The sequence below is a fragment of the Labeo rohita genome, chromosome 4 (assembly GCF_022985175.1).
Source record: "Labeo rohita strain BAU-BD-2019 chromosome 4, IGBB_LRoh.1.0, whole genome shotgun sequence".
Taxonomy (NCBI): Eukaryota; Metazoa; Chordata; class Actinopteri; order Cypriniformes; family Cyprinidae; genus Labeo; species Labeo rohita.
Genome location: NC_066872.1, coordinates 21,440,937 through 21,513,025, shown reverse-complemented (window position 1 = coordinate 21,513,025; position 72,089 = coordinate 21,440,937). Strand labels below are relative to the sequence as shown.

General features: G+C 39.2%; 2 protein-coding genes and 1 pseudogene across 10 annotated transcripts in view; all 3 read right to left on the bottom strand.

The window, feature by feature from the left end:
* The window catches only part of LOC127163826 (myelin regulatory factor-like protein), a 24,226-nt gene extending 15,467 nt beyond the window's left edge, over nt 1-8,759 (bottom strand). For 2 of the 3 annotated variants that reach the window (XM_051107284.1, XM_051107285.1), the window contains exons 1-6: nt 8,572-8,759; nt 7,923-8,057; nt 6,576-6,663; nt 6,388-6,449; nt 5,906-6,305; nt 5,714-5,817 (exon numbers count right to left, since the gene is read on the bottom strand). In XM_051107284.1, the coding sequence (XP_050963241.1) occupies nt 5,714-5,817; nt 5,906-6,305; nt 6,388-6,449; nt 6,576-6,663; nt 7,923-7,968 (700 nt within the window). In that variant the 5' untranslated portion in view covers nt 7,969-8,057; nt 8,572-8,759. The remainder of the gene's footprint in view (nt 1-5,713; nt 5,818-5,905; nt 6,306-6,387; nt 6,450-6,575; nt 6,664-7,922; nt 8,058-8,571) is intronic. The other variant, XM_051107286.1, reaches the window with a different exon arrangement.
* A 3,973-nt stretch (nt 8,760-12,732) lies between these two features.
* On the bottom strand, nt 12,733-62,622 carry rab3ip (RAB3A interacting protein (rabin3)). Of its 7 annotated transcripts, none has more exons than XM_051107289.1 (13): nt 62,387-62,622; nt 53,121-53,225; nt 44,245-44,515; nt 41,952-42,129; nt 35,780-35,875; nt 25,936-26,013; nt 24,226-24,429; nt 20,122-20,250; nt 17,143-17,255; nt 16,441-16,458; nt 16,081-16,180; nt 15,927-15,996; nt 12,733-13,251 (listed from the first exon to the last, which is right to left on the bottom strand). In XM_051107289.1, exons 3-13 carry the CDS (start codon nt 44,505-44,507, stop codon nt 13,169-13,171), a joined length of 1,332 nt encoding a protein of 443 aa, XP_050963246.1. In that variant the 5' UTR covers nt 44,508-44,515; nt 53,121-53,225; nt 62,387-62,622; the 3' UTR covers nt 12,733-13,168. The 7 variants fall into 7 exon arrangements, with proteins under 7 accessions (XP_050963246.1, XP_050963249.1, XP_050963251.1 ...); XM_051107292.1 differs by having other exon boundaries at nt 12,733-13,248; XM_051107294.1 differs by having other exon boundaries at nt 24,244-24,429.
* Nucleotides 62,623-64,717: 2,095 nt separating this feature from the next.
* LOC127163828 (tripartite motif-containing protein 16-like protein) lies at nt 64,718-68,891 on the bottom strand (annotated as a pseudogene).
* Between the last annotated feature and the right edge of the window lie 3,198 nt (nt 68,892-72,089).

The window sequence follows — 72,089 nt, the reverse complement described above, 5'->3', positions numbered from 1 at the left end:
GCCCGCCTATGGCTACTGGACGGAAACCCCTCCGCCAGCCAGGTCGTGGAGCGCGTCGTCATGGATCGTCTGGTGAGAGCTCTTCCCCGAACACACCGCCAAACCGTGAGTATGAGGAATCCCGCCACACTCTGGGACGTTGTGGAGGCGATTGAGCTGGCGGAGGCGGCCCACCACCGAGAGCCCAGAGAGCGTGTGCCACCGTACACCCGGAGGGTGGTCCAGGAGCAGCGGGCGCCAGAGGGCACCCCGCGACACCAGAGCAGACCGGTGGCTCCTTACCCAGCGGATGAACCCATGCCATCGGAACCGAATTCACCCCGGAAAAAGAAGTGGCTGGCGGGCTGTAGTATGCACAACCACCTGCCAGAAGGCGCTCCAGGAGCGGCGGTGAGGATACACGGGCAGGTGTACAAAGCTCTGCTGGACTCAGGAAGCGCGGTCAGCCTGGTGAGAAGTGATATCCTACCTCCCCGGCCTGATGCACATGCGGTGCTACCCATCACATGCGTTCATGGAGTTACAAGACAAGTGAAAGCTCGACAGATCCAACTCAGTGCTGCTGGAGGGACCTGGCCGCTTGAGGTAGGATTAATTAAAAAATTGCCTGTCCCTGTGTTACTCGGTAGGAATTTTCCTGGATTTGAGCGCCTCCTCACCGCTGCCGCCCAACGGCCTGTCAGCCCGGGAAGGAGCCGCCCCTCCAGGACACCGAGGAGAAGAACCACCCACAAGCCTGCGCTCTTAACAACTGACAGCGGGAGAGATGGTGAGTCCGCCCCCCCCTCCCCTAACCTTTTTTATGATGTCTTCCAGCAGGTAACACGAGGGGGGTCCTTCAGCCGCGAGCAACATGAGGATGACCGGCTGAAACATTGTTGGACTCAAGTGCGGGTGGCTGAGGGGCAGGAGCTCCAGCCAGGACCCCATCCTCTCCCGCATTTTGTCATCAAAGATGGTCTGCTCTATTGTGTCGCTGAGCAAAGGGGGGAGGTAAAACATCTATTAGTGGTCCCCAAGTCAAAGACGGAGACGGTCCTGGAGTTGGCACATGCGCACCCAATGGCTGGACACCTCGGAGCAACTAACACGGCTCAACGGATCCGTGACCGTTTCCACTGGCCTGGTCTCGAGGGAGAGGTCAAGGCTTTCTGTCGTGCGTGCCCGACGTGCCAAGTGACATCGCCCCAGACCCCTCCCCCCAGTCCGCTCATTCCGCTGCCCGTAATTGAGGTGCCCTTTGAGCGTATTGGAATGGACCTGGTGGGGCCGCTGCCGAAGTCTGCTCGGGGTCACGAACACATTCTGGTTATCGTGGATTACGCCACCCGGTACCCGGAAGCTGTTCCTCTCCGCAAGGCCACGGCGAGAAACATCGCGCAGGAGCTCTTTCTACTATTCAGCCGGGTGGGTATCCCCAACCAGATTCTGACTGACCAGGGAACACCGTTCATGTCCCGGGTCATGGCTGACCTCTGCCGGCTGCTGAAGATACAACAACTCCGGACGTCCGTCTACCATCCACAGACTGACGGCTTGGTCGAACGTTTTAACCAAACACTCAAACGGATGTTGAAGAGAGTGGCCGCTGACGATCGCAAAGACTGGGACCAGATGTTGCCCTATGTGCTTTTCGGCGTCCGAGAGGTACCCCAGGCGTCAACGTGCTTCACCCCGTTCGAATTGCTTTTTGGCCGTCAGCCCCCCGTCCAGTAGCCCGCGACGCCTGGGAGCAGCAGCCGGTAGCGCTCCGCTCTGTGGTCGAGCACGTGACCCAGATGCGCGAGAAGATCGAGCGCGTTATGCCAATGGTCCGGGAACACCTCGTCAAAGCGCAGCAGGCCCAACAACGGCACTACAACCGTGCAGCCCACCCCCGGGAGTTCCAGCCGGGGGAGCGAGTGATGGTATTGGTCCCCACCTCCGCCTGCAAGTTCCTGGCTAAGTGGCAAGGGCCGTACACCATCCTGGAAAAAATAGGCACGGTGAACTACAAAGTAAGACAGCCTGGTAGACGACAGCCCGAACAAATCTATCATGTTAACCTCTTGAAGAAGTGGGTGGGGACCAGAGACCAGCTTGCCGCACTCACCTCCCTTTCCCCGGTGGTCGTCGACGTCAACTCCGATCTCTCGGCTGCACAGAAGAGGGACCTGCAGCACCTGGTCAGTCAGTTCGACGATGTGTTCTCTCTTCTCCCTGGGCAGACCAACGTGGTGCAACACTCTATCAAGACGCAACCCGGAGTCATTGTCCGGCAGCGGCCCTATAGAGTACCAGAAGCCCGTCAGTGTGCCATAGAGGAGGAGATTCAGCACATGCTGAAGTTGGGGGTCATCGAGCCATCCCGGAGCCCGTGGTCCAGCCCCATTGTAATGGTCCCAAAACCGGACGGCACCCTCCGCTTCTGCAATGACTTCCGGCGCCTAAACGAAGTCTCAGAGTTCGACGGCTACCCCATGCCCCGAGTGGATGAGCTCCTGGACCGTTTGGGGAGAGCCCGCTACATTTCTGGACCTGACCAAAGGTTACTGGCAGGTCCTACTCTCCCCTGAAGACAAGGCGAAGACGGCCTTCTCAACACCTACTGGTCACTGGCAGTACTGCCGTCTTCCCTTCGGCCTCCATGGGGCTCCCGCGACGCTCCAACGGATGATGGACATATTGCTCCGCCCCCACCAGGCTTACGCCCCCGCCTACCTGGATGACGTCGTGATCCATTCGGAGGCATGGGAGGAACATCTTGACCGTCTGCGGAGGGTGCTCACGGAGCTCCGGCGAGCAGGTCTGACCGCCAACCCCCGAAAATGTCATCTGGCTCAGTTCGACGCCCAGTACCTGGGGTTCAAAGTGGGCCGGGGGATGATCCGCCCTCAGGATCGGAAGGTAGCGGCCATCCAAGAGGCCCCTCGACCCAGCACCAAGACCCAGGTACGAGCCTTTTTGGGGTTGGCGGGATATTATCGTTGTTTCATCCCCAACTTCTCCTCCTTAGCCGCCCCCCTGACAGACCTCACCAGGAAGGGGCAGCCGGAAAAGGTGGCCTGGAGTCCGGAGCTGGAGGAGACCTTTCGCAGCATCAAGGCGGCCCTCACCACCGAGCCAGTCTTGCGAGCACCGGACTTTAGCTGCCCCTTCCTGCTCCAAACCGACACTTCAGACACAGGATTGGGAGCCGTCCTGTCTCAAGTTCAGGAAGGTGAGGAACATCCTGTGCTCTTTATCAGCAGGAAGCTGAGCCCAGCCGAGACGAGGTACGCGGCGGTCGAGAAGGAAGCCCTGGCTGTCAAGTGGGCAGTCCTGGAGCTGAAGTACTACCTCCTGGGCCGGCGGTTCACCCTCCTGACTGATCACGCGCCATTGCAGTGGATGGCGAGAGCAAAAGAGACCAACGCTCGGGTGACCCGCTGGTTCCTTGCGCTCCAGGACTTCCACTTTGAAGTCCGCCACCGAGCCGGGGTGGCCAACGCCAACGCCGACGGACTGTCTTGGATCTGGGCTGGATATTCAGGTCTGTCGGGGGTCACTCCCCACCCTCCCCTAATTCCCCCTCATCCAAAATTTGTATGTTTTAGGACGGGCCAGGACATCGCTTGGGGGGGGGGGAGTGTGACGGGTGTCCGTTCCATTCACCGCTGCCCTGGCCGGAATCACGCACACCTGGCGCACCTCATCAGCGCCCAACTCGGCTCAGCTGCTGCCAATCGCCGGAGCCACATAAGAGAGAGAAGAGAGGACGCCTCAGACGAGCTTCAACTCCCAACGCAGCAAGACGCCTAATCTCTCTTTCTCTCTCTCACCGCAGATAGCAGCTGAACCCTGGACACGCCGTTCCAGACCGTTTCGCACCTTATTTCTGCACCTGAGGAGAGCACTTACGGGGACGAGCACCCGGAAACCACCACCACTGGTCACCCTTCACCGCCACTTCATTTCTTGTTTTTCCATTTAAACAACATTAAATCCACCCTCCGGGGGTCTTTCATGTCAAAACCTTGTTGTGTGATTCTTCACCTCGTTACTATATATATATATATATATATATAATTATTATTATTATTATTATTATGCAAAACATGCCAGTCATATCACTTTACAGAAGCGAATAATGTTTTTTTTTTTCTATGGACAAAACCTATTTAAAATATAGTAGAAGACACAAACTGAGATGCTGCAGGAAAATCAAGTTATCCAAAACATGAGAATGCTTTATATTATGCGCTTCAAAAAAAAACTTGTAACCATATTGTTTTACGTGCCTGCCAGATGTTCTGCCAGATGTATGCACTGTTCAATAAATTTGGAGACATATGTTTTGCTCAGTGCGTAACTTTTACAGTTTACTTACATTTTGTTTGTTTGTGTCACTTATATCACTAATTACAACATGGATCGATACAAAGAAAAATATTAGGTATACATTATTATATTTAATAATTGCTTCCAAATCTCCACTTAATGATTATAAGAAATTATATATTAAAGTATAAGTTCACTTTCAGAACAATAATTTACAGATAGTGTACTCACCCCCTTGTTCACTTTCTTTCTTCAGTTGTAAAGAAATTATGTTTTTTGAGGAAAACATTTCAGGATTTCTCTCCATATAGTGGACTTCCGTGAGTTTGAACTTCCAAAATGCAGTTTAAATGCAGCTTCAAAGGGCTCTAAATGATCCCAGCCAAGGAAGCTAGCGAAACGATCAGTTATTTTCTAAAAAATTGACAATTTATATACTTTTTAACCTCAGATGCTAGTCTTGTCTAGCTCTGTGTGAACTCTGTGTATTCCAGTTCAAGACAGTTAGGGTAGGTCTTATTTTCTCTTTCAACTTCAAAATCATTCTACATCACTGCAGAAGTACCAACCCAGTGTTTACAAAGTGAATGTGCAAAGAAGATCAAATGTCCTTTACAAAAAAATAAATAAATAAAACAGCGATGTAGGAGGATTTTGAAGTTGGAGAAGAAAATGAGATGGGAGTGTTTCAACCTACCCTAACTTGTCTTGAACCAGAATACACAGAGTTTACGCAGAGCTAGACAAGATGAGCCAATTTGTCAATTTGTTTTGAAAATGACCAGTCGTTTTGCTAGATAGGACCCTTCCTCCTCGGCTGGGATCATTTAGAGCCCTTTGAAGTTGCATTTAAACCGCATTTTGGAAGTTCAAACTCGCAGGCACCATAGAAGTCCACTATATGGAGAAAAATCCTGAAATGTTTTCCTTAGAAAAAAATGTTTCTTTAAGACTGAAGAAAGAAAGACATGAACATCTCAGATGACAAGGGGGTGAGTAAATTATCTGAAAATTTTTACTCTGGAAGTGAACTTTTCCTTTAATAATAATTTTTTTATTGAGAAGGTCTGGTAATGGTTCTTGAGAATGCACACAAACTAAATTATACTTCATCAATAGCGATCCAATTCCATGATTTAGTATGATCATGTTCATATCAGCAGCAAACCAGGAATGCTTTTTTAGATTAGATTTGGGTATGGTCTGTGGAGTTAAAAAAAAACTGTGGCGAACTCAGTTGTGTACCAAACGGACTATGTGAAAGAACCCTCAGGTGAATTTTAGAGCATTTTACAATGGATCTGACCAAGATATTCCAAGATATTATGCCACATATCAACATTTATAGATGGGCAAATAGAACACTGTCACCTCTGATAGGACAAAAACATTCTGCACATGATATAATACTTACAGAATGATGTTTTGGTCCAAACTGGGTTGGCACACCTGTGCTGCTCTGTGTGCTCCTCAAAAGAGTTTGACCTTCTTCTTTTCTTATTTTCGTGTAAGATATTTCTGTTAAAGCAAGCATTATAGACTGTAAATATATTTTGAAATGAACTGCATACAGAAGCAGAACAGCACATGCAGCACACATCCTTACCCTACATGTTGGTCATGCTTTGGGGGCATATTAGGGTACATTGTCATTGGGCACATAGCATGGGACAGACATGAGGAGGCCACAGCAGCATTAGCTGGCATATGTCCCACTGGAAGACCCATCGGCGGGCACTGAGTATACTGCGAGACACCATGGATGGGTGCATTATGGGACGTGGTTGCCTGCATATAACTCTCAGCTGTGTTGAGACTGCACTGAGGAAGCGAAGCAGTTGAAATGGCTTTGATGTGGTTCCCAAGGGGTCTGCCAACATCATGCATAAGTCCTGTACCACCACAGTGCTCTTGTTTCCTGTCTTTGATGGGACAAGATAGAGGGAAGGAGTTTTCTGATAGGCTATGCATGCCCTGGCTGCTTTGTTCATGAGACCATCTTGAATCTGGTGAAAAGAAGGATTGTTTAATGACTACAACCAATATAAGAACCTTGGGTTTGGGATTTTGGATCGGAGAAGACGTCACCTGGTATTTGTGGTGGAGAACTACGCTCTGATCCTGAATCTGGTGGTGACTCAGGTAACATGCTAAGAAATGAAAAAAACATTCTAAAAGGAGCAAATAACCATTTTCCTGTCTCAACTTGTCATTTAGAAGAGGTTAAGTAGACTTTACATGTAATTATTTTATTTGGAATATTTAAAAGAACTCACAAAGTGGGATCTGTCTCATTGCTCAAATACTGCTCCAGAATACTGGTGTCTACCACAGCACTCTCTAACACACCACTCACATCCTGTCCTGATGGAATAAAAAATATGTTAAAATACTTTTTTCCTGTTTAAATTTTTCCTAAAGTTATGAATTTTGTGATGGAGGTTGGATGAAATTAGTCTTTTAGTTAGTCATTTTATTTTTCTCATTAGTTCTCTTGCTTAAAACAAGTAGTTTGAGATTCATTTTTTTAAATATTTGATGTTACCAAATTTGCAGCCTCACGCAGTCACATTTACTGTGCTCAGCGAAATTTTACAGGTGTGTATATTGTTTATAATGTGTATTTTGTGTAAATATATATATAATTTATGTACACTGTTAATTGTACATACATTGTGTTGTTTATACTGCCATGTTACAGAGACCTGCACCTAAGAATTTCATCGACAGTATACTAGATATAGACAGTTTGTGACAATGACTGAACCTTAACAGACTGTTTTTGCACATCTGAAATGAAACATGCATGCATCTACTCCTCTAGACACAATACCAAAGTCCTACTGTCTTAGACACTTCTGAGAAATTTCAAACTATCGACAAACTTGCATGTCTCACCAATCATCAGATATGTGGACACAACAATAATGCCAAGAAAGGAAAGGGACATCAAGAATATCTCATAATATACAGAGGATCTGGTCCAGAAACCAGTTTAAATAAATCAAGTATCCACTGACACTCCAAACAAATGGCCCAGGTGATGGATCTCGAAACAAATCTCAAACAAAAGCCACTATAATAAACTTGAGGTGGCTTGGCAAGACCAAACAGGTTGAACAATATCAAGAAATGGCATTTCTACAATTTAGAATTTTAGAAATGCTATACTGTACAGAAAGAAAAAAACAAGGAGGCAGTGACTATATGTATGAATGTATGGCCTTGATCTGTTTGCTCTTCTGACTGGTTTTATAGATCTGTGGCCTTGAACTACTGATGGTAAACTGTACCTTCATACAGTATAGATTACAGCCACCTACATTAGATATGCTTTGAAGACTATGTGAAACATAACCTTCATACAATCTTAACATTTACAATTCTTAATCTATGGTGTTTGCACAGCATAATAAATTAATAATAACAAATTCCTGGTTTGTTACCCAGATTTCAATGTTGTGTAATTTTAACAGAAATAATGGCTGATAGTAACATACATGAAACATTAAAAGAAGTTTAAAAATACATCCCATGGCGGCAATACTCCTGACCAGCAAAGCCAGTTGTTTAACAAAGAACACTGTAAGGTAATCCAAGTGAATGTTATTTAGGTATCTTACCATTAAAAAACTGTTGCAGTGCCTCATTTTCTCCAAGAACATCCATTGGATCAGCTCCAGATTTTCCAGATTAGTGCCAGTTATGTCAAACCCTCTACCGTAAAGGACTGTGTGAACGACTTGGACAGGTTGTATCTTTGACATGGAAAGATAGCATGAATTGACCCAAATACTAATCACTTTGGCTTTCCCCACCTCCGAAAAAATTAGAAAGATTGACCATTTGTTTGTGTCAAGTACACAACTGCATTCCTTTGTCTGCTTCTATTGTAATGTGACATACACAATTTTATGATCTCACACAAAGTATATTCAGTTTATACCGATGCTCTCCTAACACAAGCTCAAACTGATCATGCCCTGGAATGGCGGCAGCCATTTTAGCTGATCTGACTGTCCGCAAACATCACATACACATCAGAGGAACAGAAATGACCACTTGAAAAAATATTTTACTTACATTTATATTATCATCTTAACGTAATCTAAAGGCATCACTACAAACTGCTAATATAATTAACATGATGACGATAAAAATTGTACAATGCAAATATAGTTAAACTGCCCATCCCCTTAAATTGATTACAATAGCATTTTTTGGATTTTGTTTATACAAAAAAAAAGAAAGAAAAGAAAAAAAAGATTCTACCTTTCCCCCAAACTTCGGTTCTGTTGGTTTCGACCCATTAAAGTAAACAGCTCAAGTGTAATCCATCAGTAACTTCAGATACACCGTAGAAAGATGTATTCTTACATTCAAATAATTAATAATGTATATAAAAACAAAAAGAGGTTCTTATTCTATGAAAATGGCAGCCGTCGTGCAGTCACGGATGTACTTTGTTCACTGACCCTAGAGGCAAAATCCACCCACTGCCGAGTAAACACCTGTAGGAGGCCATAAAGGAAGCTTTGCTTTATGAGGTAATCTCACACAGACATCTTACATTAGCTGAAGAGATTGATGGGTGTGTTTCTGTGCAAATAGATCATCGATGTGCATTTGACCGCAACAAATAACGGAGCAAAAATTCAAATGATAAAAATGATAAAAGAGTAGTAGGATTCGCTTGTCCATAAAAAGAAAGAAAGAAAGAACGAAAGAGGAAGGAAAATGAAAAGAAACATCCCATGATTACTTAATTTAATTTGATAATTAAATCATTAATCAGTTAATTAATTAATTTATTTTTTATTTTAAATGTTGTTTAGAAGTATTTTTGACTGTTACAGACATTTTGGGGCTGTACTTGCATGTAATAGCCACTTATGGACATTAGAAGGCTGCTGAGTGAACTAAATTTGGATTTTTTTTTAATATGTATTTAAAACTGTGAAGTGATGTTTAATTAAATAATTAAGCAATACCACAAAAAGGCTTAGAGTTAGTCACACAAGAGCAATCATTAGTCATCTTCTTTTAAGCCTATGGCAGGTTAACTGTACAGGAGATATGAAAAATGGCCATATTTGCTTAGAACTTTTTAATGGTTTCACCAAAAATTATAAGATTTAGTACAGCATACCATATTGAATGATACCCAGTTGTCCCATGTCAGCCATTTGGAATTTTGGCCTAAAATGCTAATGCACACATTGTGTATTGTTATGAAACTTAAAATCTGTCAATGCCACCATGCTCTAAAGCAGGGGTCCCAGACTCGGTCCTGGATAGCCAGTGTTCTGCAGAGTTTAACTCCAATTTAGCCTCAACACACCTGCCGGGAAGTTTCTAGTATGCCTAGTAAGAGCTTGATTAGCTGGTTCAGGTGTGTCTAATTGAGGTTGGAGCTAAACTCTGCAGGACACCGGCCATCCAGGGCTGAGTTTGGGCACCCCTGCTCTAAAGGTAGGGTACAACAGGGCTAAAGGTGCTCCAAGGTAAAAGGCACCTTTGATATTATTTGTATATTGGTGTAGCACTTTCTAAAACATTCGCTTTTCAAGATGCACGTGCAAATTTGGCTGATTCTTAATGTGATAATTGTGCAGCAGTGCAAAGTTGATTCTGTGCTTACTTGATCTAATATTTGATTCTTGTTGGCGCACTGTCCACAAGTAGCAAATGAGATTTGCTAAAATGGATGCATTTATTTTGAGACAAATGTCTCCTTAATGACATGGTTACATTCTGATGGTAAATATCATATATTATGTTTTTTTGTTGTTATTGTTGTTTTGTAACTATGGTGACCCTCGAAATTGATGCTCTGCATTTAAAGGAACACTTCACTTTTTTTGAAAATAGGGTAATTTTCCAACTCCCCTAGAGTTAAACAGTTGAGTTCTACCATTTTCGAATCCATTCAGCCGATCTCCAGGTCTGGGAGTAGCACTTTTAGCATAGCTTAGCTTAGATCATTGAATCCGATTAGACCATTAGCATCTCACTCAAAAATGACCAAAGAGTTTCGATATTTTTCAATATCTATTTAAAACTTGACTCTTCTGTAGTTACATTGTGTACAAAGACAGACAAAAAATGAAAAGTTGCGATTTTCTAGGTCAATATGGCTAGGAACTATACTTTCATTTCGTAATAATCAAAGAACTTTGCTGCCGTACCAAGGGTGCAGCAACTCTGCACCCAGCCAACTGTTGGCGGCTTGCCGGCTACAACTCTGCATCTACACAAACTTAGTGCTGGTCACTTTCAGGTGCTGCGTAATATCATTGCACCTGGTCATTTTTGAGCGAGATGCTATCGGTCTAATTGGATTCAATGATCCATGCTAAGCTATGCTAAAAGTGCTACCGCCAGACCCGGAGATTGGCTGAATGGGTTAGAAAACGGGAAACTCAACTGTTTAACTCCAGGGGAGTTGGAAAATGAGCCTATTGTCAAAAAAAGTAGAGTGTTCCTTTAACCCATCACACGTGCACACACACAGCAGTGAGAAGTAAACACACACACACACACACACTGAGAACGCACACCTGGAGCAGTGGGCAGCCATTGCTCCAGCGCCCGGGGAGCAACTGGGGTTCTGTGCCTTGCTCAAGGGCACCTCAGTCATGGTACTGAAGGTGGAAAAAGCGCTGTTCATTCACAATCCCCACCTTCAATTCTGAGTGTCCAAATTAGAGATAATCAATATGTTTAGAATAAAAACATGATATGAAATAATAAAATATAATTTGCTGTTACTACTGTACCTCAATATTAAATTATTATGGGATCTCCTTCAGTGCTTTCAGAATCTTTACTTTTTAAAATGATTTTGTTTATTTTAAAAAGTTTTTATTTATATTAACATATTTTAATGGCAATATATTTACTGAACAAAATATATATATATATATATATTTTTTTTTTTTCAGTACAAACCTTGCTAAAGTAATTGTTTTGAACAAACTTAGACATAAAAAAAACATTATTTTAGCTGAAGTATTTATATCAATATGGTGTGCCTTTTGCCCCATGCCTTTTGCCCCCTTTGCCACCTCATACATTTATATAAGATATTAAATAAAAATAAATTACTTGTATGATTTATTGTCACACAAAATCTGTTGCACCATAAATGTTTAATACAAACATACATATTTTTTCTGCAATTATACATTTCAGGTGCAATGAACGGCACAGTGCCTAAGGTGTGCCTAGCCCCGTTGTACCCTACTCAAAAAGTCTTGGGACATCTCCATCTTGTGGCCAAAAATTACAATTTAAAAAATGCCAATATATAGCTTTTGATTAATACTGCCTATTGTCAAGAGACAGTTCTTGACAGATTCTTTGCATCATACATAGAACATTAATAATAATTATGCCACAATCAGCCAAACTTCCTGCCTGCCATTTTCATTGTGTTTTAAAACTTACCTTTTCAAACTAAGATTGACTAAAAGTTTTGCATATAAAATTAAAAAGTAAAAACTTTTACTACATTTTTTTAACATTACAGTGAGAAGCGCTGAATATAGCGTTATATTTTGATCTACTCCCATTGCATAAAAAGTTGCAGTGCTGATCACTGCAGCCAATCACAGTAAAGTATAGTATATACATCCAGCGTTATTTGCTCGCTTTATGTATAACCACATCAAAAAAGGATAAAAAAAAGTTCATCAAAGTCGTCCTAAGACAAGAACGGGTATTGTTTTGGTTTCAGGACAACTTTGATGAAAGGTTTTGAAATGTTGACTACTGTATAAAGATAACTATATTAGTATGCACACCAACAAGCAGTCACGTTCTTTTTATTATAAGCATGTTCTGTCATCTGTCTTTTAGCATTTATCAGCTGGGTTTTCTTTTACGCAAAAATGAGAGATTCCTGTCTTCCCAAACTCCAAATAACCAAAACTTAAAAGATATAAAAAGGTTATCTAAGCATCGTAATGCATGCACAAGCTTCTGTTTACTAAATCTATGTATGTGTGTCAATCATTTTTTACATGAAAAAATAAAAAATGGATTAAACTGCCAGATTCATATGGATCTGTTTTACAAACCTTTATATCCTACCTGGGCTTTTAAAGGAGGAATAATAACCTCTCAGGTTTCATTAAAAATATCTTCATTTGTGTTTCAAAAATTAACCAAAATCATACTGGTTTGAAACGACATGAGGGTGAGAAATTCTTACTTTTCATTATTGGGTGAACTATGCCTTTAAAACACTCCCTTTTTTCCAGCTCATGAACAATAAAAACACTAACAGGCAATCAGAATTGAATGATTATTACATTTTTATAGTTACAGTTATCATTATACTTATCGTCCTTTGTGTGCACGGCCCTTTACAGTAGAGAAAGTCTTTATGTATCTTCACATGCTGCGGCTCTGAGAAGACAAACACCAGCATTTATTCTCCTCTGGAGGTGCACAACTTTATTCAGGCTTCCAGAAAGGCACTAAAATCAAAATGAGGGAGGCTAGATGAGACTCATGAGGAAATACACAAAGTGGTCCATGAGGATACACACAAAACATTCCAGATATAGAAACACAACAGCACAACAGCACACAGCTAGCTACAGCACTGAACATATCAATCTAAGAGATGTTGAGACGCGTTTATTTGAGTGTTTCATCCTTCATTGTACAGATTCTTCAGAGAGAACGCAACCTCCAGCTACAGTTCATGCTTTAGTGTCTTCTTCTCCTTTGTTTTTAATAAATATAATGAGGTGTGGTGGTCCCTGGGAAGCCACTCTGACAGGACCGGTAAACATCATCACGTCAAGGAGCGGCCGGGTTAAGACGATGGCGTTCCCAGTGACTGACTGGATGGCTCTGTTCACAGTTCATCTTTGTAGTACCCAAGCTTGGCGTTGGACATCTCCTTTCGTAGCTGCATGACCTCCCAGAACATCTGCTCTGCTTGGTAAAACACAGCACCATGTACGTTAGAAGTAAACTTTCAGAAAAACAAACTTCCACATTTTTACATTTACCACTGTTGTCATATTAACAAATCCTGTTTTATGAAGTGGCGAACAGTCAGTAAGTATTTTTACTTTGTTAATTTAGGTCATTTTGAGTATTAAATGACCTAGGTTAATTTTGAGTCTCTTTCATTTTGGAGAACTTTTACTTTCGTTTATTTGTAACTGTTTAAATTGACTATATTTCACAACATGTTGCTCTTTGTTATGTCAAACTGAAGAAATCAACACTATTCAGGGTGACAGCAATATCCAATTCATGAATGAGCTGATTACTTTCAATGAACCTATTGAATCAGTTTACAAATTGCAAAGAATGATCATTTTGCTAACTGCACTGATCCTCCAACTGTTCTTCAGTTCTTCAGAATGAGTCTCTCCTATAGCGGTTTCAAGTTATATATAACTATAACTGTTTGTATTTTTGTTACTGTTTTCATATTGTCACCACACATTTACACAGATCTTTTTACTCAAGTACTTGATTTTATGTTCCTTTTTGGTTCTAATTTAAAAAGTGTTGCATGTTAAGAAACAAACTTTTTGTGAAGAGTCACCTGAATGGTGTACACTTACAAGATGAAAACTGGTTAAAAGTAGTCTTCTATTTTTCTAGTATTTTAATAGTACAGGGAGCAAGTTATGCCTCTTAATGTATTCAGCCAGGCTGAAATTCTGTTACTTGCACATTTCACCAAATGTCGAAGAGCCTTTGTAGATACCAGCTGTAAATACGCTAGCAGCACAGTGTAGTTCGGTGACACAGAGAGTGACAAAGGAACATATATTTGCCGAAGGAACATAATCTTGCTGAATAAGCAAAAAAAGTTTTTTTTTAACAGAAGCAGAAAATATTTAATTAGGTAATTGAATTTTGAATAAAGCATCTATAGAAACACTTTGTTATACATATTCGGTTCAATACACAGTGGTTTGATACTGTAACACCATAAATCTTTTTTTTTTTTAAATTAAAACTAAAACTGAAACTTATATGAACCATATTAAACCCATGTGGAGAACATTATTAAAGGGGTCCTATTATGCTTTTTCATTTTTTGAATTTTAGTCAGTGTGTGGTATGTATGTTTGGGCATAAAAAAAGATCTACAAAGTTACAAATCTCAAAGTCCATTCCAAAGGGAGATATTCCGTTTTTTAAAAATCCCTTTTTAAAGGGGTCATCGGATGCTAAGTTCACTTTTACATGTTGTTTGAACATTAATGTGTGTTGGCAGTGTATGTACAAATCTACCCTATAATAATAAAAATCCATGCAGTGGTTTTAATCTGTAAAAATTATATTCCCTTTTTCAAACCAAGCCATTCTCAGATGCCTGTCGTTGCTGCATCACACCGACAGAGGCCGCTCCCACAATAATTGATTGACATGAGCGTTTTACCTCAGATCAGCTGTAACAGTCCACCCTCTTTGTTTCGATGCCGGAGCAGGGATGTAAGTTAGACAAGAATATCTCCGATTGAGCGATTGAGGTGTTGTGTTGCTGGATGTAATAATGAAGGTAGTGGTTGTCATTTACTCCCGACATCTGAGCCGCTAAAGGGGTTTGTGAAGGGAATGCACCTCCTGATCTACATATATCCTATGTTCGCACAAATCATTCATGATCCAGCTTCACTTACAGCAGATGTGAGTATAAGGGGTTTTTTTATGAATCTTTGTGATCGCCTTTCCTAACAATGTGCTAGTTAGCAAGTTTAGCGGCTAAACATGGCTAAATGCAGCTAAAGTAAACAGACTCGTTTCTACAGAGAAAAGAGAGGGGCGGGGCGAGCAGAGCTCATTTGCATTTAAAGCAGCCTTGACCAAAATGATGCACCATTAACACCCCAAAAAAGCATGTTTTAAACTATTTTGTGCTTGAAATGGCTGCAATTATTGTTGCTAGAAGGAGGCACCGCAGAGAACATAGAGCTTGTGGTAGGAGGAATTTTTTTGGAATGCCAGAAGAACACATTATCCGAACATTTCGTTTGCCAATCGATGTTATTTTTCATTTGCTTCAGGGAGTAAAAGACGACTTGGAACCCTCGTATACAAGGTCACGCAATACCAGGTCTATCAAAACTTCTAGCAAACCTTCATTTTTTGGCCTCTGGTTCTTTTCAACATATACATATACTGGGTTGGTCGATATGTAAATGAGATGTTGCGTCTGTGTTCTTTAATTTGCGCATTGTTAGTAAATCACCCACAGAAATTTCTCCTTCGGTGCTGTGTTTTGGAATTGTGCTCTTGCGCTAATTTGCCCTGTTTATGGCCCAAAATTTATGGGAGGAAAGTATTAAAATGAATCATGCAACGTGGTTTACTAAAGTTTGTGCTCGTCAAATAACTGGTATTTGCGGCATTATTTCACCCAAAAAGCATGTCCTAAAGCAGGCGGTAATTTGCGCAGCTCTTGGTAGATTGCGCTGGTCATTATGGAAACGATCTGGCTGCATCTATGTTCTTTAATGTGCGCATTGTAAGTAAATCACACACAGAATTTTTCGCTCCCATCGGTGCTTTTATGGAATTGCGTTCTAACACTAATTTGCCCTATTTAGTAAATCTGATTTTAAAAGAGAGATGAATTATTAGCTTACCATCTTGTTGTTTGACAAGTCCTTGGAGGATGTAGCGAATGTAGGTAAAGAAGTTGCAGACAGATGTGATCTGAGGTAGGTAGAGAATAAAAGTGACATTTATACAAACTTCACTACTACAAATATATATTTATAAAAATAATGCAACACTCACCCGATAACGGCAAAACGGGGATACGTAATAATAGTTGCTGGAGTCGCCAAACTTGATTCTGTGCTTGCAAGTTTTGGTTTGACCACACAGGGCACATTTCCTGTACAGCGGGAAAGAAATCAAAAGTTTTTAGAAATACATTTTAATACAAACCTGATGGACATCTGAGAAGCGATTTAGGACTGTAAACTATTGCAAACACTTTGGTGAATAATGAAAATGAAGCAGACATAAATAGATATGGACTGAGATATGAACTCCCTGAAACACAGACAACTAGGGAAATCAAGACAGGGATTGGGAGGCAGGGCGGCACGGGTCAGATCAGGAGGACTGAGGGTCCGATCACGATTCACTTACACGAGAGTCTGTGCCATCCTGCCACAGGAAGAGCCCATTGGAACAAGAACAAAATTAACAAAAGGACACAAATAAAGAAAGAAAGAATGACGAAAGAAAGTCATGCTGACAGGCTGTTCAGTACACATGATCCACACAGTGCTTTTAAAAATGGCGGAATAAAAATACACAGCGACATTACAGGAATAAGATTATTTATGAATGGGTCAAACTTAAGATACACATCTAATAAAAACATTTTTTGGCTAAATATGAATGAATGTATAAGGGAAAGCGTATATATTTTACATTTGTATACTTTATCATTTTTTAACAATTTAACTGAATTACAGTATAAAATCATTTTTTTCCTCCTGGAGCATTAGTCTTAGATGAATTGAATATACATCAATATTTGTTCTGCAGTATCTTTAGGACAGTACTACATCAAAAATGATTAAAATTAAAAATACTCTTATTTTTTCCTTTTTTAAAAAGAGGCTAAATGTCTGACAACCACAATGATTATTTAAAAATTACAAATAAAGGCAATTATTGATCTGATTATGAATTACATTTGATAGCACTGTCAGGCGATTTTGCAGGACGCTCATACTTTATTCATATTAGGAGTGCTGCAGATTTATAAAAATACTTTCTTCACAAATGATGGGCCTTGACACAGACCTTATTGCAAAAGACTGTGAATTCAGCCATACTCACTTGGGTCCTCCACACTCAACAGCAGATGCTTTGACCACCGGCAGCGGCTGGAATCCCACCGGCTCCACGCTCAGTGTGTTCTGTTCCACCGCCTCCAGGATTGCCGAACCGAGCTATGGATCACAAATAAGCCACGCACAAATCAAAACACACATTTAAAGAAATGTCCTAAACTGCCCACTCTCTTTCAAAAAGCATTTGGAAGCCTGATTCAGTTTACTTAGTCAGAAGTTTGAATGAGTCATTTTACTGGTTTAAAAAAGAACTACTGGTTCATTTTAATCATTACCCACAAGTTTATCCCTTATCCCACCAAAAGGTTTTTATCAAAAGTCCAAAAAGACTCACTTTAAAAAAAAAAAGTAAATAAAAAATGTATGTTCAAACACCACAATAAACAAAAAAATAAATAAATAAAACAATTACGTGTGTTGGTACAGTTTTTTATACCAATTTCTTTGTTTACAACTTAAATAAACATGGTTTTTGTATTCTACTGTTCTATTCAACAATATATGCCACAAGCTTACCTGTGAAGTTTAAAAAAAAAATGTAAGATGAAATTTTGGTTTTGGTTTTGGATTTTTCTCACACTATCAAAACACACTGTCTTTAAAGAAAGGCGATAAAAATTATTATGCCATATAATCTACATAAACTGATGAGCCATTACATTATGACCATCCCTAGCCTAGGGCAATGAGTGCGTCTGGCATGGTGCCACAGTTCACAGAGCAGTATATATACCACCTGAGAGCCAGCTTCGTGTGTTTAGTGTCAGAATGACAAAAGCTGTCGATTTAGGACAAATTGTACACCTCGGAACTTCAATCTCAGAAAGGGCATGTCATATGGATTGTTTACATGCCGCTGTAGTCAGTATTAGAGGTGTAAATTAAATGGTTCATCACAATACAATATAATATTATATATGTCATATTTGCCAATACCTCGAAAATTCTATGACAAAATTTACAAAATTTACAGTTTATCGCTCAATATATCGATATTGAGATATTATGTACCTATTTTACACAACAAGTTACATTTTTGTTAACACACAAATGCAACCAAAATATATAATGAAGATTTAACTAAAATTTCCACATCCTGTACCCCAATTGGGACATTCACAACAAAGCACAGGTCTACACTTTTTTTTTTTTATAATAAAGAAAAAAAAAGGAAAAATAAAAAGATCAGTAATCTTATGACAACAGTCAAGAAAGTCTTTCAGGCTTCTTTGCTAAAATGTGCAATGTGCAAATATAGTGTAAATCCTCATCAGCAAAAAAAGAGAAATTGGAAAAATAAACTGCAATTCCTGTATTCCTGTAAGACCCTGGAACCTCGGATAAAGGTTAAAAAAAAGTTAAAAGCACTTGTTAAAAGTAGGACATTTTACTTAAAGCTGCAGTTCATAATTTACAAAATTTGTATGATAAGTGAATACACAAATCCATTTTCCAAACTGTGGTTTTGGCTTATCCTGAATTACTACAGTACACCTATAATAAGTATTTACATTTAGCCTAGTAGCCCAGTAGCCCAGTACCTGTGTAGCTTATCACAGACATTAAAGGGGTCATCGGATGCCCATTTTCCACAAGTTGATATGATTCTTTAGGGTCTTAATGAAAAGGCTATAATATACTTTAGTTAAAAATTCTCAATGGTTGTGTAAAACAACACCCTTTTTAACAAGCCAAAATCAGCTCTGCAAAAATCATCCCATTCTGGTCGAGGCTGCTTTAAATGCAAATGTGCTCTGCTCGCCCTGCCCCTCTCTTCTCTCTGTGGAGTGATGAGCATGTGTACTTTAGCCACATTTAGCCGCTAAACTTGCTAACTAGCACATTATTAGGAAAGGCGATCCCAAAGGCTCATAAAAAAACCCTTATACTCACTTCTGCTGTAAGTGAAGCTGGATCACAAATGATTTGCACGAACATAGACGGATATATGTAGATCGGGAGGCGCATTTCATTCACAAACAATCCTAATCCACTGCATCTTCAGCAGCTCAGGTGTCGGGAGTAAATGACAACCACTACGTTCATTATTACATCCAGCAACACAACACCTCAATCAAAAGGGGATATTATTTTTACAGGTTAATTAAAAACCACTGCATGGATTTTTATCATTATAGGGTAGATTTGTACATATACTGCCAACACACATTAATGTTTAAACAGCATGTAAAAGTGAACTTAGCATCCGATGACCCCTTTAACAGAGAGAAGTAGCTCTGGCTACAATGTTCTTCCACAAAATGCATGCACCTCTGTTTATTTAAAAGTCTTTTTTTTTAAAGTCTATGTCCCAGTTTCATAGACAGGGCTTAGACTAAGCCAGGATTAAGCCATAGTTCAATTAGGACATTTAAGTAATTTTTCATAAATGTGCCTTAGAAAAAAACATTACTGGTGTGCATCTTGAGACAAAACAAAGGCAATGATATAATTTAAGATTAGTCTTTTCAAGTTTCTTTCATTTGAAACAGCTCAGACTTACATTTTAGTCTGGGATTAGCCTTAAGCTTTGTCTGTAAAACCAGGGGTATATGCCTTAAAAATGACATTTTTTTCTGTTGGTCAACCTGTACATCTTGTGTATGTGTATAAATATATGTCTGATTCTGCCACCATAAATTATATGCTCAATGTTTTGTGCTAGATCAAAGCTGTTCGAAAGTGCAGTTATCAGCTTTTCACTACATGCAGTGTAGTGCACCACTTTTTTAATTAGGAAGCTTGACTGCATCGTGTAGCTTTGTAAAGTACAGTTTCACATAGTTGAGATTCATGTTTTTATCAATTCATGAGTGGATTCAGCCAGCAGAGAGCAGCTAGAGTTCTTGGTTATTAGCTGAGCTAATCATTAGAGCTAATCATTTACAGAAACTAATGTCTATAAAATAAAGTAGAAGGAGGTGGTCATTAGTTCTACCGAGGGATGACAGCAACAGCAGCATACCTCACTCTTAGAAAATGTTAGACATGGGTAGATGTCTTCTCTGTAAATGCGCTCGAGGAAGGAGCAGCTTCTCTCCAGGGTCGGCTCCTCTTTCCACACTTTGAACTCGTTGAAGAGCAATGAATCCACCTAACAAACACCAAACACACACATTTTATTTAATATCCACAATAATAACTCAACTTTTAAAGTCCATTTCAGAACACTAGATGACGGGAAGACGGTCAGTGAATTTTCATAAAGTTTCAGACTGCTCCTCACATTGCTGTTGCATACTGTGTGGCTTCAGTCATGGTTCGCTTTCATTATATGGAAAACAAAAGTAAGCCATGCAGGGGTGCGTTATAGGAAAGTTGTGTGGAAGTTTCTGGTTAGTATGAGTTAAATAGATCATGCTCTTGAGCGAAATAAGCAAGCTTGCATTCATGCATATAGTCAACTTTATTTGTATACTTCCAGTATACGTGGGTAAAGCTATATATGCTATAAAGAAAATCTCAACTGCTTGATTATTTATATAATAGAAAAATGTGCCTACATTATCATCCAGCGGTTGATATAAAGTTAGATATAAAGTATGTCTCTAATCAACTCTAATTTGCTAAACACAAGAAGTCATACTGATATTAGGATATTACAAGCACCACCTTTATGATTTTGTGTACTGCAACTTAAAAACAATATGTATTGTGAAAGTAACTATACAAAAACTGAAATTTTAACTTAGATCAGATTTCAGATCTGTCCACCTCAAAATATCTAATGACCTGTTGCTCTCTGTCAATTCAGGGAAATGAGTTGTTCTAGTTCTCTTTGACCTCACAAGCAATTGACACAACAGACAGATTTTATTTATACCATTTAATTTCTCTGGGCAGGGAAATAGGGCAGTGCCATTAAATAGTTTTCTTCCTATTTGAGGGACAGAAGTTTTTCTGTGGAATTTGGAAATGACTCTTCTTCTTCTGCTTCTACAGTGTTTGTGGGGTTCCTCAAGGCTCCATTTCAGGTCCCATCTTGTTTTTCCTATACATGTTGCAACTAGGTCCTATCTGTCCAAAAATGCAATGTTACTTATCACTGTTATTATGATGATGACAGTTTTATTTTCCTTAGAAGGCCAATGATAGTTTTGCATTAACCTCCTTGCTGGATTATCAGAGTGGCATCAATAGATGAACAGCTGAAAAATTCTGTAAAGCTGTAAAACTTAATGAAGCTAAAATTAAAGTAGTAGTGCCCTATAAGTTCAACCAAAAATTTAACTAATAATCTAGGTGCCCTTATTTCTAAATTACATAATCAAGCAAGGAATCTTGGAGTGGTCTTTCATTCAGAACTATTTTATAAGCTACTGGAATGACTAAAAGCTTCTGCTTTTTTCAACTGTGGGAAAATGCAAAAAATAAAAACTTTTGTGTCCTGCAGAGTTTGGTTCCAACCCTGCTCCAACACTCAAGCCATGTAGTTTTCAAATAAGCCTGAAGGACGTGATTAGTTGGATCAGGTGTGTTTAATTATGGCTGGAACTAAACTCTGCAGGGCTGTGGCTTCTCTTTGAAAGTGGTAGGACCGTTGCTGTCTATGGAGGGTACAAGAGTTCTCGGATTTCTAAAATGTCTTTATTTGTGTTCCAAAGAAGAACAAAGATCTTACAGGTTTCAAACAACATGAAAGTAATTATTGACAGAATTTAAATTTTTGGGTGAGGCTTAGATTATTGCAGTTCTTTGTATTTTTGGCTTTACATGCATCACTGAATCATCTTCAGTTAGCCTCCACTAGGTATCTTACTGGGTAGTCAGTGTTGGTCTCCCTTTATTTGTTTCCAGTTAGATACAGAATTCAGTTTAAAGTCTAATCATTGTTTTTTAATTGGATTGTCATCGTTTAACCACCCTCAAGTAGTTCCAAACCAGTAAGACATTTCTTAGTTAAGAGATTTCTGCCATTTCATTGAAAGTCTGTTAGATCAAAACTAAAACATTCTAAAAGTAATCCACATGAATCAAGTGGTTTAATCTATGTCTTCTGAAGAAAATGTATTTATTAGGTTTTTATTAACATATAGAAGACATATAGATATTCCAGGGCCCAGTTTATGGTGGGGCGCCTCTTTTGACCACAATAGTGGGCAAAGGTTTGTTACATTTTGATTGGATCTTGGTAGACTAACATAAGTAAACTGTCCAACGGCATCAGATAAAGATGTTAGGACAACAACGAGATACTTCTTAAAGGGCAAGAAAACAACCTCGGGTACCAAACCTGGGAAGAAAAGGACTTCTCATTCACCTAGAGACTGATACCTAAGGTTTTGACTTGTGACCACCATAAAAATCCAGTGGATAAAATGAAGTGAGATCACAAAGATTTATCCAAATCCATTTCTAACCATGTTTTCAAACCTTAAAACTGATGCACACTACAACACACAGATCTTATACTTATTCAGAGAAATAAGTATTCTCAGTGACAGCAATTTGTAGTGCAAAGAAGGGTGGGCCACACTGTGCCCCCAGCTCTGATGGAAACAGCCAGTCACAGCATGGAAATGGAGAAATGCCTAATTACAATCTCCTCATCATAAAGAGATTAAGGTACCCATCCAAAAGACACTCCTTGTTCTGAGTATGAGTCCCGAATGGGAACAGACAGAAATCACCACCGTTCTGACAGCAGATATATGCTTTCTGAGTCTCCGACCTGCAAGGGTGAGACAATAGCAGATACACTGTTCTCCAGTACAGAGAGACACTAACAGATCACCAATGTTCTGGTCCATTAGGGAATAGGTAATAACTGATACCAAGTCTTGAATCTCCAGCTGTTAAGGCAGCAACAGATACAACCAAGTTCTGAGCCTCCAGCCTGTATGGAAAGAATCTTCAGAATTCAGAATCTTCGTCCAGCGAGACAACAACAGATGCAGCATGCCCTGAGTCTCCATCCTAGAGAGACTAAGCAGATTGACCAAGTTCTGCATCTCCAGCTCAGAGAGGCAGAAGACATCCAGACAACAAGGTTAAGTTCTGGTGAGGCAGTGCAACAACGTTAAGTTCTGGTGAGCAAACCTTCACTTCAAGTTACTTCTGCTTGTGTGTTTCAGGCTAAGGACCTTCTGCATCTGTTTGTTCCAGATCTTAGGACCCTCTGGTGCTCCAGGAGATCAGTATCCTACAACGTTTTGTGTTCAAGGCTGTTAAAATGGTTTCCTGCTCCCTTGCCCACTGCATTGTTATCAGCACAATCAGTAAATGAACTCACCGCCACCCAGGGTTGCCAGGTTTTTACAACAAAACCCACTCAATAGCTGCTCAAAACTAGCCCAAAACTAGTACAATTGCGTGTCGAGGGGGGTCCCCCATTAAAAATCCAGGGAGAAAAATACACATTTTTTGTCAGGGTTCCCTTGGTAAATTCGTATTTCAGGGGCTAAATATGGGGTTATTGGGGTCGCTTCAACCCGCGGAAATTAAAAGCAACCCGCGGCAACAGTGTTAAAGTAGCCCGATTCCGCAGGAAAATCGCAGACTTGGCAACACTGCCGCCACCAGACTGCTCGTAACTATCACTTATGTATTTATTACACTTGTGTCTTACTTGTGTTGATAATACAGTAAGAGGTTCTACAAGTTACATATCCAAGCAATCTTTCTTCTGTGATGTACTCATAAACACACATTAAGTGACACGTGATCCAAGAATCATAATGTCGTCAGTGACATGAGTACCCATCTCTACACTATTTCACCTCCCTAGGTTGGCAAATACAAATTCACTACAAACATAAACATTCATCAATGAACATGCATAGAGCACATCAAATATGACAAACAGAAGCACAACCATGCTTGCTGATACTCCTTATTGTATTAGAAAACTTTTGGTTTTTAAATGTGCCATATCTGGACAGTATACTCAGTTTAATGTGTAGTCAGAAAGGAGAGGGTTTAACTTACTTGTGAACTCTTCAGATGAAATAGATGCTCTTATGATTGATAAGATGTAAGTGGCTGACATGGAACAAACCCCAGGGGTATATGGACAATTTAGGTGTGGGAGTGATGCTACACACACGGACGTTCACCACCAGATACAAACCTCTTTACACTCACGTACAATGGGCTGCGTCACTGCGACCTCCTGATGGCTGCCCAACATGGCACTGCTCGTGCTCTTGTTGCGAGCGTGGCCTTTCTTAAAGGGGGCTTTGGGTCCAGGGGGCATTTCCTTACAGGGGGACGTGGGAGAGGTTGACAGGACCAGAGTCTTCAAAGCAGCCACTTCGGCCTGCAGAACATCGATCTGAATCCAAGGAAAAAGACTTGTGAGATTTCAAACTTATCAGGGCTTTCATTTCAGGTATTTATAAAAAGTGAAAAACTGATTTTAGTTTCTTTTCTTTAGTTTCTATGTTCTTAACTCATACCTTCCTCACATAACACATGAAAGTTAATTTAGTCATTTTAGTCTCATTTGGCAAATGATGGCAGTTTATTTTGAACCATGTACAAAAAGTCCCAGTGGGCAGATGGGTATATATGGGTTTTACAAACGGTTCATCCAGTCATATTCAACATATTGTTTATTTCAAACTCATGTGCTTCCTAATGTTACGTGGATTTTGCACTGATTGGACATGAAATGAACATTACTATATGAATAATGTAGCAAATACAAGATTCTGGTGTTAAATTTACAGCAACAATAACTACAGGTGCATCTCAAAAAAAAAGTTCATTTTTTGTTTGTAACTTTTAAAAAACTGAAACTTTCATAAATTCTAGGTTCATTACATGTAAAGTAAAACATTTCAAAACCAGTCTTAAGTAGTGCGGGTAAATTTGTAGCAATAGTCAAATATACATTGTATGGGTCAAAATGATAGATTTTTCTTTTATGCCAAAAATCATTAGGGTATTAAGTAAAGATCATGTTCCATGCAAGTTTTTTGAAAATTTCCTACCATAAATATATTAAAACTTAATTTTTGATTAGTAATATGCATTGCCAAGAACTTCATTTGGACAACTTGTTTTTTTGCAACTTTTATATTCTAGGTTTTCAAATAGCTGTATCTCGACCAAATACTTTCCTATCCTAACAAACCACACATCAATGGAAAGTTTATTTATTCAGCCTTTAGATGTATAAATGTATATGTAAATGATAAATCTCAGTTTCAAATTTTTTACCCTTATGACTGGTTTTGTGGTCCAAGTTCACATATTATCAGGAAAAAAAAGTGATCTTCATTGACATATAAGGATCTATCAGTAATATTTTACTGGGGCATAACAGTATTTTACTGGTGCTTGTGCTCCATTAAAAAGGGTATAGCAACACCTCTGAAAAGAGTGCAAAATGGGTTAGGACATGCTTTTTTAGGTGTTAAATAACTTTTAGGTGTAAATACCAGTATATACTACTGCAAACCTTTGTAAACAATGTTACACGATTAATTTAGATACTCTCCTCCCATAAATTAAGAATATGCAATCCTGGCATTCATTTTGTTTGTTTGTTTGTTTGTTTTTTAAAAGAGGGTTTTCACTGGTGCAAGCTGTTAGCAAATGTAGCCCATAAGAAGTTATTAATCGATCACTTCAGTTCAGGTTTAGTCTTTTGTCTTGGTGACATTAACAAAAATTAATGGTTCAGTTAGTTGTTTGGTTTAGTTAACTGGCTTTGTTTCTTCTCAGAGGTTTAATGTATTCTCTCATTTAGCTAGTTCATTTGTAATCGTGTAGAAAGTTTTGTCTTGGCATTTAACCCTAACCCTAACAAAACAGTAATGTCAGCATAACTCACTTTTCCCAGTGCCTCCTTTAGTTGTTTTTCCGCAGTGGCTTGCTTCAGGTTTGCTTCGTGTACCATCTTATGAGCTTCCTGTTGAGAATGTCAAAGATCAGATCCACATTACACACAAACTCATCTGAGAACAACCCACACCAAGAAACACCTCTACCACACCAGACCAAACCAGACTAAAGGCATCTCGCAGAGCAGCGCTACGAGACGACTTGGACTAACAAAAACAAATGAGGGAAAACACAAAAGAAAGACACGAAAAAGGAAAAAAAAATATGAGGAAAGTATGAAATGCATAACAGAGAAGGGGAAATGACACGTCAGAGCAGGTTACCTAAACACTCAGCACATGTGGATTCATATATTGTGCAGATCAACATTACGTATGCCATACGCTGAAGTTGTTCAAACAGTCAAGAGAAACTTTAGTTGAAACTTCATTTAGAACTAGACACTTGTTTGGTTAATAAATGTAGAAATAAGGATGGATAAATGTATTTAAATTTCATTTATTTAATGCTAAGTATACTACAAATACATTTACAAATTATGTACTTAAAAATACCCTGCAGTTGTACTTAGTATACTAAACGGGTATATTTAAAGTCTGCTAAATTGGAACGACTAATTTTGTACTTAATGCACTTTAACTGTGTGGAAGTAGTTCTGCAGTCCAACTAAAGATATACTTAACTACATCTGATTGTGCTAAAGTGAAAGTATTGCAAGTGTACTTCAGGTACACTTAAAATTATATTATTTAAAGACCATACAATCAACATCATTAGTGACACATTAAAACTTTATGAAATGTGCATTGTGCAAAAGTAGCACTCCAAATAAAGTTTAATTATAATTTTTATATCAGTAAGTCTCGAGCGATATGGCAGTAAATATGTAAATAGACTTGAACTATACTTAGTATAAAATAAATGCATTTTAAATTTATTACTTGATAACTTGAGTATTGACACAGGTTTCTCAATTTGATATGTTTCTGATTCACATGTTTTCAATTAAACTTGATTCTGATCTTGATGTGATACCAATTGATTTGGAAATATTCCAGGTGTGCCTACATGCTAGTTCTGTTTAGATTTATAAAATCTCTAGGACATTTTGCAAACTGCAATAAAAACAAGAATCTGTGATTTGTTAATCCTCTTTAACCTTCATTTACCCGACAAAACTACAAAGAATATATTAATATTAATATATTAACTAACATGAATGAACAATGAACAATACATTAATTACACAGCGTTTGTACAGATACTGTAAAATGAAATTCCAGGACTTTCAAGGACTTTTCAAGTACTCTTTTTTTTTTTTTTAAAGGACTTCAGTCAGAGATCTCACTTATCGAACAATGTCTTTCATTTCAAATTCTAAAAAAAGTAAAATAGATAAAAATACACTAATCAAAAAATGGCAAAAATAAAGTGAAATGATTCATGCTTTGCGCTCCGAAGTTCCAATCTATAGCAAAAGATTTGCAACCCGCTCCGAAGTTCTGATCTAAATCAAATTATTTGCGATCCTCACTCTGAAGTTTTGAACCAAATCAAATGATTCGCAATCCGAAGTTTCGATCTAAAGCTAAACATTAGCAAACCTGCTCCAAAGTTCTGATCTAAATCAAATGATTCATGATCCATTCATTTGATTTGAATCATTCAATTCTCTAAATGATTCACGAAGCTGGTCCGATCTAAATCAAATGATTTGGGATACGCGCTCCAAAGTACCGACCTGAATTAAATGATTTGTGATATGCGAAGTTCCAATCTAAATCAAATGATTTGCGTTGCGTGATTTGAAATCCCGATCTGAAACAAATGATTTGCGATGCACAAAGTTCCTGTAACGTTGAGTGAGAGACGTGAGGCGAGCGGATCCATTTGCATACTTTTATTAACGGGATTAGACATAGACATGGTCAGGCAGGCAGGGTCAGACAACGGCAGGCAGGTGTATGGACGACGAGACAAGAGTAATCCTAAATCCAGGCAAGGGTCAATACAGCGGCGAACGAAATCAGAGAAGGGCTAGGCAGAGAGTAATCCGTAAAGACAGGCGAGAGTTCAAACAACAAGAAAACAAAACACAGAATGGCAAGGGGAAACGCTTAGTATGAATGATAGTAACAATACAATACTCGGCGAGGAGTGACAGGAAGACCGGGGTATTTATACAGTCTCTGATTGGACAGGAGGAAGTGCAATGGCTGATGGGGAGTGTAGTCCGGGGTGTAGTGTGGCAGTCCGTGCGTGACAAAACGCAAGAGCGACATCTGGTGGTGAGCGGTCCGCAGCTCACCGACCAGATCATGACATAGCCCCCCCCAAGAGCGGCTTCCAGACGCTCCAACAGGACAACAGTCCATGGGAGTGGTGGGGAGGGAGCGAGACAGGGTGAGGGTTGGAGGGCCAGGCCCCTGCGGAGGACCCGGTGATTGAGGCAGGACCGGCAGAGCGGGAGCCCTCCAGGGCGGAGCCGGAGGCGGAGCAGGCAATGCAAGAGCCCTCCAGGACTGAGCCGGTGGAGCCCTCCAGGGCGGAGCAGATGGTGCTAGAGCCCTCCAGGGCGGAGCCGAAGGCAGAGCAGACGACGCTAGAGCCCTCCAGGGCGGAGCCGGTGGAGCCCTCCAGGGCGGAGCCTGAGGCGGAACAGGCGGCGCTAGAGCCCACCAGGGCGGAGCCGGAGGCTGAGCAGGCAGTGCAAGAGCCCTCCAGGGTGGAGCCAGAGGCAGGGCAGGCGACGCTAGAGCCCTCCAGGGCGGAGCCGGAGGCCGAACAGGTGGCACTAGAGCCCTCCAGGGTGGAGCCGGAGGCGGAGTAGGAGGCGCAGCAGCCCTGCGGGGCGCAACAGGAATCTGCATCACGCTCTGGGACCTGGGGAGAGCAGGGACAGAGGAGGCAGACAGAATAGAGGGAGAAGCCGCAGCAGCCCTCCGGGGCGGAACAGGAGGCGGAGCAGCCCTCCGAGGCGGAGCAGCCCTCCGGGGCGGAGCAGGAGGCGGAGCAGCCCTCCGGGGCGGAACAGGAGGCGGAGCAGCCCTCCGGGGCGGAACAGGAGGCGGAGCAGCCCTCCGGGGCGGAACAGGAGGCGGAGCAGCCCTCCGGGGCGGAACAGGAGGCTGCGTCATTGACTGGGACCTGGGGAGAACAGTGACAGAGGATGCAGACAGGAAAAAGGGAGAAGCAGAGAGTTTGGTGGTTAACGCCCCCTCCGTAGAGGTTCTACGGCCGGCGCCGACACCTCTGGAGGCATTGGCGCAGCTTCTCCGACGGGGAAGGCCTCTGAAGCAGACTTGAGACCATACGGAACCTCTGAAGAAAGCCTGTGATCAAATGGGAGCTCTGCAGCAGGCTTGTGATCAGGTGAGAGCTCTGGTGCAGGCTTGTGATCAGGTGAAAGCTCTGGTGCAGGCTTGTGATCAGCCGAGAGCTCTGGTGCAGGCTTGTGATCAGACGAGAGCTCTGGTGCAGGCTTGTGATCAGACGAGAGCTCTGGTGCAGGCTTGTGATCAGACGAGAGCTCTGGTGCAGGCTTGTGATCAGACGAGAGCTCTGGTGCAGGCTTGTGATCAGACGAGAGCTCTGGTGCAGGCTTGTGATCAGACGAGAGCTCTGGTGCAGGCTTGTGATCAGACGAGAGCTCTGGTGCTGACCTGGGAACAGGCGTGTCCTCAGGAGCACAGTGGGCCGCCCACACACACCACATGGCCACTGCCACTAAGGGAAGAGCAGCAGCGATGACGTCACTTGGCTTGTGGGGATCTGCTGTAACGTGGCTTGACTCAGGAACAACATGGCTTGACTCGTGGGGCACAGCTGTATCTTGGCTTGACTCAAGGAGAACGGCAGCTGTGCTTTGACCTGACTCAGTTGCTTGACCGGACTTGGAAGCTTGACTTGACCCTGGGGTAGCAGCCGCGACGTGAAGGAGCGCCACTTTAGCTGCCCATACGGCCCTTAGGGGTGAGTCCAGCACGTGGGCCATCATAAGCCGTGGTCTTGGGATGTCAGGAGAGACGTGACCGGACTCAAGAACCACGGCTGCAACTTTGCTTGACTCAGGAACAGCCGCTGTTATGTGACTTGACTCAGAAACCGCTTCAGGAAGTGCGGCCATGATGGGTGCAGACTCGGGTGCAAAAGACATGACGTGAACAGGCTGTGGCTTGGCTGACGAGGCGTTAGCAGGCTTTGACGTAGCGCCCATCTTGTGCAGTGGCTCTGGCGTGGCAGCCATCTTGTGCAGTGGCTCTGGCGTGGCAGCCATCTTGTGCAGTGGCTCTGGCGTGGCAGCCATCTTGTGCAGTGGCTCTGGCGTGGCAGCCATCTTGTGCAGTGGCTCTGGCGTGGCAGCCATCTTGTGCAGTGGCTCTGGCTCAGGATTGATGGCTGTAATTTGACTTGAGACAGAAGCGACAACTGTAACTTGACTTGACATAGTATCAACAGCTCTGACTTGACTTGACACAGGAAACACAGTTTTAATTTCACTTGCCTTAGAAAGAGCAGCGCTGACTTGACTTGGTGCAGGAAACGCAGCTCCAGCCTGACTTGGCTTAGAAACTTGACTAGATTCAGGAAACACAGCTGCAGCGTGACTTGGCTCTGGCATGGCAGCTGTGACGTGACGGAGCTCTGTTTTCGCCGCCATTTTGTGAACGGGTTCCGCCGTCGCCGCCATCGCTCGAGCGCGCTCCGACACGGCCGCCATTTCACGAGCGATCCAAGCGGCAAACGTGTCCGTAGCGTCGCGCTCCGGCGCGGCCGCCATCTCGCGAGCGGGGTGAGCGGCCGCCATTACCACATCGTCGCGTTCTCCGTCCGCGACCCCCACAGTAAACGACGAGCCCTCACACAAAAGAGCAAAGTCCAAAAACACGGCCAGAGACGAACGCGGACCCTCGCGTCTCAGTCTCGCTTTTAACAGTTCATTTAAACCATCACAAAATATTTCAATGAGAATGCAATCCGGGAGGTCAGAATGATTTGCAATGGCTAGAAATTCAATTATGTGCTGTTCAAGTGTACGTGGTCCTTGTTTAAGTCCGAATAAAATCCTGTTAGTGTCCATACCTGATGAATGTCTGGGTGAAAAGCTGCTGGATCCTTTTGTGGCCGAGTATTCTGTAACGTTGAGTGAGAGACGTGAGGCGAGCGGATCCATTTGCATACTTTTATTAACGGGATTAGACATAGACATGGTCAGGCAGGCAGGGTCAGACAACGGCAGGCAGGTGTATGGACGACGAGACAAGAGTAATCCTAAATCCAGGCAAGGGTCAATACAGCGGCGAACGAAATCAGAGAAGGGCTAGGCAGAGAGTAATCCGTAAAGACAGGCGAGAGTTCAAACAACAAGAAAACAAAACACAGAATGGCAAGGGGAAACGCTTAGTATGAATGATAGTAACAATACAATACTCGGCGAGGAGTGACAGGAAGACCGGGGTATTTATACAGTCTCTGATTGGACAGGAGGAAGTGCAATGGCTGATGGGGAGTGTAGTCCGGGGTGTAGTGTGGCAGTCCGTGCGTGACAAAACGCAAGAGCGACATCTGGTGGTGAGCGGTCCGCAGCTCACCGACCAGATCATGACAGTTCCAATCTAAATCGAATTATTTGTGATACATAATTGAAGTCCCGATCTGAAACTAATGATTCGCGATACACGATCCGATTGAAGCACTTCGAAATACCTTTCTTGAAAACTTTTTAAAGTTGTTACAAGCAATTTCAAATTTTCAAAAATGAATGATAGAAGTCACAAATTTGAATCAATCAGGGGTGCGTTTCCCGTATAACGACGTAACTCGCTGATTAACCTCCATAGTACGATGCATTGTTGTGGAAACTACCTAGCTAGTTATGACTGTTCCGAACGCGGTCGCATCGTTTGAACCACATTAGTTCAACAAAGTAGAGCCGTTGTTAATGACGTCACCAAGTAATAACTTATGTTATTTAACTGATTAAAGATCTCTAAAATGCAGCTATATTAAACATGACACCCGATGACTAATGTACTATTTTTGTTCCCTGTCATTTCGCTTTATTTGACGTTGGATTCAAAGCGGGTTCCCTCTTACATCATACTCCGGGGTTCCCGGGGCATTTATGACCATGCAAACTATTCAAAAACAGCGCTTACAGAGGAAGCTTAAAAATACATAGATTAAAAAGCATTTATATTTAGATCGAGTGAAATATATAGACTGTACTGCATGTTAGCTTGCTTATTGTGCCCAAGAGCATAATTTATTGAGCCCATATGTCTTACTAACAATGAACTATGCTTCTAACCACAGGTCAAGAGCTGTAGTTCCAACCACGTAAGTTTGTGACGCTGTTTGCGAATGTTCGTTTGGACTATGGTTTCGGGAAACACTGAATCATTGAACTATGTTGGTAACGACAGAACCATAGTTGGCTAACGATGCTTTTGGGAAACACACCCCAGAGCGGTTCCAGCATAAAAGACTCAATTGATTTGGTTCATCTGTTCCTCTTTTCACATTAACTGAAATAAGCGAAAAAGGTATGCTTTTTGAATTGCATGAATTTTGTGTGAAAAGATATATGTTATGACAAAATTAACACTTATTTCATAGATACATTGTCTTTCAATAATTCAAGCACTTTTCAATCACCTTTCAGTAATATTGCTATTTTCAAGGGTTTTCCAGGCCTTAAATTTCAAAAAGTCAAATACAAGTACTTCAAGCATTTTAAGCACCCTGATTACAGTATTTATTCATCTTTGTTAATGTTATTTAATAAAAAAATACAGTAATTCATTGTTAGTTCATGTTAATTCACAGTGCATTAACTAATGTTAACAAACACAACTTTAAATTTTTATAATGCATTAGTAAACGCTAAAATTAACATCAACCAAGATTAATAAATGGTGTACATGTTAGCTAAGAAGTTAATGAATCTTATTCTAAAGTGTTAACAAAATTTCTGAATGCAGGATTGCAAATAATTTAGCCACCCATCATTTCTATGCAGAGATGCTGTCAGGTTCTTTGGATCCCAGCTCATGCTACGAAAGATGGTGGAAATGTGTGCTGTGGTCAGGTGAGTCCACATTTCAGCTTGTTTTTGGGAAAAACAGACATCGAGTTCTCTATGCCAAAGACACAGAGGCCGTCGAGACTTTTAATGAAGTTCCAAACGTAGGTTCGGGAGGAGCCTAATCATTCAGTCCTGTCAATCATCATTACGAGCCTATATAAGCAGCCCTCACTGCACCGTTACAGTGTCAGTTCTTCCGGCATCTCTCCACCTCCCCTTCTTCTCCTCTGTTTCTGTTATTCTCCCTCTAGGTAATATCGCAATGGGGGGTTGAATTCAGTGCCGAGCCTCGGGTTTGAGCCTCCATTACAGGAGAACTCCACTTCTAGAACAACAATTTACAAATAATTGACTCACCCCCTTGTCATCCAAGATGTTCATGTCTTTCTGTCTTCAGTTGTAAAGAAATTATGGTTTGTGAGAAAAACATTTCAGGAGTTTTCTTCATATAATGGACTTCAATTGTGCCCCAGATTTTGAACTTCCAAAATGTAGTTTAAATGCAGCTTCAAAAGGCACTAAACGACCCCAGCCGAGGAAGAAGGGTCTTATCTTGCAAAATGATCTGTCATTTTTTTCGAAAAAAAAAAAATTTGTATACTTTTTAAGCACAAAAGCTCATGTACCACAGGCTCTGGGATGCAAGCTCACGTACTATTGAATCATGTTGAAAGGTCATGCCGAACGTAGGCGGAACAACAGACCCAGTGTTTACAAAGCGAACGTGCAAAGACTAACAAAGTGCAAGTAAGTCAAACAAAAAGCTACAATGATGTCGGACGATTCTGAAGTTGTAGGAGAAAATATGATGGAGTTTTTATTTTTCGAAAAAAATGACAGATCATTTCACTAGATAAGACCCTTCTTCCTCGGCTGGGATCATTTAGAGCCTTTTGAAGCTGCATTTAAACTGCATTTTGAAAGTTCAAAATCGGGGGCACAATTGAAGTCCATTATATGAAGAAAAATCCTGAAATGTTTTCCTCAAAAACCATAATTTCTTTATGACTGAAGACAGAAAGACATGAACATCTTGGATGACAAGGGGGTGAGTAAATTATTTGAAAATTATTGTTCTGGAAGTGGAGTTCTCCTTTAAGGAGAGCAAGCCAAGTTTGTTTACCATTGCCCATCAGGTCTGGATGGGCAGGCGAACACGTGAATCAGCGACAGGTGCAAAACCCAACATCTGTCATCGTATGAGCGTAGATCAGTGCCTAAGGCAAGGGCGACTTGAATATGTGTGAAGGTACTATTAAAGCTGAGGCATATATTGGGATTGTACAGACATATGCTGCCATCAAAACATTTTTTCCTGGGAAGTCCCTAGTCAGTAGTGCGAGATAATGTCAGGTCACATTTTACATGCAGAACAACAGCATGGTTTTTGTAGGCACAGAGTGAATGTGTTTGACTGGTCTGCATCATGAAGATTAAAATTTAACAAGAAGGACCACAGACTGTTGAGGTGAAGTCTTGTATCAAGTGATAAAATTTCACATGCAAAACTGCAGGAATTAGTATCCTCAATTCAAAAGCAATTAAAAAAAATAATAATTAAAATAAAAGGTGATGTAACACACGTAAACATTCCTCTGTCCCAACTTTTTTTTTTTTTGAGTATGTTTCAGCCATTAAAATACATATTTACAACTAAGTTGGTGGGTGAAAACATTAGAAATCTTTTCTCTTTTTTTTTTTCTTTGACAGATTCTAGTTTTTATTGCATTTTACAAAATATCCCATTTTGCTGGAAATGGGGTTGTATAATACAGCGCTGCAGGGATAGCATATTTTTGTAGATGAAAATCCTGAAAACATTTTAGCACTTCCAGTTCCATCGTCCTAAAGACAATGGGCTTTTTAAACGTGTTTTTGTTTAAATGCCTGAATAAGGTCTGTAGTTAACACAAGCTTACTATATTTTCATTGATATTAATATTTTCAACCCCTACCATGCATTTATGATACATGGACATCTTTACATCAGAGTTTGTTTTTCAATGGACTGTAACTTCATTGGATTCTGCCGCTAATAAAAACTGAATGACGCAACGGTTTGTGTAGTTGAACTTCAGTTTTATTTTCAAAACAGCTAAAGCAATATGAAGTGGATTAATGTCAGCTGTACTTTAATTTTCATGGCACCCTAAAAGCAAATTATGTAGTAAATCATTGCGCAATAGTTTCAGTTAGATAACAATCTTAATATCAATTTCTGGGATTGTTATGAAAGTTTGTTAAGAGGGCAAAACTGAATGGTTCGATGTAAACTGATTTACAACCCTGATAACACACGCAAGTCGTAGGCGTATTCAATGGGTGTGTTTTTATTGTCATTTATGGGGCACTTGCTGCTTTTAGAAGTTCCCTGTTACATATTAAAACTGTCTGGAGTTTTTTTATGAATGTGAATTTATGCTAAAATATTCTTCTTTGTGTTCCTTTACTGAAAACAGTTTGGAAAAGATGCTTCAATTATTTTTAACTAGATTTTTTTATTGTTTTCCGTATAGCATATATAAATACACCCATCATAAAAATAGCATATTTCTATTTTTTACACTGTTCCACTTTAAAAGTAATTTTAAAAGTGCCATCAAAAACTGTTTTAGTTCTGTACAATTACTTGTCTATTTGAGTTGACCCATCACAGTGCTGAGTGTTCAGAATAACTCCAAACGATCAAGTGTTTCCAGACACATACAGATCTGCTCTGTCATTGGGCAGAAGAAACCAAACAAACCTCAAAAAGGCTAGCAGTGAGTTCCTCCAGCTCCTGCCCCAGCTGGTCTCTCACTTTAGAAAGCCTCTCACACTCCTCGTCTTTTAACTTAAGCTCCTTCAGACACATGCAATGACATGAACAGAATACACAAATGAAAAACAAAACAGAAAAAACAGGGAATGTATGGCTCATTCTCTCATTTAACCCATGACATCAATGTAAAAGGGTGGATGATACAACACACACTACAGTATTGTTAAACAAATAAACTAAAAAATAATGTTGGAAGATGCAGTAAATGTACAGTTTCTTTTTGGGCAACATTTTACTGACAGTACACTGTAAAAAACAAAAAACACAATTTGTTGAGTCAGCTTAAAATAATTTTTTACCCTGCTGCCTTAAAATTTTAAGTTCAGTCAACTCAAATAAGTTTAGTCAACTTGAAATGTTAAGTTGTACTAAGTAACAACTTATATATTTATGTTTGATAAACTTAACAGATGGGTAAGTAACCCAGCTGCCTTAAAGTTTTAAGTTGAATCAACTCAAATATCTAAGTTGTCACTTAGTATAACTTAACATTTCAAGTTGAATAAACTTTGAGTTGACTGAACTTAAAGGCAGTTGGGTAACAAATTATTTTAAGTTGACTCAACAATTTATTTTTTATAGAGGCTGGATTCGACCCTGTGGTTCAGCAAGACTGGAGCATGTTTGCTGAGTGCTAAGCCATGTTATTATTGTTAGCTAACACCATTAAAGGGGACATCAGATGCAAATTTCCATTTTTATTTTTCAACCACTGAAAGACTGTTCATATTAGCATATTTCTGCCCTCAGCCAGTTGTGTGCTCTCCGACATTTTCTTTACACTCGAGCAGCTGCAGCAACAACAATAGAGGTGTTTTTGGCTTGAAGTGGTGCTGTGCAGTCCAATCTGTGTTTGTCATCAAAGTAAAAGAGCTATAGAGAGAGCTACTCATGGGTTTCAGTGACGTGACTTTTTTGTCGCGGCCGCCATCTTTACGACCTTGCGTAGCCTCTCCTTGGTGATCGGAAACCAAAATAACAATTCACCAACAACGAAAAACAATGTTTTTTTCGTTTTGTTTTGTTTAATAGATACATTAGGCTTATATCCTTATTCACGGTCAGGCGAATTGCTAACTCCACTAAAGTTTAGTAAAAACATGCCATTTTGACCTCATACACAATCATCTCCATACACTCGGGCCAGTTTCAGGTAAATTCTCACCTGCCAGAGACTTGCCCATCTACTGCACCTGGCCTGGATGTCTGTGTACTCAGTCCCAGACTCGGGACCCAATCAATCTGAGACAGCCGCAACTTATCCATCCAAGCCGGAAACGGCCCGTTGCGCAGCACACCAGACTTAGCCTGTTCACTAATAACTTGTACTGTTCATTAATATTTCATTTTAAATTGATAACATTACCTAGCCAAAACGTTTACTTTCATTTTATTTATATAGATTAGAATACATAAATAACATGACTTAACAAATCTATACACATCTTATTATGAAAGCAATTTTAAAGGCCATTAAAGAACTCAAGGTGATCAAGCTGGCATGGGTAAATTTATCTACAAAACCATGTAATTACAGCAAAAAACAAAACAAAAAAACAGCAGTTTTAAGTGTAGATAAAATATTTAACACATTTTGCATTTACTTGAATGAATGAGGCATTTATATACACTTGGACTGTAACATTTAATAAATAAAGGTTAAAACATAAAAAAAATGTAAAAGGCATTTTGAAAAACACATCGGTAAATGGTAAAGTTTTGGAATTAAAGATTTTATACTTCTGACATGTTGTCTGTACTCAGTCAAAGTGTCAGTATCTGGGTGATTAGAAATGGCACTATATAAATCACACTACCAGAAGGAGTCACCTCATCTCGACAATTCACGTGAATGAAAGCAAGCAAGTCGGTCTACCTCAGGAACCTACCTCGGTTGTCACCCGATCTCTTGAAAGTGCATATTTGGTGTAGGCTACTATTTATACGCAGAAACTGACTTTAATTGACTTGAAGTATGATACGCAATGGGTATAGGATTAGGGGTGTGGGGTAGATGCGTATAATATGTACGCGAAAACTGTATTATGCACGTCAAACACATGCATATCATATTCACGCCAAAGTCAATTTCAGCATATAAATAGCATGCCAAATAGAAACAGAAAATCGTGCTATTGATACACATTTTCACGAGACCGGGCTCTCTAATTAGTACATTATAGGCTAACGGAAACAATACCTTAAATATAAAAAGAAGCAGGGTGTTGTGATCACATAATTTTAGACTGCTAAACCCCTGGAAAGTCAAAGGATCGAGTAACTTAAGCGAAAGCATTTAAACAGAAAATTCAAAAACATCTCGTTGATTCATAAGTTTTAGGTGGACCATAACAAAATTCTTCTGGCAAATCAGAAGTCTCACACATGAAATTAACATTTTGCGAGTTCCTTTGTGAACTCGCTAAAGTAAAATAGTAAAATATAAAAACGCATCTATGCTTATATTATATTTAATCAAAATGAACCCATACATCCACATCTCTTGGTAAATAATCCATTGTTATTTGCTGTTATCACAGCACACAGCACAGCACAGCAGATAGATGGAATTGCAATTCGGTCCTACAAATGGCGGCCGCACCACTGTGTGACGTTACTTGAAAACCATGAATAGAGAGCAGACGGCTCCGTATGCTTTGGAATCGCTCCCACAGTACAAACAGACCAATTTACTGTTTGCAAACAGTGATGTTTTTTTGTGGGCAGAGCCTATCTGGTTGCAGAAAATTACAGTTTTCAAGTGGCAGTCAATGGAAGCCATGGAATAAAAGAATAAAAATGGTAAATTTGAGTTTATATTTCAAAATTCTTACTTTTATTCTCGCAATGCCGAGATTATATCTCACAATTCTGATAAGAAAAATAAACTCACCATTCTCTCTTTTGAGTTTATATTCCACACTTCTGACTTTTTTCCCCTTAGAATGGACAAACTTGCTATTGTTGAGTTAAATCGAATTATAATGTCCGAAATACGAGATATAAACTTGCGCTTGCGATAAAAAAACGTCAGAATATGTGGAATAAAATAGGTTAATGTAAAATGTTATAGCTTTAAATAGTATTTCATGCTGTAACTGTACGGCTAATATAATATGAACTGCATATGTGAATATTATGTAGACCTATTGTTTTAATCAAATTTATGCTTTAAAAGTAATCATAGCAGGTTTCACCTATAGTCTCTACAGTATTCAATAAAAATTATTTCCATTCCGATTCTGACACTCAAAGGCACAAAGGCACTGCTTGTTATCAGTGCTTTTCTGCAACCACTATGTGCGCGCAGCTGCAAGTGACATAACTGTGACGACTACTCAAAATTGGTCTATTGGTCTGCAAGGGGTGGGGTGAGCAGTAGCTCATTATCATTTAAAGAGACATGCAGCGAAACAGGTCACGGGTGTTGTTTTACACAATTTAACCAAACAATTTTAACCAAAGTATGTTACAGATATTCCATGAAGTCCCTAAAGAATCATAGCAACTTGTGGAAAATGGGCATCAGATGTCCCCTTTAAAAACTGTCTTTGTTAATTGAAATACAGCTGAAATAAAATGAAACATAAAAAAATTAGATTAACAGAAAATTAAACTTTTTTCAGTTAGTTTTCAAGGCAACATTTCTAATTTTCATTTAAGTTTTAATACAAATACATTTAAGTGAAATAGAAATATAAAAAAAACTAATATAAATGACAAAAAAACACAACAAAATGACTAAAATGAACTAAAATTAAAATGAAAAAATAAACCCAACAGCTAATTCAAAATATTCTATAATAGTATATAAATAATACTAAAACCAAGGTCATCTCTCACATTAATACAGGTATATGCTTGGGTTTGATATAGGGTTGGGGTCAATATGTATGTATGAGAAACAATAATAATAATTCTAGCACCAGATCAACATATTGGAATGATTTCTGAAGGATCATGTCTGAAGACTGAAGTAATGATGCTGAAATTGCCATTACAGGAATAAATTAAATTTTAAAATACAATAAAATAGGAAACAATTATTTTAAATTGTAGTAATATTTGACAATATTTTGACTATATTTGACAATACGTTTTTTCAAAAACATTAGCTTTTTTAGCTTTGAATACAATTCACTAAACCTGCAAGAAAAGTAGATCTCCAGGAGCAGAATTGGACATCCCTGCAATCACTGAATCCAGGCGAACACAGACATGCCACCTTCTGCTAATTCTTTGGTTGATCCGTATTATGTGACTTAGATTTTTCTTTACACTGAGGTGTTGAGATGGGGCATTATTTTGATTCTCATCTCTTAACAACCATGAGGGGCTCATATCAGACTGATATCTGTGTGCTCCTGTGCACATTTTCTCAACATATGCTCATGTGTTAGTAGGATAAGACTTTTACTACTATCATTTAATTTGCATAAACCCCACACCTTTTTTTTTTTTTTTTGGTGCCTTCATCCAATCAACAACCGATGAATTGATTCAAGTCCCCCATTTTTTATTTTCAGTTATTAGTTTCACTCAAATGTATGTTGCATTATGGAAGAAAAGACTGGTTTCTATTTCTAGTTCCAACTTTAAAATGTCATGCAAACAATTTGTCTTACTAAAATCATTCCCGTCCAGTTTTATGAGCTCAATCTAATAAACTTCAACCACTGCCCTAATAAACTAATAACCTTTACCCACTTGACATTGTACACACGTTTAAAAAGGCTGAGGTGATGTGTGACACGTAATTGACCTTTCAAATAATCATACTTTTCTGATTATGCAAAAAACCCGCTGAAGCTCGTTTATAACTGTGCAAGTGAATAAAAACATAACAGCCTTTATATAGACTCACATGTGTAACAAACTACACATTTTTTTGTGTGCCAACTGAATCAGAATGTCGAGCCCTAGTAGAAAATATAAAGCTGTGACTGAGTAGAACAAAAACTAAGATGTAAATAACAATCATTTTCAAATCCACCACTTCACTATTTTTAGTAGAAAACTACAAATGAGTTCATATTTAGCATTTTGTGTAATCAAACCTGCCCTGTCTGACTTGTAAAATATTAACAGTCGTGTGTTTGAGGATATTCAGTTGAAGTCGGAATGAAACGAAAATATTTTCTTCCATATTGTGACATATATCTGAGTGAATCGAGAAAAAAATGCAATCTAGGGTTTGTACTGTATAAGATAATTTTGTAAAATCCAAATAAGGTTTACAGGTCTTTATTAGAATAGGGTTTAAACCATAAACAATTATTGCACATGCACCATTGGAACAGTCCTTAAGATGCTTAACAGTTTACAGGAGGCATTCAATTACTTTTATGACATTAAAGAAACCTTTCTATTGACTGAAAAACAACTACAGAAAATGTCCAGGGTCCCTGATCACCTATGTGATCATGCCATGTAATGAATATAAAATATAGCACATATATTTAGCAAATTACTGCTCTCTATAGTTTATTTTTTGAATGTTACATATAAATGTAACATGCTATTTGTTGTTTACATATTGTTTACAAGCTGTTTTACTGATGTCTTTCCACAGTTGAAACACAGACTGAGACGTTACATTAGACATGATACATTTCAGTAAGATAGATTTTCAACATACCTTAATGTTTATTTTGTGCTATAACTAATAGTAAAGAGTAAAAGATGATCAGTTAATGTGCAATACACGCTGCTGCATTAAAAGAGCGCTAAATCTGTATTTATTGTTTGAATTTTGAAATAAAATTGACAAAATTTGATAGTGGAGACTTTGTTTCATATCAACAGTGGCAAAGCACAAGGCTTATTGTGATTTCTGGGATTTAATAAGTGATATTGGTTAATCAAAATTATATTAAAAATTAAGAAATCACCATTGTCAACCCAGCCCTAAAGATTTGTTTGCTGTTGTGAATTACATTGTGTCCTAACCAGTGGTATGTGATGAAAGGCATCTCTTCAGAGTCTGAAAAATAGCTTGTGATGTTTATAACTTCTCATTCATTTTGGAAAAATGTATCCAAAAAAAGGAGTAAATGTAGCGTAGATGATGGAGTGTGATGTTTGTTTAGCAGCTCACCCGTTGTGCTTTGGCGAGCTCCTCCTTTAGCTTCTCATAGCCTTTTTCTCTGACCTCCATAACTGATGGACTTCTGAGACGGGACAGACTGTCTGTGCTCAGGCCCAGAACATCCTCTCCATCAGCTGATGGGACGTTGCCGTCCACTGCATCCAAAGCAGATGCGGGATCATTTCCACTGTGGAGACAAACATTGATTTAATTCTTAAACTTTCTCTTCAGTCTATAAAGAGCTTGTATTGGAACTAAGGTGAGAAATATTTTATAGATAACCTTCCATAAAAAGTAAGAATTTAAAAAACTCCATCAGCAGACTACTGTTGTTTAAAGTACTGACTTCTGTAATTTTCGGTACTGAAATGTTAAAAATGTCCATTTCCTGCACACATTTAAGCACTGTTGAGTCAACAGCAACATCGCTGATTGGCCATAGTGTTCACACACTGAACAGATATGACTGTGATTGGCTACAATGATCAGCGCTTCACGCTCCTCACTGAGCGTTCACACAGAAGCACAATGGGAGTGCTTGAAAGCCGTGTCTAATACATCTGTACATAGACGGATCCGCTGACAGACGTGTCTTTCAAACACTCCCGTTTGTGCTTCTATGCAATCCATGAGGTGCGTAAAATGCTGATCATTGTAGCCAATCAGAGTCATATCTTTTAAGTGTGCAAACACTTTGGCCAATCAGCAATGTTTAAAAATCAACTCAACAGCGCTGTTTCACTTTTTGACAACACTACAGCAGACCATCACATATAAAACATCAAGGCACATACAGTACAATTCAAAAGTTCAAAAGTTGGAAACATTATGATTTAGGTGTTTTTAATGAAGTCTCATACTCACCAAGGCTGTATTTATTTGATTAAAAATACAGTAAAACAGTAACATTCTGAAATTTTAAAATGTAATTAATTCCTGTGACGCAACGCTTAATTTTTAGCATTGTTACTCTAGTCCTTAGTGTCACATGATCTTAAATCTGTTAATCATACTAATATTTACTGATTTGCTGCTCAATTATTATAGGTGCTTAGTTATTATTAATGGTTCTTACTACTACTGTAGCAATGTTAAAATGTTTTAGCTGCTTAATAATTTGCAGTTTTTTTTTTTCCAGGATTCTTTGCTGAATAGAATGTTTAAAAGAACAGAATTCATTTGAAACAGAATCTTTTATAACATTATAATGTTTTATTGTCACTTTTGATCAATTTAATGCATACTTGCTGAATAAAAGCATTGATTCCTATTAGAACACACACACACACACACTTCAAATATCAGAATTTTAGTTTGTTTCTGCATAAACATTAAGTAGCAACATTACATTTCAAAATATATTACAATAGAAAACAGGTATTTTAAACTGTAATACTATTTTACAATATTAGTGGTTTTACTATATTTTGAGCACATAAATCAAGCCCTGGTAAGTTAAAGAGGCTTCATTTAAAACATTGTTAACACTTTACAATAAGGTTCATTAGTTAACATTAACTAAGAATGAACAAATACTACAGCATTTATCTTTTAATCTTAATTAATGTTAATTTCAGCATTCACTAATGCATTATTAAAATCACAAGTTGTGCTTTGTTAACATGTTAATAACAAGTTAATGTACTGTGAATTAACATAAAGCATCTAAATGCTAAATGCATTGTCAATTGTTTGTTCATGTTAGATAATACATTAATTAATGACACCTTGCGTTAACAAAACATTTAAACTTGTAATGATCTCATCCAAATACATCTGCTACTGCTCATAAGCCTTTGATGACATCTCCTCAAAATAATACAAAAGACTTGCTTTTTTATACTATTTTTGGATTTTGACAAATTCATTGGGACAGTAAACAGAAACAGGACTGGGACACAGTGTCTGCATCACTGTTGTTCAATATGACATTCATTTGGTTGTCCCTCATGTCCTTCCAACCCTGTACAACATAACTTTCTTCACTGTAGCATAAAAGCAGATATTTTGGTATGCAAACAGATTTTTTGACTTGACAGTTTACCGTTTGTGACTTGTATTATATAAAGAAAAAACATTCTCAAAATGTCTTCTTTTATGTTCCACAGAGGAAAGAAAAGTCATAAAGTTTAGGAAAGCATGCACACACATACACACATGCACACACAAAGTCTCATATACATATGACTGACCCCCAACTGAGGGGAAAAATGTGTTTGGGCTTGTTTTGAATAGTGATCAAGCTGGTTTTGTTTCTCAGACCTGGCAGAACACAGAACACCTGCTGTTCCTGGAGTCTTACCTGCCATTGAGGGCATCCTCTGTGCCCAGGTGACGGGGGGCAGAGTACACGGGCTGGGTGGGCAGCTGGTCAGCTCTGAGAGCATTGGGTGCATTCTGGCCAGAAGTCAGAGAGTGTGTGCGGTACAGTGTGCTGGGGGGAGCGTTGTGCTTTGGTGGGCTCGGGTCGATAACGCCATGAAGATCTGGGGTGGTCGGTGATGCCAGGTTCACCTCATGGAACCCTTCAAGTGGTTCACTGGCCATAGCCACAAATATCTTCATACAGTGCTCTGTGCAAACATCAGAAGGATAGGTAGTTCAGTTATGAGAGTAAATATCCAAATATCTTCTGACCAAAACCACTAGCGACTAGCCATTATCCACAAACCTCATTAGGATGCACACAATTAATCACATTTAAAAAAGACAAGTCGGTGCTAATAGCTAACCCAGCGGAGACCTTGATGTCAATTTGATGTCAGAGATTTGATAAATATGCCGTATAACATAATTTTAAATTCAGCTTGGACGACAACTACTTCCAGTGGTAATTAGGTGCAAATAGGAAATTAATCCAACACTGAAATTGGTTTAATGTACATGTAGGTCAATATGTTTGGTGTTCAATTTACATCAAATCAGCATAATGTTTTAGGCGTCAAACTGATGTCGTATTGACATCACATTGACATCTATTAACAATAGATATCACAATTAACTTCTAGTTTTATTTACATTACCCATGCTAAAATGGAAGGTAAACAGTGATTATTAAATTTACCAAAAATGACACTGATTTGCTGACAATATACATTGAACTAATTCACTATTACAATTTCAAAAGGAAAAACATACACAGCTTTTTTGCTGTAACCCCACTAAAGTATTGCATATCCTTATTTTTTATTTACAGTGAAACCATGTGTGTAGTAAACAAAATGCGCCATTCATTCACACACGCAGGACATAAAAGATTCATATTTAAATAGTATTTTTGTGGCTTAATATTTACAGACACTAGTCCATAATCTGCGTTTGTCTTTTGATTTACACATACAAAATGTGTCAAACTCTGTGAAGTTCCATGTTATACAGTGAATTCCATTTTTATGACAGTATTCCGCGACTGCATCTGCATTTTCTGAATCACAGTCTAGTTCACAGGGCCCTACAAAACATTCTCTGCTGTTTAACACCACACTTCTAGATGGCGCTATGCTAGTAGTGATGTGGGAGCAACTTCTGACAAGGACGAATCAAAGCCTACACTGTAAAAAACAATTTGTTGAGTCAACTTAAAATAATTTGTAACCTGGCTGCCTTAAAATTTTGAGTTCAGTCAACTCAAAAAAAAGTTTAATCAACTTGAAATGTTAAATTATACTAAGTGACAACTTAGATATTTGAGTTGAATCAGCTTAAAATTTTAAGGCAGCTGGGTTACTTACCCATCTGTTAAGTTTAGCAAACACAAATATCTAAGTTGTTACTTAGTACAACTTAACATTTCAAGTTGACTAAACATATTTTAGTTGACTGAACTTGAAATTTTAAGGCAGCAGGGTAACAAATTATTTTAAGCTGACTCAACAAATCGTGTTTTTTTATTTTTTACAGTGTAGAGAAAGCTAAACAAATACAGTTCTGTTCAGGTGGGTAATCTCATAAAATGTAAAACAGAAGTTATATTGGCTAACTTTTAACATTTGTGTTTCAATGAAATACGACTTTGTGCAATGACTTTTGGTACTTTTTTGTGTATTCCTTGTTTATTTAGCAGTTATTTGTGACTCCTAAATGATGGCATACTACAGAAACTGGAGGAAACGTCATGATGAAGTGCTATCTCTTGCAGCTGATGATTCAAATAGCAGTGATGCAGATGAATTGCTAGGGGTTCAGTCCAGTGAGGATGAAACTGCCTCTTTGTCACCTTCAGGAGATGTCAACATCTCGTATTACGACTCTGATGCATTAGGGCTGTTTTCTAACACTGACTCTGAGGTTGCTGACAATCTGTCTGGCAATTCTTGGCAAACTGCTCCTGATCCAGGTGAGGACGTTGCAGCTTGGGCAGCTACCAACAAATACAAGTGCTCTGAACTAAATGAACTGCTAGACATTCTAAGGCACCAAGTGACATCGACTCCCCAAGGATGCCAGAACAATTCTGAAGACCCACAAAAGAGGTGGCAATAGTTTTTGGCTAGAGTCACGCTTTACCTGAAGGCTACAAAAATATGTGCGTCAACACTGATGGTATTCCACTGTTTAAATCATCAAGTTTGCAGATGTGACCAATCTTGTGCTGTTTCCATGCTTTTGCACCCTTTATTGTGGCATTCTAAATCAGGTTTTTGAACTACTCAAATCAAGTTAGTTATTAAAGGCATGCTTGTTGTCCATTTACTTCAGAGAAGCAGAGAGTAAGGCATTCGACCAAACAACAATTGCAGAGATGAGTAGGAAGAAATGCGGTCCTGGCAAGAGGATGTAGAAGAAAAAAAAACTACCCGGGCTTTATCTCAAGCATTCATCTTCTATACATTGTGATAATACTGTTGTTTCTCTTCCTACACAGACATGGATGACAGCAGCCCAGATTGTGCAGGAACTGGATGTAATGTGCAGAAGTGTGGAAGCACAAGCACAACACAGTATGTAAACTGTTAAACATCAAAACTGTTATTATTTATCTTTTTCCTCTGACAGAGTTTATAATTGAAGCAAATTTGTCATGTAATTGTTCCATTTGGTTGCCTTTCATCCATCAGGTCCGTCCATGCCAGAACCACCAAGGGTTCGACAAAAGTCAGCCCAAGCATCAGGATCAGGAGAAAAGACTTCTAGAGCAAGGTCCCACAATCCCCTCCACATCTCTCACACTCCACTCCAGAGCTCACATTCTCCATGCCAGAGATTCCAGTCTCCACAACACAGCATTTCATACCAACGGTCCCCATTTTCAATGGCAAAGATGCAAAACTCTGCAACAGAGACCCCACATTCCACACCAGTGGTTCCACACTCTGTGCCAGAGATCCCACACTCCACAACAACAGCCACACACTTCACGCTAGAGATCCCACTCTCCTCACCAGCGGTCCCACACTTTGTGCCAGAGATCCCACACTCTGCACCAGCAGTCCAACACTCCGTGCCAGAGATCCCGCGTCCCATGACAGAGATCCCCACTCTCTGCGCCACACCAGCACTCCTACTCTTCTCATTGGTGGTCCCATACTCCATGTAAGGGGAATCAGCACCAAGAGGGTAATGACCCTTTCTCATTAGATAATGAAAGTAAGTGTACCTCCTTAATTTCTTACCGACAGTGGTGTTGTGGCTAAAGGGATGAATACTACTTCATTTTCATTCATTTGACCTTCAGAGTTCCAAAGACAGGTCCTCTATCTGCTGGCCTATATTCGGGCAAAGCTGTCCCAGGTGGGCCAAAACTTTGAGCCCCCAGACTTTACGATTTTGACCTGGAGAAGATGAACAGTATGCGTGAGCTCAAGAAGCTGGAAGAGCAACTGGCTGATGAAGGACAGAGGAATCTGCCGGTCAGTATAACTATGCCACTCCAATAGTAATGCTGCTCCTATCTTATTCAGTATTTCCTGTGCTTTCCTGTGTTTTCAGATGTCTCAGTTGGTCAACATTAGGGGTGCAAATCTTGAGGACTGTGTGAAAATGTGATGAAAAGATACATGAAACACCATAATACAGTTTTTCTCAGTTGATGCATGTCTCAGATCAGAAATTTGTAAAAATTTGTAGATCAACTTTGACATCATCTAGTCACTTCTACACGTCAAATAAGCAATTTCTTATAGCAAATAGCTTATTGTCTGAGTCATATACAAATATTTGGGACTAGTTTGCATATGCAGTCTGTCTTGTACATTTTGCCATTTCTGTTACACTTTTCTAGAATGATTTGCTGCATTGTTAACCAGTTTATTCTTTCTCCTTATAAGACAATGACTTACATGATCTGGTGACAAACTGCAGTACAAACTGTACTGCAAAAGTATGTAGTAAATATGAATTATATCCGACGTCCTACAATCCCTACATACAGTAATGTGTGCATTTTTTACTGCTGAAATTGATATGGCAAACTGAAAAACTCCAGCCTTGTACCTTTTTTAAAAGAAAATGTTCATAAGAAAAAAAAAACATTGTGACAACATTTGTCACCAAGTGACTTCTTATATAATCATACTACCCCAATTTTACAGTCTCAGCACTGACTACCTATTAGGTTCTGCATCTGTTACAAAATATTACTTCTTACCTATAAAGCCCTTAATGGTGTAGCTCCTGCGTATCTAACTAGTCTTCTACCATGCTACAATCCATCACGCTCCCTAAGAAATTGAATTGAACTGACAGAGAAAAACTGTAAGACAGTCCTCCTCTGCTTAAAGGCTCAGACACTCTGGTCACTTATTTGTATTGTTCATTTAGCAAAACACAAAGTGGTAACTGATTGCACTTGGTTGTCTTTTTCCTATTGGCAGTTCTTACAAACAGGTTAATGGCCATAATGAATATGGAGAGCACAGGGCCAGAGAAAACCTTTGGTAAAACACGGCTCTGTCAAGTTACAATAAGTATGTAAGCAGTGCTGCATTACTTTTCCAGTATTAGACAATACAGTGTCCATGTAGATCAGTGTTACTCATTGTGTGGCAAGCTTTTTAGCCAATGCATAAAAGTAGCCTAACTTAAAGGAGAGGTCCGGTGTGATATTGACCTAAAGTGTATTGAATCATGATACCGAGTGTGAACTAACCTTGCATATCTCATCTCGGCTTGTCCACTCCAGTCCGAAATCTGGGGTCAGTTAGCCGATGCTAACAACAGGTTGTCGATGAGAGTAAATGGGGCATCGGGCTAGCCATGTAAATAAATCACTGTTTTACACCATTTACGAGGCACAAAGTAGCTCCACACTTCATTGGTAGACTTCCAAGGGCCCTGGCATTTAAAACGAGACATTGAGAACTCAGAATAACCACCGGTAGTTTATTTACAAGAAGACTTATACAAACAGTACCTGCAAGAAAATGACGGGCCGCCGCCATCTTCAATGTAGTCACGATAAGTTGAGTGTCGAGCAGGAACGAAACTACAACCTGATAAGTCACGTGAGTAAATAAGTAAATAAATAAGGACGCCCATCAAACTCAAATGTTTCATCCTCGTCTTCATAAAACTCAGTAGCTTCATCGTCCGACATCCTTGCAATTGCCAACTGTCTGCACTAACTCCAGTCCAAAACAAACGCGAGGACTCACGTGACTTATCAGGTTGTAGTTTCGTTCCTGCTCGACACTCAACTTATCGTGACTACATTGAAGATGGCGGCGGCCCGTCATTTTCTTGCAGGTACTGTTTGTATAAGTCTTCTTGTAAATAAACTACCGGTGGTTATTCTGAGTTCTCAATGTCTCGTTTTAAATGCCAGGGCCCTTGGAAGTCTACCAATGAAGTGTGGAGCTACTTTGTGCCTCGTAAATGGTGTAAAACAGTGATTTATTTACATGGCTAGCCCGATGCCCCATTTACTCTCATCGACAACCTGTTGTTAGCATCGGCTAACTGACCCCAGATTTCGGACTGGAGTGGACAAGCCGAGATGAGATATGCAAGGTTAGTTCACACTCGGTATCATGATTCAATACACTTTAGGTCAATATCACACCGGACCTCTCCTTTAACCCCAATACGCTATTCACTCCCAAAGCTGTTGTGTACCCACACAGCCTACAGCAGGGGTCTGCAACCTTAGGCACTCTGAGGGAAAATCAACAGCATACCAAGTACATGCAGATGAATGTTATATTTGGTGCAAATTTAGCATTATTTGTTTTTCAAGAAATGTCCTGGTCGAATTCACATTAAAAAAATAACCTAATAATCCTTAATTAAGTTATAGCTTTTCACAGACATCATGTGTCATTGAATGTGCAGTTTGCCTTCACCAAGGTTCAGAACTCCAGGCAAGATTGACAATGGCGACGCAAAAGGCGGCAAAAACTGAGGTTCATTCATTTTAGCCATCTTAGAAAGAAGAATATGGTTTTGTTTTTCAAAAAGACCATGCCGTTTGCACTTTATGTTTAGAAAATATTGTGTGCCACACATCCAGCGTTAAGCACCACTTTGAAACTAAACACGAGAATTCATTTAAAGCTCATGTTTTTGTTAAATCTAAAAGTAATGCTACTGAAGCAAGTTTTTGAGTTGCTTATTGCATTGTGAAACACGGAAAGCCATTCATTGACAGAGAATACACCAAGGATGCTTTTCTTTCATAGTTAAGGGACTGTCATTCAAGCACCGACAATTCCAGTCCCTTCTTCAGGAAATGGACTGCACATTCAAAGATATTCCTCTCCACGTGGAGGTAAGGTGGCTAAAGCCGTGGTAAAGTTTTAGAGAAGTTTTTTGGCTGCTTTGACAGTGTTAAAGCTTTCCTGGCTGAAAAAGGCATGTAAAAGTCTACTCGAAGACGAGACGTGGGTTTTGAAACTTATGTTTCTCACTGATATCACAGGCCAGTTGAACAAGCTAAATCACCAACTTCAAGGTGCAGACCGAACAGCTTTGAATATGTTTGAAACATGGGTGGCATTTGTTGACAAGCTTGCAGTTTTGCAGATAATACTACCTCCACATTCCGATATTTCAAACATGTACCGAAGCTGTCCACACAGCGCAGCATTCCAATGGATGAGATATCCAAATACATTTCCTAACTTGAATCAAAGTTCAAAACATGATTTGGAGACTTTCAGAAATATGAACACGTTCTCTTTTTTGATCAATCCTGAAATCTTTAATGGACACAAATTTGACAAATCTCTGATAGAGAATGGATACACGGGACATGGAAATGCAGCTAATTGACTTCAAGAGTTCAACGCTGTGGACGACCAAATTTGCAGAACTGCGCAAAGAGTTGAAACCACAGCAGCGGTCAAGGATCTTGCAGTTTCATATACTGGACATCTTTGCCAGAGAAAATCTGCTGTCTCAAAAGAGTTGCTTTGGCTTTGCTGACAGTCTTCGAGTCGACATACCTCTGCGAGCAATATTTTCACAAATAAAAAACATGTTCTGTCCCTCTCACAATCGCAAGAGTGTTGATCACTTTAAAGCATGAGTGTAACTTAAGGTGACACACTACACTCCCAAGTTAAAGGAGAACTCCACTTCCAGAACAACAATTTACAAATAATTTACTCACCCCTTTATGGACTATAACGGACTGATATGGTGCCCAGATTTTGAACTTCCAAAACGCAGTTTAAATGCGGCTTCAAACAATCCCAAATGTGGTTGTAAACAATCCCAGTTGAGAAACGTCTTATGTAGAATAACAATCGGTTATTTTAATAAAAATAACACAATTTATATATTTTTTTAATGCCAAACGCTCATCTTGTCTTACTCTGCTTGGGTTGTTTATGTTCTGGTTCATGACAGTTAGGGTATGTCGAAAAACTCCCATCTCATGTTCTCCCTCAACTTTGAAATCGTCCTATATCGCCGTTTTACCTTTTTTGTTAATTAGGTGTTTGATCTTCTTTGCGTGTTCACTTTGCAAAGACTGGGTCAGAACTTCTGCAGCGATGTAGGATGATTTTTAAATGATTTTTGATGTTGAGGGAGAAAATACGATTGGAGTTTTTCGACATACCATAACCATCTTGAGCCAGAATACACAGAGTTCAGGGAGAGAAAGGCTAGACGAGCGTTTGAGATTAAAAAGTATTTAAATTCTATTTTTTAATGAAAATAACCGTTTGTTTCACTAGATAAGACCGTTCTTCCTCAGCTGGTTTACAACTGCATTTGGGATCGTTTAAAGCTGCATTTAAACTGCATTTTGGAAGTTGAAACTCTGGGCACCATAGCAGTCCATTATATGGAGAAAAATGCTGAAATGTTTTCCTTACGACTGAAGAAAGAAAGGCATGAACATCTTGGATGACAAGGGGGTGAGTACATTATATGTGAATCTTTGTTTTGGAAGTGTACTTCTCCTTTAAACACATGAAAACAGCATTATACATCCCCCACTGATCCCTGGCCTACAGTATAGCCTAGAGTCAGCTAGAATGTTTTGGAGATTGTAAACGTTTGAGTGCAAGATCTCTGTGCTTAGATTTGTATTATTAATTTCACGTTTACTGAATAAATATTTTTTTTCCAATGCATTGCTTTTGTGTCATTATTTTGGTGGTATTTTAACATTATTTCAGTGTGTGGATGTCAAATGGACGTGACGTTTTTGATGTTAGTTTGATTTGCATTTTTGACCATTATTTTTTACATTACTGTTTTGTCAATTTGAAGTCTTTTCAACATCAAAGTGCCCACTGAGAAACTAGCCCTGACTGATTATGTATGTTTAATATATTGGTAACAATTTATAATAAGGTTTGTTAATATTATTAAACTACATTAGTTAAAATGAACTAACAATGAATAATACTTCAGTACAGTATTAACTAATCTTAGCTAGTTCTAATTTACTAAAACATTTAGGTCAAAAGGTCAAAAGTTGTATCTGAGGACAATAGGTAATGCGCCGTGAACTAACATTAAAACATATATATATATATATATATTAATTAACATTTACAAAGGTTAAAAATGCTGTAAAAATATATTGCTCAATGTTAGTTTTGCATTAGATAATCTATTAACTAATGTTTAACAAATATGACCTTATAGTAAAGTATTATCAATATAATAATTGTGTTTAATATCTGTTGGACAAGGCACTACACAATGATATCAGCAGAATATCATATTAAGAGATAATAACCTGTAAGAACATTATTATAGTAACGCAAGGAAATGTGAACATACCATTATGATGAAGTGATGTTTAAAGCTTTAGAACAAAAGTCAACAGGAAGAGCAAAGCAAACTTTTCTCCTCATAAACCTCGTCTGATTCCTGATTTGTCCTCACCTACAAACACACAAAACAAGAATAAAACCCAGAGATGAATAAAAAGTGAGAAAAGCCCATAAATAAGAGCATAATTATGAGCAAAATGAACGAAATCGGAGGGTAAATTACAATGACTGATCACATTTAAAGGGACAGTTCAACCAAAAATTAAAAATTCTGTTGTTTCAAATCCATAAGTCTTTTGTTCCCAAAAGAACATATTTTTAATGAAAAAAGATTTCTGTCCCTATATTGAAAGTGCGCTTAAACAAAAGTTCATGAGTTCACTGTTGTTCTAAACCTCGATTTTAACCCCCGTGTGGAAGGAGGTTTCACACAGGAGGTTTCAGAAGCAAAGATTCCATTTACCATATTTGATGAGCTCTATGTATGTGCGTTGTTGAATGTTTATACAGTATGTGAATAAATGAACCAAATTACTAAACTTAATTACTTCAGTTCATCATACAAAGTAATTATGTCTCCACAGAAGACCTGGATTAAACAGCTCAATTCAACTTTTTAAAGAGTCAAAGTTTTGTAGGAAAGGACTTTCAATGGAGGGACAGTAATCTCATGTTTAATTTATCAAAATTTTATTTGTGTTTCAAAGATATGTGAAAGTTCTACTGGTTTGGAACGACATGAGGGTGAGGCAATGATGACAGCCATTACACAACCATAACACAAATGGAATATAGTGACAAAATCATGTGACATAAGTAAAAACACTCTCATATTTGAGTTTCTTCTTTGTCTAGAGCCCAGCTCTGCCCACTCTGGATATTCATCAGTCAACTTCATCCAAAGTTCATCCAAGCAGTGTGTAGTCAGTAAAGTTATCACAATGTAAGATTATGAGAAACATCAATTCAGTCGAGTGTGTCAAAACGTTTCACTAACCATGTACGTCATGAACGGATAAACTGGATAACATTATACGCATAAACATATATCTAGGCATTAGAGTTCCAACTCTGGGTGTGTGTTATACTTGTGAACACTGTAATAAGCTGAACAGATATCTGATAGGCTGGAGCTGTTCACTCATCAAATATTGAGTCCTGCTGCTGATGGAAGCAGTTCAGCTTATCTACATAAGCTCTTACTTTCACCAGTGGAAAATCACTAGTTATCTGTAGCACAAGTGTTTATAACCTCTCGAGTGGATCATGTGCTGCTTTATGAACAATGACAGCCTTCATCACAGGCTTTTGTAAGGCATAGAGGTGGACATGCACACTTAATGCGTACGTGTCACCAGCAACAGATCATACAAACAAACATAATCATTACGTGACTGGATTCTTTTTACAAATTTAAACCACTCCACACCAATCAAAATCAAATAAGTGCCAAAATAAGGCTTCATTTTTAATATTTTTAATGATTTTTGGTGGTACCTTGTGTTTTTTCTGATTTTGCAGCCCAAGTTATTTAATTAGCGACTTTTCTCATCACTTTATAGACTTGTATCAAAGATTGTGTTAGACTTCTACATTGTCCTTCATTTTGGCTCGTAATAATTCCATCATAGTTTATTACTACCAATCACTTTAATTTTCATACGTTAAGGGGTTATCTGATACCCATTTTCCACAAGTTGATATGATTCTTTAGGGTCTTAATGAAAAGTCTATAATATACTTTGGTTAAAAATTCTCAATGGTAGTGTAAAACAACACCTTTTCACCTTGCCAAAATCAGCTCTGCAAAAATCATTCTGTTCTGGTCGAGGTTGTTTTAAATGTTAATGAGCTCTGCTCACCCCGCCCCTCTCTTCTCTCTGTGGAGTGACGGGCCTGTTTACTTTAGCCGCAATTAGCCGCTAAACTTGCTAACTAGCACGTTATTAGGAAAGGCGATCGCAAAGATTCATAAAAAAACCTTATACTCACTTCTACTGTAAGTGAAGCTGGATCACAAATGATTTGTGCGAACATAGATGGATATATGTAGATCGGGAGGCGCATTCCCTTCACAAACAAACGTAATCCACTGCATCTTCAGCAGCTCAGATGTCGGGAGTAAATGACAACCACTATGTTCATTATTACATCCCGCAACACAACACCGTAATCGCTCAATCGGAGATATTCTTGTCTAACTTACATCCCTGCTCCAGAATCAAAACAATGGAGGTCGGACTGTTACAGCTGATTTAAGGCGGGTCTGAGGTAAGACACTCATGTCAATCAACTATCGTGGGAGTGGCCTCTGTCTGTGTGACGGCACACTGACAGGCATCTGAGAATGGCTCGATTTAAAAAAAGGGATATTATTTTTACAGAAAACTACTGCATGGATTTGTATCATTATAGGGTAGGTGTGTACATACACTGCCAACACACATTAATGTTCAAACAACATCTAAAAGTGAACTTTGCATCCAATGACCCCTTTAATGATAACTGATGATGACAAATGATATTTAACCCTTACATGCATATCTCAGGTCTTTGGCGACCTGGGACATCATTTACGATAATTTTTTGCAAAAAGCGTATAGGGTCGCTAGAGATCCGAACTGTGCGCAAAAATATGCAAATATATGATGACCAAATACATGCAATTCACCTTCATTCCTTGAGGTAGCACTGTCTGATAGACAATAATGATGTGATGTTTCACTCATAATTATAAAAAACAGTCATGCATTTAAGGGTTAATAGCTTTTTCTTTGTTCACCTTTTAATCATGAATTTACAGGATGAGCATAAAGGCTAGATTATGCATTTATTTATTAAGAGAACAGATGAACAGAGTCTGTGCATTACTTTTTAGTTAATAAATGAACAGAACATGGTAGCGCACCCACCATCCAGTAAATTGCAATAAGCAAAATAATTCACAATACTATACAATACAATACTTCTGTAAAAATATCTGTATCATGTCTCAATCAATCAGTCAACTTCTAAAAGACATCAATAAAACAACTTGTAAACAATGTCACAATTTTACATTACCTCAGAAAAGCCATTCAGTGACCATAAACTCAGTAGTCACCTAGAAAAACAACTCCATAGAGGAGAATATCCTAGGCACAATATTACATATTTATTATATTTTCACTAAATGCTCATCCATCAACTTTACTGCTATTGAACACGTTTAAAGTTGTCTGGGTCAATTTTTTTTTTAATCTTGTGTAGTTTTGTTGTTGGTCTTCGTGGTTTATGGATGAGGGCATCACTCAACATGTCCATGTTAATCTGTCTAATCTGATTCGTTTCTATTAAGTGAAAGATTAATTTTTGCTGAAAAACTGTAGAGTTTGAATTTTTTTTAAATCGTCATAATATAAAAGTTTAAATAACCTCCAACATGTCTTAAATCCGAAGAAGATTAATTTATTGGGTTGTTTCTACTCAATTATAATTAAACATTAGAACGTAACATTACTAAGAATGTGCAAGAGCACTCTAAAGTGACACCAATGAATATTGTAAACAATGATGGGTCATGATAGAGCTGCACAATTAATTGCTAATAGTTTGCAATCTCGATTCAAACACCCACAAAATCTCATTTCTAAATTACATTGATTCCCCATGTCTATTACCGGAACAATCAAATCTGTGTTCGCACAGCCGCTGACACACAGAAACAGCTTCATAAACAGTCATTTCAAATACCCAGTATTATTTCTGTCTATTATCACAGAAATACTGGGATTAATGGTCACAGTTTGGATATAAACATTGATGTCTATGGTAATGAACAAAATAGAGCAAGTTATCTTTTAAAAGTAACTGGCTCTTAAAATAACATTTGTGTCGACTGCATTGTTTTGCCACTAGGTAATAAGTAACTGTTAAATTTGTCATTGAACCATTCATTTATGCATGGCGACTAAAGGGGAGACAGAACCAAGTGGCTCCGTGCAGAAGAAGAAAAAGCCAGGACAAAACGAGTGTCTGTATTTAGAAAGGCACGCAAAACAAATAACGTGTTCTAATAAATTAACACCAGCCACTAAAGGGACATGGTTAGCTGTTTGCTAGCGGTAGCCTGTTATATTACAGTATATCAAATTTTACTTACCACATAAACAGTGTAAGGAGAGATGACTGAAGATGGTGGCGAATGATTTGCAGATCCTGAGCACCACTGGCAAGCATCTAATCTTGTAAAACGTGTGGTAAGTACTGCCGCTGTAGTATAAACATGGCATGTGCGATCGCAAATATCAAAAGTAAAAGTAAAATGCGATCGTGCATTCAAAATCAGTTTTAATGCCCTGTATATAAATAGCAGCTCCCTGATGGTCCCAATTTACACAGTCGAGAAACAGAGGTTTCGTGCATTGATGAAAACACTCGACTCCAGGTACACAATGCCAAGCCGAAAACACTTAACACTTAACACATAACTTTGAGTTACTTTGTTTATATCACGAGCGTCGGGCCAAAGTAGAGGAGGAAATCCACAAGGTAGCAGAAAAGGTACTATATCGTCATATACACTGCCCTACAAAAGTTTGGAAACGCCCTAGAGAAGTGGGGCTTTGGACAATATTGGCATGGATCCATTTGAATTTTTGATAATTTTGCACTGATAAGGGGCAACACAAACTATGAAAACATATTTTATTACATAAACAGTTTATACATAGAAAAAACTTAAATTTTCGATTCATCAAAATATCCACCATTACCAGCTATTACAGCTCTGCATAATCTGGGCCTAAATTCATTGTATTCTAAACTTAATTGGCAATCAATTGTTGAAGCTATTAAGGTGTGCAGACCCAAAAATCTTTTAAAAACCTGGGCCAAGTTTAAACAAGCAACCAGGCATCACAGCTGGCAAAGGGGCACGTCTGACATTGACATGTATATATTGCCATTATTATGTAATCAAAATGAAAATTATTATTGCTGGTCTTCAATGATAATGTCAAGTTACTTTAATGTATTCGCACCAAAAAAAGATAAGGATTTATGCTGATATCGTCCAAAACCACACTTTGCCAGGATTGTTTCCAAACTTTTGGATGGCAGTGTATATCATTATCGGGATAAGAGATTACTTATATCGTGATATGAGTTTTTTGTCATATCGCTCATCCCTAATAAGAACCCTGTTTTTAATTTTATAACTTCAACATAACCATGGACAGCATTAGCGCATATGAGAGCTTCAAAACACAGGGCGCATTTAGCAGTGTGTACTGCACAGCACATAGTAGTAATACAGGACATAGTCACTCTAGAAAGAGTGAGAAAAAACAAAACATGCAAAAGTCTGCTCCATTCTGAGACAGTCTCTTTAAAATGAAGTATTTAAAATTACAGGGGCATTAAAAAACATAAACAGTCAACTCCCATGAAGTCAGTAGCAATGAAAATACTGTTTATGCTTATTATGATTATTACGGTAATCTAGGCAGCCCAAAAATATGTTTTTCATTGCTCAGTAAGTTTTCAGCAAGTACGCCATACAATCAGATACCACCAAATCCTGTCACCTTCTTCTTAAGAAAAAAAAATGTTCTTAAGAAAATATTTGAGAACATTCTCAAAAACTGAACCTATGAACTTCTTACAAACTAATCTTAAGAAATTTCTTAATTTCTCACCTAAAATTATCATGAATCTGGCCCCTGATTAACTTATGGTCAAAGTCATAAGATAAATCTTATGAGTAGCCTCCCTCCCTTGATTTTTTCTAATTTGTTCCGGTGCTGTCACGTGTAGCAACCGTGAAGCATGCACAATTCACACTAACAGTGTCTGTTTAAGTATTGTCATGGGGTGGCGTTAGCTCATCTTCTTGAGTAACCAATGTCAGATGAATACAATCATCTACATCCGACTGCACAATAAAGGAGTTTATCACTCCAGAAGACAGACACAGACAGTATTTGTAACACTGAGACTAAACTAACGCTGTAGTCTGTGGACATTTCTGTGTGTCTGAGGGTGTGCAGCTTAACACATGTCGTGGAGCTTAATGTTGGTCACTGTGTTCATGTGACTTGTGTCCCAATGACTTACACTGAGGGAGAGACCTGAGTCACATATAGAGACCACAAGATCACAGAGACTTGAGGGTGGAGGATTATTTTCACTCCAGACAGGAAAAAATACATAGAAACCACACAGACCCACATGCATATAAATTACCCAAAATGCCCTAACAAACACACAGGAACATGCTGGCAGCCACCAATAAAAACCTAGCAACCACATGGTAACATGCTTAAAAAAACCACGCAGCATGTCCCATCAACCAGAGATGTACAACCACAGTATAGTAAAAACAGACTAGTCAGTGGGTTCATGCAAGCACTGTATAATTACAGTACGCTTGATCCTGGATCTGACTCATTGTTTAGGTGGTGATGAACTGAAATTAAACCCTTTGGGCAAATCCAACAATTCTGGAGCCTCTGGAACAAAGTAAAATCAGATTGCTCTTTAAAAAAAAATTTAATAATGTTAATATAAAAATGACAAAATTTCAATAATTTTCTTCAAATAATGTGACTTCACAATAAATTTCTCTCACACCCATAATTTGTCTAGATTTCTTAACCCTTTAACTGTCACTCCCTATCTTGAACAAAGACATGAAAATACACTATCCAAAGTTACATTTTTTATAATTCATGAACGAAAACATTTTGTAATATGATTTCGATATACAATTTCCAATGGTAATTCAATGTCTGATTTTAAAATGGTTTTCAAAGGATGAATTTTGAGATTTTAAGTTTTCAGTTGAATTTCGTAAGATTTCTATTGCGTGATAAGGAAAAAGGCAACGAAGAATGTCTTTTTGTGGCAAAGGTCAGAACTCCTGTTATGATGTAGATTTTTGAGGTGCACTCTTAATAAATGAATCTACATACTTTTCCTACATAATTTGTAACACAAAAGAGTAGTAAAATATCTATTTAGGAGTCTTAGACCTTCCCAACAATATATAGTTTGTCATGATTAGATTAGGATATATTTGTAATATAGTGAAGTAAGGTTAGGCATCCCACAGAGCGGACGGTGACAGTTAAAGGGTTAATGTGCATCTCATCACACATCAGTTCAGGTGAGCATCTAATCAAAAACATCTCAATATTCAGTATTATTTTTGTGCCTTGAGATACATTAATAAAAGTTGGACTTAACATAACACAATTTCCAAACAGCATCTGAATGTGTTTACAGCAGTATTGCGTAAAATTAAGTTGAATTTGGAGATCATCGCGTTCGATTAATCATGCAGCCCTAGTCTGAGTGTTGAGACCCTAAAAAAAGATGCAAAACAAGCACAATGGTCAAACTGTCTAGCACATATTTACATAGGAAAACAATGGATAATCAGTGCAGTTATATGCAAAACATGTTCTTGTGCTAATGGCCCCTTATAGTACAAACTATCTGCCAGTTAAAGCTCAGCAAGCTAACTATAAATAAAATATAAAAACATATATAAACTGGTTAACATCTGGCTAAACGATTAGTCCACTTCTAGAACAAAAATTTACAGATAATGTACTCACCCCCTTGTCATCCAAGATGTTCATGTCTTTCTTTCTTCAGTCATAAAGAATTTTTTTTTTTTATAAAAACATTTCAGGATTTCTCTTCATGTAATGGACTTCTATGGTACCCCCAAACTTAAACTTCCAAAATGCAGTTTAAATGCATCTTAAAAGGGCTCTAAACGATCCCAGATGAGAAAAAGGGGCTTATCTAGCGAAATGATTGTTTTTTTGTTTGTTTTTTTTAAAATTACAATTTATATAATTTTTAACCTCAAACGCTTGTCTCGTCTAGCTCTATGTGAAACTCTGTTTTTTCTGGTCATGACAGTTAGTGTACGTCTAAAAACTCCCATCTCGTTTTCTTTTCCAACTTCAAAATCGTCCAAAATCGTACCCTAACTGTCATGACCGGAATAAAACAGTTCACACAGAGCTAGACAAGACGAGCATTTAAGGTTAAAAAGTATATAAATTGTAATTTTTTGAAGCTGCAAATTTGGGGGCACCATAGAAGTCCATTACATGAAGAGCAATCCTGAAACGTTTTCCTCAAAAAACATAATTTCTTTATGACTGAAGAAAGAAAGACATGAACATCTTGGATGAAAAGGGGGTGAGTACATTATCTGTACGTTTTTGTTCTGGAAGTGAACTAATCCTTTAAGGCCTGTTGACAATCACAACCCATCACAATCCTGACCAATATTTACATTGACATATATTCCATCAGCATGTGTGCTTTCTAGGAATTGAAACCATGACTATATCACCATGTTCAACCAGTTGGGCTACAGAGACCAAGCATCGTGATGGATAGTTTTGCACAAAACTGCATTAAATATGGATGGAAGAGCTTTGATGAAATGTCAGACATATATTTGATTTTCTGCTAGCACATGAACTTCCTCACAAATAGCCTAGCTTTGGTAAGGAAACATCTCCCAGGAACAGGCCTGAGGTTCTGCAGAACTGTCTGAAAGTCTCCACCAATAACATCACTTAGGATCTGCTGTGTTTTCATGTGTATTCTTGAACAATTAAGACCTTTGAGCTATGCTGGTTTCGTCTTTCTTTGCGAGATGCAGTAGATGACACACTAAGAACACTACAGTAGGTTATAGTAGGTGCACAATGACTCCACTGTCATCAGGACATGGATCAGGTATCAGCATGACCTGAAGGCATTCGACCCCCACATGCTGTTTACTACATAGGGCTCATTGTTTTAAGAGAGGACGCAGTGAGGGGCTGAACAATTTCCCCCAATAGCTCCCTATAGCAGATACTGCTAGTACAATACAGTATAATGCAAGTATGCTGCATGCAGACTGTCATAAGCTTATACTAAGCTTTCAGAGCAAGGAGGACCAGAAGTGCTGGATGCAGAACCATGTTATTATAAAAATACACCTGCGTGTTTGCTTGTAGGGGTGCATTAAAGCCTGAAAATAAACTGTCATGTTATTATATTTATGCTTTCAACAACCCTGAGGAGGAAGATATTGTAATTAGAGCACTGCAAGTGTGATCCACAACACCATGCCATAGATATAAACTCCTTATGAATAATGCATCAAATCCTCATTAACATAATGACATAATACGTGCAATTTGGGGTTTATGCAGTAAATAAAAGCAACAATCGTTGATAAAACGCAAGATGGCTGTCTAATGTAAGTACACTCACATGTCCTGAAGGGATTGTGTGTCTGTCATGTATCCCGCTCCTCCTTCAAGAAAATACACCAATATAATGAATATTAATACAGTAACGCTTGCACGGTCACACAGCTTGCGCTTTCCTTCTCACAAAGCATGTTTTTCTCGTTACAAACTAGTCTTAGGCTAACGACAGTAACCAGGGCCAGACAAAGACACTACAGAGCCACCGGCTGCCACCATCCCGCTTCATGATTGTGCTGTTCAAAATACAATTCCTACTATTGCGACGGTTTCGCTAATGAATATTAATTAGGTCGCGCTTACGTTTCTCAGGTACGTTCATTGGGGGGCCAGGCACGTAATCTATTTAATATTCATATGAAAGTACTTACTTCCGTTTATTTGTCAGCTCTACAGTGCCCGCCTACCAACGCCTACCTTTTAACCAATCAGAAAGGCCTAGTGATCGACCATGACGTTACCTAATTAATATTTCAGAAGCCAAGCGTTCGCCATAGTACGGCTGGTCATCCAACAATCCTGTCAGATTAGGCGGAGGCTCAGACCGGCTCACGCAAGCGCTGTTTGATCGCTTCTGGGACAAAAACATAAAGACTCTAAGGTATAAATAAACGTAAACCTATGAAAGAAAACTTACTTATTAGCCTAAAATAAAATAAGAACGACAGTAAAACAAAATTAAAAATTAAAATGAAATAACGAATTCGACGCAGTGGTTGTTTGTTTAGGATTATCATTAAACAGCAGCGCCGCGCATAGGACAGTTTGAATCATTTAAGGTCTAAATCGGCGATTAAGATGATTAATTGCTACATTTCGGGTTTGTGATTGGTCAGAACATGTATTTTGCACATTACTACCAATATCATATAATTGTTATTAGATGCTGTGTCCTTATTGCAGATCATCCTGTTCTAACTGCAACAACTGGAGAACAGGGAAATATTAAATGGCCTGTCATCTCTCATATAGTTTTACGAGCCTGTCAACAGTGTTGGGAAGGTTACTTTGGAAATGTAATAAGTTGCAGATTACAAGTTACCCTATTTAAAATGTAAATAAAGTGTAAAGTGGTGTCATTTTTCAATTACTTTATAAAAGTAATGTAAATCATTACACGTGAGTACCTTTTTATTACTTTTCTAAATTTAAACCCTTTTTTTCCCCCATTTTTTTAAATTTTCAAACATTGAAGCAGGCATGGTTAAACTAACAATAGTACTCTACTCAACACTGATTACTGTCAGACTTTCAAAATTCTTCATCACTTGAATTAAGATTATAAAATTTTAATTTTAAAGCACAGCGACCACAAAAAAAGACTTAGCACCTCTTTGTACTTTGAGATTTTTTTTAGGTTAAATACAGCTTTAATATCATAACAACAACAACAACAACAACAACAAACAATATAAAAAAAACAATAAAAAAAATAAAGGATATACAAAAACCCAAATAAAAAAAAAATAAAATGGTTATCAAATAAACATGTATCCTATTCTGTGTCCTTAAAGGAGAAGTCCACTTCCAGAACAAACATTTACAGATAATGTACTCACCCCCTTGTCATCCAAGATGTTCATGTCTTTCTTTCTTCAGTCGTAAAGAAATTATGTTTTTTGAGGAAAACATTCAGGATTTTTCTCCATATAGTGGACTACAATGATGCAGCGATGTAGGATGATTTTGAAATTATTTTTGAAGTTGAGGGAGAAAATACGTTTGGAGTTTTTCAACATACCCTAACTGTCTTGAACCAAAGTACACAGAGTTCAAGCAGAGCAAGACAAGACGAGCATTTGAGATTAAAAAGTATTTAAATTGTATATTTTTTTAACAAAAATAACCGTTTCGCTAGATAAGACCCTTTTTCCTTGACTGGGATCATTTACAACCACATTTGGGATCGTTTGAAGTTGCATTTAAACTGCATTTTGGAAGTTCAAACTCAGGGCACCATAGCAGTCCATTGTATGGAGAAAAATGCTGAAATGTTTTGCTCAAAAAACAATTTTTTTACGACTGAAGAAAGAAAAACATGAACATCTTGGATGACAAGGGGGTGAGTACATTATCTGTAAACTTTTGTTCTGTAAGTGGACCTCTCCTTTAACTTCTGAAACATTGGTGTCTCATATTTTATAGCAGTCAATGCAATTTATGAAAAAAATCAATTACATCTATGTGTGTGCGTGTGTGTGTGTAAAAAATATTCTGATAACCCCCTTTGTAATCATTAACATTTTCATAAGTAACTCTAATTTACACATTTTTTCACAGTTACTGTAACAGATTACAGTTACTTTGTAACATGTAACTAGTTCCTCCTCAACACTGCCTGTGTCATGAATCCTGTCCATGGTCTTCGGTATCCCCACCACCAGAGGTCACCTGTGCATCCTATTGACTCTCACACCACAAAGACTGTTGCACTACACCCTGGACTACATTTCCCATACTCCACTTCACCCATTATGCATTATGCAAGTATTTCCTAATTTTCCTAGTTTAGTTTTGTTCCTAGTCTGGTTTTCCAAGTATTGCAGAGCGTTTATCACTCTCCTAGTAATACCTAGTGATGGTCTCCTACTCCGTCTGCTCATCCGTGGTCATCTCCTGCTCTGCTGTGGTGGTCTCCTGCTCCATCTGCTTTGCAATGGAGGTCTTTAATCCTGCTCTGGTGGCCCTCAGCTTCACCTGTCCTTCCGGCTCCACCCTGGCTCCCTGCCTCAGTCCCCAGGTCTCCATCTCTACATGGACCTGGCCCTCCATTTCTCGCCTGGTCCCGCCCCTCCTCCACTGCTCTGGACTACATTTCCTACATTTCTCTACTTCACCCGTTATGCACACAGCTGCAGCCAATCACACACAGTATAAATACAAGGTCCCAACTATCATTCAGCTCTGAGTATTGTATTGCGTTGAACACTCTACTAGTGTTAGCTACATTACGGAGCCTCTCCGTGGATCCTCTCGTGGATTAACCCTTTGTTTTGCCATTTTGGACTCTGTTCACCCCTCGTTTGAACTTTTGACTCTCTGTTCAGATTTCCCATTTGCCTCTCCCCTTTGGATTTATGTTTGCCGCTGATCGACCCTCGGATGTCCCTAGATTACTCTTGTATCTTGCCTGTACTGTACCTGTTTGCTGGTGTTCGATCCTGCCTATGTTTTGACCATGCCTTTGTTCAATAAAAGTTTGCATTTGGATCCGCCCACTTCACGTCTCGTTCGCTCCGTCACAGGTTTAATTAGTTTAGTACACACCAGTCATAGGCTATGGATACATCTTGGTCCTCAAAACAAATTTCAACACCACCGCAACTAAATGTAGTTTTTACACTTTGAATCCCTTATGTAAAACTCACAGCTGTTGAATGACTTAGCCTCACATCCCCACTTGCAATAGAGTATGGCCATTTATTGTGTAACTTTACAGGAGATTTTGAGGTACCATTTAACCAGCATTTACACCAGCAATAAGAAATTAATTCCAAATTATCTCCTGGTGACCACATGTATTTCACTCTTTGGATCAGCCAATGAAACAAACAGCAGCCTTATCTGAATCTTTTAATGCTAGTAAAAGTGTGTGGTTCATTCTTGGTCACAATTATAATTGACGAGCAATTATTGTTTTGATCTGTAGGATTATCTTTTAGTGAAGCCAGTGTGTGATCATTTCAACTGAAAGGTATTTTTAATATATGACTAATAAAAAAGATTTATGTAATAAAAAATAAAAACTGAATGTGATTTCCATTAACACAGACAGTTTGCTGCTCTATAGAATCTATACTTATATATCACACAGTTTCACTGATGATCCATAATAAACCCACAACCCCGGATACAGCGGCTGAGTGAATGTGGTCTGGACTGTGTGGATGAGGGTCATTGTGTCAGAGATGTTGTAGAAGGACAGAGTTCCTGCACAGTGATCCACATACACTCCTATTCTACGGCTGGACACTACAGGGAGAACAATCTGTGAGTTACTATGCCAGAATGAGCATCTGGTGGGAGAGCAAAACAAACTCCAAGACTGATCATTACCTCCAAACACACACTCAATACCCTCTCCCTTCCTGCTGATGCTTTTATATGATACTGATAGACACACACACTTCCCACTCCACTCAAGCTCCCAGTAACAACGTCCACACACAGTCTCTTTACACATCACCTGACACACATCAAATCTGTCTGGATGATCAGGATAGGGCTGCTCTGTGTCAGTAACTGTAATCACTCTATTACACTCAGACAGACAGAGGAATTCATTCACTGTGTTTGTATCCAGAGTGAGCTGATGGGAATCTAACGGAGAGAAAACATATAAGAATTAGCAATTATGAATCTGTTTTGTCTTTTAATGTATGTTTGTAATGTTTGAACTCTTAATGGCATTCATGGAACCCTTCTATCATGTTTTCTTTCACCTTCTATAAGTACATGAACATAGTCAGTCAGGATTTTTTGCATGTTTTCTTTGTGACTTACACTGAAGGAAGTCATTCCTGGTCCAGGGAATCATGTTGGTGGATGTGACTATGGAAATCCACAGACATTAACAATGCCACTGTCATGTCAAGAGAAATCTATTCATCTATTCTTAAGCCATTTCTAATCTTCAAATCTTTACCTCTTTCAGAGATCTTTTTGAGCTCCTCTTTGCAGACATCCTCCAATTTGTCTCTCAAATGACAGACAGATTTTCTCACACCATCAAAAGAAAAGAGAGAACTGAAGGCAATTATGGGTATGTCTGTGGATTCAAGAGGTGCTGAGAGTGACTGGAAACTCTACAGTAAATAGAAATAAAAAATCATCAGCTCCACATTTCTCCTAATAATGTGCACAACTGTCAGATTTGTATGGCTCCTGTTGACTTAACTTATCTTTAGTAACTCATCTCAGTCCTGATTTTCATCATCTACATTCTTCTAATCTTTACTATATGACATTGAAGCTGCAAATTTTAGCATTTGCTATTTACACTATATGTCAGAAAATAGTTTGGATTATACATAAAATAACACAAATGTCCATGTAACAGGCCAAGCACATCAATGATGTGCACATCAAAGTGCACGAGTAAGTAGATTTGCGATGGAAAAGCAGTCTAGGCTAAGTATTATTCGTTGTGGTTGGTTGGTGGTCCTAAAAACTTCACAAGAAACGTTATAGCACAGTCCTCATTTTTTGATTGGGTTCAAATTTGTCAACAAGTTACAGGCAACAATTCAATTTCCCAGTCAACTGCTCATTCTGTTATCACAAAATGTTTCTGATTGGGTCTCCTATCATAGCAGGAAAATATACTACTGCTTAAATCTACAATCTTTTTCATCTAGATTTCTTTTACCTGCAGGAACTCGATGTGGTTCTGTGTTTGTGAAAGCTTCTCCAGTTCAGCGTCTCTCCTCTTAAGATCAGCAATCTCCTGCTCTAGTCGCTTCATTTGTCCTTCAGCTCGACTCACTGCAGCCTTTTCCTGATCTCTGATCTGCTGTGTGACCTCAGAGCGGAATCTCTCAATATAGTGGATGAGCTCAGTAAAGATCCTCTCGCTGTCCTGCACTGCTGTCTTTGCAGAGTGCTGTTAGGAAACATATCACAATTGCACAGTAGGCTTCAGTGGGACTGAAAGAGCTGGATAAGAGTTCTAACGGAGATGTCTCCTCTTCTCTGCACTCACCTTATGAGACTCAACAGCCTCTCTCAACTGCTTAAGATCTTTCTTTCGCTGTTGGATTCTCTGATGGAAGTTTCTCTGCATATCCTTTAACTGATTCTTGAGGGCAAATAAATTACAGCAAATGTTAAAATTACTATCACTATCATTTTTCTTTTTTTTCATGATTGGGTGAGCTATCCCTTTAAATTCATACCTGGTTCTCTGCCCTCTGTGCTGCAGCTGATGCAGTGTTGTGGTTTTTGTGCTCATATTTTGTACACAGTATACAAATGCATTGTTGGTACAGTACATTTCTAGCTGTTTATCATGTTCACGGCAGATCATCTCCTGCAGTCGTCCAGTGGCATCAGTCAAATTGTGTCTCTTTTCTTTAAAGAAACTCTCATGTTGTTCAAGGTGAGTTTGACAGTATGAGTTCAGACACACCAAACAGGACTTGACAGCTTTGTATTTTCTTCCAGTACAGACGTCACACTGCACATCTCCAGCTCCAGCATAACAGTCACCAGGAAGTTTAGTCTTCTTCAGTTTCTCCACCACTTCAGCCAGGATGGTGTTTTTACCTAAAGTAGGTCTTGGACTGAAGGTCTGTCTGCACTGAGGGCAGCTGTAGACTCTCATCTGATCCTCCTGATCCCAGCAGTCTGTGATACAGCTCTTACAGTAACTGTGTCCACAGGGAATGGCCACTGGATCCTGCAGGAGATCCAAACACACTGGACAGATAAACTCATTTTGATGCACTGAAATTCTGGCTTCTGCCATGTTCCTGAATGTATACAGAGAGAGACAGACAAACACACAACCGCTCAACTACACTCTTTAAACTCATTTCCTGTTTCCTGTGTTTCAGTCACATGTAAAAGTTGTTTGCCTGCATATCTGTGAAGTCACATATAATAAAATGTCCGCTAGATGTCAGTCTCAGACAGACGCTCAAAGATTAAAGGGATAGTTCACCCAAGAATGTTTATCTGCTTACCCCCAGGGCATCCAAGATGTAGGTGACTTTGTTTCTTCAGTAGAACACAAATGAAGATTTTTAACTCAAACCATTGCAGTCTGTTAGTCATATAATGGCAGTCAATGGCTACCAAATCTTTGAGAGTAAAAAAAACCACACACAAACAAAACCAAATTTAACCCTGCAACTCGTGACGATACACTGATGTCCTAAGACAAGAAACGATGGGTTTGTGCGAGAAACTGAACAGTATTTATATAATTTTTTATCTCTGATTCACCACTATGTCCTACTGTCCTGAGCGCATGCACAGCATCTGGCGCGTGACGTGTACGCGCTCTGGCGTAGTATACGCAAGTGCCGAAAGCGATCTGTGCTTATGCGTCATTCATTGTTTACACAGTGCACAGAGATGGAAGTCAACCACTAAAAAACATGTTTTTACTACATCAAAACTTTTTTTTTAGAACAGTTTTTTTCAGAACACTGCTTTTTACTGTAGCCACAATGTTATATTGAGTCACATTTATCATAAAACACTGATAGAAGCATATATAACCCCACTTTATTAGTGCTTAAATAGTATATGTTTATGTTGAACATTATTCTTGTTCAGATGGCACTGTATTAAGCAGTATTTCTGTTGCTCATGAAAACACTTTTTGAAAGTCTGTGTATTTGACAAATATTGCATTTAATTCACTTCATCTGTGAAAGAGCATGGAAACACAGCGAGAGCTTCACTAACGATAGCAGAATATGTCCGACTTGACACCTCTGTTTTTAACTCCGCCTGCAACTGCTCTCGGTTACTCTCGTTGATCGCCATCTGTAGCCGTAAATGAAGTCGAACACACCTTTTGTTTCATGTTTCTATGTTTGTGTTGTGTCTGAGCACATGGCTCTGTCTTTTTTGTTGTCTGCCATGTGCTTGTCCTGTCTCCTTGTTTCCCGTCACCATGCCCCCGTGTTTAGTCCTTGTTTGTCTGAGTGTTGTCACCTGTTCCCCTCTTGTTTGGTCCTCGTCTGTCTGATTATTCTCACCTGTTCCTCATGTTCTCTGCTCCTTTATTTTGTTCTCCCTTTCCCTCTTGTTTTGCCAGTTTGTTGTTCTACTTTGCCGTCTTACTGTGCTTAGTCTATGTTTGCTAGCTTGTCTTACCGTTTGTGAAACTGATTATTCCCTGCCAAGTTGTTCACTTACTGAGGTCCTGTTCTGCTTCCTCTATCTGCCTCACAGCTAGATGTTTGGGAACCTGAGGCGCAGCCCCTCCACACTCGTGATCTTGTGTCTTGTCAATAAACTTGATACTCATTCTGCATTTGAGTCCTCTCTCATAGAAACCATGACAGAACGAACTGGCCAGTACTGGACTCAGCAGAATGAGTATCAAGATCCTGCCACCCATCAATGCCCAGGAGAGACTAGCCCGCCAGCGGGAGCTAGCAGCACTTCGCCAACAGGGCTGGGATATTGGAGCTTTTAACCAGTTTTTCTGGACTGTGTCAAGGGGGCTTGATTATGATGACACCACTCTCAAGGAGATATTCAGTGCTTGCTTGGATGACCCTGTGCTGAAGTGGGAGATGGATAATCTTAAAATAGGATTACGGCCATGAGTAATCCTATGACTGAGCCAGACAAGTCAAGTGTTATCCCTCAGTCAAGTAAGTCTCTTTCAGCCAAGCTGAAGTCTGCTGGGTCTGTTTCAGTCACTGCTGAGTCAACAGAAATCACCACTATTCCTCCTGAGTTGGCTGAGTTAGCTGCAGATACTACAGAGGGGGACAATCTCACAACATCAACCTGTCGAAAGCAGAGGAAAAGAAAGGCCTGTGCAGAGCAGGCTCAGGTCCCAAGTCTAGTGGTTTGAGCAGATCCAAATCCGAGTGCTCCGAACCCAGATATCCTGGATGACCCGACTCTGGTCCAGAGTCCAGTCACTTTTTCAAAACCACTTACTACTCATGTGATTCCCTCGGAGACCGTTGTCATGTTGCCATCCTGTCATGTTGCACGAGGCCTCTTGTCTGCCAATGCCTGTTGTTACGGCCAAGGAGGCCATTCTCAAACCAGCTTCAGAAGAGGATGTTTCAGAGCCAGTCAAACCCATTCCAGTCACTCCAGAGGCAGTCAAGTCCACTCCAGTCGTTCTAGAGCCAGTCATACCTGCTCAAGTCGCTTCCAAGATGGCCAGGTTGGCAGCTATCAAATCAGTTCCAGTCAATTCTAAGCCAGAGTCCATCTCTGTCCTCCCTGAATTAGTCACCTTCACTATTGTTATCCAAGACCAAGTTGTTTCAACCACACTCATCACTCAATCAATGAAGGTTACACCAGGCATTTCTGAATCTGCCAAGTCAACTTCTGTCTTCCCAGAATCTACTGAGTGCACTCCTGTCATTCAAGAATCTGTCAAGTCTAATGTATTCCCTCAGTCTGTAAGGTCTGTTCCCTACTCGTCACAATCGGCCTGATCAATTCCTATCTCTGCTGAGACGACCAAGGCTGCTGCCTCCCCGCCTGTGTTGGCCCAGTTAGCTACAGATACTATAAAGGCGGTAAAGCACGGAGCTTCAATCCATCAGAAGCATAGGAAGACGGCCTGTACTGTGCAGTCTAAAACCCTTCCCGTTTTGTCTACTGAAGCCATGCTAATGAATCTGGTCTTGTCCAAAGATTGTGTTCCTGCCAGTCATGTCATATCCACAAAGGCTTTTCCTGAGCAGGCTGCCACTCCTGTCATGGTCACAGAGGCCAATGCAGAGGCTTCCATCTTACCTGTCCCGGACACGGAGGCCAGTTCCAAGCTACCTGTTCTTTCAGTAATTCCAAGGATGCCATTCTTACCAGTCATGTCAAGTCTAAGAATGCTCCTGCAAGTCATGTAAAGTCAACAGAAGTTACTGTTAATCAAGTGATGTCCACAGAGGACATTCCTGAACAGCCCACTCTCTGTGTTGGCCACGAAGGTCAGTCAAGCGGCTCTCATACAGTCTGTTATGATCAAGGAGACCATGTCTGAGACTCCCGCTATTGCT

Bases quoted from the DNA above. Each gene is read 5' to 3' on its own strand.
- rab3ip (XM_051107289.1), bottom strand. From the start codon at position 44,507: ATGAAGATATTTGTGGCTATGGCCAGTGAACCACTTGAAGGGTTCCAT. The intron at 26,014-35,779 runs GTTTGTTTGGTT...CATTCTCAACAG, and splicing joins TCACTGCTAGCCTTTTTGAG to GAAGCTCATAAGATGGTACA. The intron at 24,430-25,935 runs GTGAGTTATGCT...CCTTGGATTCAG, and splicing joins TAAAGGAGGCACTGGGAAAA to ATCGATGTTCTGCAGGCCGA.